This window comes from Trifolium pratense, linkage group LG2, assembly GCF_020283565.1.
Source record: "Trifolium pratense cultivar HEN17-A07 linkage group LG2, ARS_RC_1.1, whole genome shotgun sequence".
Lineage (NCBI taxonomy): Eukaryota > Viridiplantae > Streptophyta > Magnoliopsida > Fabales > Fabaceae > Trifolium > Trifolium pratense.
Window position 1 is genome coordinate 4,695,670 of NC_060060.1, and position 53,128 is coordinate 4,748,797.

The following is a 53,128-nucleotide window of genomic DNA, read 5'->3' on the forward strand; positions in this document are numbered from 1 at the left end:
TTTTATAGACAAATATTTAATTTAAAATTGTATTTTAAGTTTAAAATATTTATATAAATAGACAACATAATTAAATTAAATAAGTAAATAATTGACCCAAATGATGGACACGTTGGACCTTAAATTACAGATAATCTAAATTACCCTTCTTGTTAATTGTACATTTTCCCACATATACTTTGACCCAATATACTTTCTCCGAATATATTTTTTTTGTCAAGTAGCCTAGTGACTAAAAATTTCACTCTTAAGATGGATAAGTAGAATTCAAATCATGACCCCCTATATATATATATAATGCAAAGTCTCTGCCAACTGAGTTACGCCCACGGGACTTTAACTGAATATTTAATGAAGTTCAAATGATTTACTCCCTCCATCCCATTTTAAATCACATTTTTTTGACTTTGATTTGTCCCAAAATAAATGACCTATACAACTTTCAAAGTCATTTTTTCCAATTTTACCTTTTATGCGGACCCCTGTTTATGTGTGACATACTCAACCAATTTAATCATTACTACTAGTAATGAAAAAAGTAAGGGCAGTTTAGTAATTGTACAACTCTCTCTATTTTATTTATGCACTTTTCTTAAAGTGTGTGAAATAGTCAAATAGGTCGTTTAAAATAGGACGGAGGGAGTACAAACAAACAATTAGTTTAGCCCTACTAATTATTTCCTTCATTCTATGATTAAGTAAAATTCCACACACCTCACATTACGCAACATAAGGTTCAAAGTCATTGATTCATGTTATTTGTTTAAGAATAATTCCTTTGACTTGACAGCAATGGTCCACATAGGTTGCTATCTCCCTTTTACTACTATTTTTCTATTCAAAGCTATAGCAAACATTGATTGTTTTTATTTTCAATTATTTAATACAATTTTAATTAACGAATTGCCTTCCACGCTAAGCATGCCTCAATATTACCATGCAACAAAAACCATGACCAAAAAAAATAAAAAGGCTTAAATGCAGTTTTGCTCCCCTGTTTTGATTAAATCGAAATTTTACCCCCCTTATTTTAAAACGCGGACTTTTACCCCCCTGTTTTATAATTTTTTGGATTTTGCCCCCCCTAAAATTCTGCTTTCAAGTCACAACTTCAAAGCTTCGCACACAACCCAATTTGGATCAATAATTCACCAAACATATATCAAAATGACCGTAATCGAGTTATCTTTCCTCAGAATCAAACCCCACTAAATTTGGAGTTACAATGAGAGATTAATTACCGTTTTAGTGAAGGTATGTCCCCCAAAATTCTGCACAAAATCTGCTTTCGAGTCACAACTTCAAAGCTTCGCACACAACTCAATTTGAATCAATAATTCACCAAATGGATACCGAAATGACCATAATCGAGTTAGATTTCCACAGGATTAAACCCCACTAAATTTGGAGTTACAAAGAGAGATTAATTACAGTTTTAGTGAAGGTCTGTCTAATTACTAATTTTGCAGAAATCTACTTATGACCTTTAAATTCAACATCGTCTACCAAACACATCGTAACTCCAAATTTGACGAAATTTAAATGACAACAAGGGTAATTTTGTTAGCTTTCCGGAAATGTAAATACTATTGAAAAATGAGCTACAGGGTGAGAGACATGACAAAAATACCAGTAGTAGTTCCATACATTAATTGATTTGGACAAACCTTCACTAAAATGATAATTAATCTCTCTCTGTAACTCCAAATTTTGTGGAGTTTGATTCTGTGGAAAACTAACTCGATTTCGGACATTTCGGTACTAGTTTGGTGAATTATGGATCCAAATGAAAATTTGTGCAAAGTTTTGAAGTTGTGACTCGAAAGCAGATTTTGTGCAGAATATTTGGGGGACATACCTTCACTAAAACGGTAATTAATCTCTCTTTGTAACTCCAAATTTAGTGGGGTTTAATCCTGTGGAAATCTAACTCGATTATGGTCATTTCGGTATCAATTTGGTGAATTATTGATTCAAATAGAGTTGTGTGCGAAGCTTTGAAGTTGTGACTCGAAAGCAGATTTTGTGCAGAATTTTGGGGGACATACATTCACTAAAACGGTAATTAATCTCTCATTGTAACTCCAAATTTAGTGGGGTTTGATTCTGTGGAAAGATAACTCGATTACGGTCATTTTGATATCTGTTTGGTGAATTATTGATTCAAATTGAGTTGTGTGCGAAGCTTTGAAGTTGCGACTTGAAAGCAGAATTTTAGGGGGGGCAAAATCCAAAAAATTATAAAACAAGGGGTAAAAGTCCGCGTTTTAAAACAGGGGGGTAAAATTCCGATTTAATCAAAACAGGGGGGCAAAACTGCATTTAAGCCAAATAAAAAATAGTAGTCTCCACCTTAAAAATTAATAAGTAGCTTGTCCGGAATTCGAACCCCGACTTGTACATAATATATGCGATGTCCCTACCAACTAAGCTTACGAGAAATTTTTTTTTTTACTAACTGTGCATAATATATGACAAATTGTTTGTCTATTGAATACTGATTATTAAAAAGGTGTTTAAAAGTTGTCAAAAAAAAAAAAAAAGAGTTTAAAGAATTGTTTTTATAGTCAATTTTTTATCTCATGATATAAACACTTGTATAAATGTTTCTTACTAAAATAATTTGAATTACTTTACAAACACATTAAACAATTAAATAACATAAAAATAGTAGTCCATATAGCAAATAATCATTAGAGATGGAAAAATATCAAGAAAAATTATAAGGCAAATAACTAAAAGAGATTGTAAAGATTTTTTTAAGCATGATTTAAAGTTAAATTAAATTGTCTATTGTAAAACTTAATTCATGACAGGACATTATGAAATAGCCAATACAAGGGATTCAGATTTTCTGATCGAGATCAGACGACCACAAATCCGTGATTGCAAGACTACGCAATCACCGACTGCACTGTATCCGGATCCCGATACAACCTAGTGGGAATAGACTTTTGGTTATTGTTGCAACAAAGATGTTATTTGTGTCTCGTGAAGATAACTCGGTCAGTGAACTAAGGGACATCGAAGGAGTTTTAAGCACTAGATCCGAAATCAATCATTGTTCTAACTTCTAACCTTATAATCTTATCATATACAGTATACCAAACATGAAACCTGAGAATTTAAATGCTGCAAATTTTCCAATCAAATAGATCTAGATGAAAGAATCATCTTGATAAGATATCTTAGCAAAGCAGAATTAAGATTAATCATTTTAATAACACATCTTTACAGACAACAAGAGGGGACATATGTTTTTGGATTCAAATCTTAAACATACTCCAAATAACTTAGATGAACAGACATCGAACCATATTAGATTTCATAAAATCGCAAGAACCTAACCTATACCAGAAAGATTATAATATCATACAAATACAATTATACCTGATTCGAGTCAATAATGAACATAAGGATTTAGAATCACTCTGAAAACTCTCCACCATAATTAGTAACTCGGTAAGAACACAGTTTACATCTTCTTTCCATATGCTGCCACCTGCTTCATGAACTAAGCTGGCTCGTTTTCTGGTTTACCGAAGATCAAGGGAAATTCGTCATCTTGTTCGGAGAAACTGTGATCTTTGGATATTCCCTTCAACGAATTATAAACTTGGTACATAGACCACCTGTCTTTTGGGCGAGTAATGACACAATTGGATGCAATTTTCAGAAACTGCAGAATCTCCTCATCGTTACCTTTCCCACATATTGCCTTATCGATGCAATCCTTGAGTCTGCCTGAACTAGAATGCACATGAACCCAATCCACCAAGTTACCCTTAAACTCTTCATCACCGTGGTTCACCTCGAGAGGTTTGTACCCTGTGACCAACTCCAAAAGCAAAACACCGAATCCATACACATCCCCTTTCAACGAAGCAACCATCGTACTCGAATACTCAGGAGCTATGTAACCGAGTTCCCCCAAATCACCGTTCACAAAACTACCATTGGCATCAGATGTCATAAGCCTGGCGAGTCCAAAGTCCATGATCCGAGCATCAAATTCTTCATCAACAAGAATCACATTAGAACAAATATTCTGTTGTATAATCGGAGGATGACAACCATGATGCAACCACGCAAGTCCCCTAGCTGCACCCAACCCTATCCTAAACCTCATCAACCAATCCAACGCACCGCTATTCTTATGCAACAACGAAAAAAGTGTCCCATTCGACATATGCTTATAAACCAAAAGCTTCTCCTCTTCGACAACACAATACCCCAACAAAGGCGCCAAATTCGGATGCCTAACTTGTCCCAACCGATTCATCTCCATCCTAAACTGCTTCTCACCAATCTTACAACTACTCAACCTCTTCACAGCAAGCGTCGAACCATCCGGTAAATCCGCCCTATAAGTAGCCCCGGTCCTAGTCGTAATAAGAACATTCTCCGAACTAAAATTATTCGTAGCAGCCATCAAATCACCAAGCTTAACCTTAACAATCGGTTTCTGAAAAAGATTAACTTGAGCAAGCTTATGACCTCTCAACCTAACCGCCCAATCATCAACCCCGCCAACAACATACCCTTCCTTACTCCTCCCCCTCCTCGTCCCACTTAACCTAATATGATACCACCACCATAACCCAAAAGCCAACAACAAAGAACCAGCAGCACCAAAAACACCAGCAGCAATAATAATAGCCAGATTCTTCTTACTCATACCACCACACTTTGATCCAAGTGGACCACCACATAAACCACTATTCCCATCAAAATCTTCCTTATCAACACCATTAAAAAAAGATGGAATATCACCACTAAGTTGATTATTAGCAACATTAAACTTATGAAGCCGAGTTAAACTACCAAGTCCATAAGGTATACTACCACTAAGATGATTATCAGATAAAACTAACTCATTCAAATATGAACAATTAACAATAGTATTAGGAATTGGACCAGAAAGATCATTACTTGATAAATCCATAGTTACCAAAAATGGCATCCAACTACAGATCTGTGTTGGAATAACTGAAGTTAATGAATTTGAACCAAGATCCAATTTTTGCAAACTTTGACCACAATACTTCAAAGATTCTGGGATCTTACCAGAAAGTTTCATACCTTTCAGCTCCAAACCCAAGACACGATTTTCTCTAACATTCCAACATGTAACACCAACAAAGTCACATATGAATCCGACAGTTTTGTTGTTGAAACTCCAAGATGAGATAGAACTTTCGGGGCTTCCTAGGTTTTGTTGTATTCCTCTGAGACATTTTACGCTGTCTTCTTCAACTTGGGATGAAGTGAAACATACCCAGAAAGTGAATATGGTGAAGAACAGAAAGGAGAGTGAAGAAGACATGGTTTTGTTAATCATTGATCGTTGTAAGATGATAAAGTTTTGATTTTTAGAAATGGGGTTTTTGGTTTTTGGGTTTTTTTTTTTTGTTTGGGTTCTGTGATGAATTTGTGTGATGGTGGCTTTTGACTTTTCTTTTTTGGGTGTGAAATGGGGTTTGTGATTGTGAGAAACGAATATAGAGAAAGGTTAAATGTGGAAAATTTGGATTTTTTAGTGTTTTAGTTTTTTTTTTCTTTTATTTTGTTTATTTAAAAAGTTATTTATTACTCTATCTAGCCTTAATTATAAGTAACAAAAAAAAAAGTTATAAGTAAATAATATGTAAAAAGTGAAATACACTTACTTATTTACTCATAATTAATGATTATCAGCTCATAATATTAAGTAATTATTGTAAGAATATTTTTAGAAAAATAACATTAATTAATTGTCATTTGTTTGTATCTCAAGTGATAAAATTTTGAACATTGTATTTAAGTTTATCTCAGTTAATGCTAATGTTGTAATGGTTGAGTTTGAATCCAAAATTTCTTGTTTTATTCATTTTTAATGTAAAATTTTGATAACTAATTTATTTTAAAAAAATTATGAATGTTTTTTCTTATAAATAAGTCAGAAAAGTTTTTAATTTGATTTTGGAAATTATGAAGAGTAGTGTTATTACTATTAGGTATAAAATGGGTCTGTGGGTGTGTGAGGAAAAGAAGCTAGAGAATGTGTGCTTTAGATTGAAGAAAGGTTAAATGAAAAAGATAAATGTTATTGGAATATATTTTTTGGGACATAAATATAATATCAAGGATAATATTGTCATTTTCATAAAAAGATGTTTTAATAAGTTTTTTCATTAATAAAAATATGGTTGATTTTTCCTTTATATATTATTATAAATAAAGAGAAGAGATCTGTTGACTCCAGGAGTAAGTCTTCATTGACTTACTCCGCTTAATAACTCGATATCAGTATTATATTTCTTCAATCCAACCGTTGAATTCAAATATCTTATTGAGTAGATCAACTCCACAAATTTTTATAAAAATTCAAAATCATTTGATACTTTTTTTTTATAACTTCAATTTAACGTACAACAAACTTTTAAAAAAACCGTTGAATTTCAATCGTCTGAATACATAATTACATTTTTTGAATTTTAAAAAAAAATTGTGGAGTTCATCTGAAGTTGTTATTGGTGAATAAAGTTTCTTTGAGATTGATTTTGGAAATTGTTTTGAGTGGTGTGATTAGGTGATTGAGAAGAGGCTTTTTGTTTGAGTGAAGTTGTTGATGAAATTGGGTGAAGAGTCTTTGTTTGACTAATACTTGTTTGTCAGTTTGGTCTTAGTCTATCACCTTGATTGCCTATTGTTTTCTTAGTTCGATGATTAATGGCATCACATTATTTATGTGTAATGTATGCCACCAAAGTTTAGAGTAACTATTAAAATGTCATTTTGGATGAACGTGTAATATAGAAATACTACATTTAATAATGTAAGAAATTTAATGCATAAAAGTAAAAATGCACAAGTTCCCAAAAATAATTTCTATATTTGCTTCCTTAATATCTGCCCTTAAGGACATAAGTTAACATTTTCCTTTTTATAATTCCGTCGTCTCCTAAAAATATTCTAGTATTTAAGCTGTACACAGTTTTTTAAAAACTAATTATTTAAAAAATACTTTCTTAAATATCATTTTTTCATATAAATTATTTTATAGTCTCTATATTTAAATAATTTTAAATTAAATAATTTTATACAACATACTCAAATCTCAATAAACAACATAATTCTATGGGTCATGCTAACCAGTACCCCGGACACTGATTAAGGAAACAAAAAAAAAACTTTTAAGTTAAAAATAACAATTTTTTAAATTTTCGAGAGTTGACTGCATAAGTTTCGATGTAATATTACTATATCTGCCTCATTAAACAGTGTTCCAGGGACACTGTTTAACATTTACCTAATTCTATTTCTTTATCACATATTAGAGAGAGTCGCATCAAAATTCTATTTCTATTTCTTATTTTCATCGTTACTTCTTTATAAGTTGTTAGTAATTTTGGTTAAAGACGAATCATTTTGAAGAATTCAAATTTTAATTTTTATTGAAAATAGGCTTAATTAATAAAATGGTCCCTTAAAGACATTTTTGGTTTCATATTGGTCCCTTAAAGAAAAAAAGGTCTAAATAGGTCCCTTAAAGAAAAAAATGTTCGAATAGGTCCCTTAAAGACATATCCGTTAATCAGTTTGGTCCTATTTAGATCTCTTTTTAGGGACCAAACTGATTAACAGAGATGTCTTTAAGGGACCTATTCAGACTTTTTTTTTCTTTAAGGGACCTATTTGGACCTTTTTTTCTTTAAGGGACCAATCTGAAACCAAAAATGTCTTTAAGGGACCATTTTATTAATTAAGCCTTGAAAAATATTATTTATCTTTCGATCAAAATATTTTAAATTATATATATTTTATCTTTAGAACCAAATGATTAAGAAAAAAGATAACTAAAATATTAAAGAATAAGAGAACTCAAATAATTCTAAGTTAAAGATCAGTATCACTTTCCATGAATCATTAATCTCATGGTATGTAATTTTCCCAAAATATAAACCACACATTTGGGAAATGTAATCTTTCAAAGATCTTTAAAAAGCATTTCAAGATCTTTTTCCCATAGACTTTCATATGATCTTGATAGCTAAAAAGATATAAACTAAAAAGCTTTAATGTTGTTTTCCCCCCTTACGAAAAGCAATCATATGAAATGCTTGATAGCTTTTTAGTTTTGCTTTAATGTTGTTTTTGGTATATATCTTCTAGGGCTAATCGAGATCCGGCTCGAAACTAATATAATCGATAATTAGAGGTGAAGATAGGCTAGGCCGAGCTAGGCTTTGCCAAGCCTGAGCTTGACCTGTCAAAAAATCAAAGGTCTGAACCTAGCCTGTGGCCTATCATAGAGGAGAGATCAAATTACACCGGTGTAACATTTGAGTAATGTTATACCGTTAAATAACGCTTCAACGAATACAAGTTTTACAAAATCCACCGTTGGATTGAAAGTTTATATCGTATAGATCATCCATGTTGAATTTTACAAAAATCTAAAATCGTTTAATATGTTATTGAGACCGATGAAGATTAATGGTTTATGCGTTTTTATTGAATACCGTTAATCTTGATCTATCTCAAAAACATATCAAACGATTTTAGATTTTTATACAATTCAACATAGATGATCTATATGATATAAGCTTTCAATCCAACGGTAGATTTTGTAAAATTTGTATTCGTTAAAGCGTTATTGAGCGATGTAACATTACTCAAATATTACACCGGTGTAATTTGATCCCTCCCCATATATATATATATATATATATATATATATATATATATATATATATATATAATAGTCTAGTAAAAATATTATTCATATTAACTAAAATAGGCCGGCCTAATAGGCCTCAAAGGTTTTTTTAATGGCCTGCGGCTTGGGCTTTTTAGCTAAATAGGCTTATAAAAAAGTTTTGACATGCTCTATTTGAAGAAATAAGCTGACTTGACCTGAGCTTATGTAGGCTAAGCCATAGTCCCCTGTAGGCCGGCATGACCTATTCCCACCTTTATCGACAACACATTGAAGCATTCAGTCGGGTGTGGGCCGGGTTTCAGGTCAACAATTGCAAAAAGACAGACATGAACAGTTGCACACAAACGGGTGGAGGTCTCTAAAATTCTATCTCTTCGTAACTGATACCGACCGAACAACCATTAAAATGCAAATTATTATTTTTTTCTTTCTGTCCCTCTCACATGTAAGGAATCATTTTAAATTACTTTGAGCTATTCAATTCAACTATTAAAATAAATATTCATTTTCTTATAAAAAAATTATTAAAATAAATATAAAAAATTCTAACAAAAAAATAAGAGTAAAAAAGAGAGAAGGAAATAGTGATTTAGATTTTTTATGACATTTTTATGGCCGGGTTGCGGCATGATGGGCTAGACCCATGTTATGATGAAAGCAGCCCAAGTCCATCCAAATGACAACTATTTTTTATTTTTATTTTTTGGTGATAAACTATACTTTATTATACTTTATACTATTTTAAAGAAAATAATATTTTTCTGAATGACTAATCATTAGTATGTTAATTGTTATGTTAGTTTTTCTTTTATTGTCAAAATTTAATCCCTGAATCTTCAACCCTTTAACTTTTAGCTCAATCAACCAATTGATCTATTTATTCCACCAATTTTTAAAGAAAATAATTGAAACATCAACAATATAAATCTAACAACAACATAATCTATCATTAACATTTTAGGGAAAACAAATTTTAGAGTGAGAGAATGGTGTCACGACTCAAAGATAAAGAAAATATTCGCTTTCAAAAATCACTTACAAAAAGATTAATATTTATTTCTTTTAAAGATGCTAGCGAAATTTTAACTCAAAGCTTTTAAATTTAAGATATATTTTTTACCAATTACACCATAGTATTTTTAATAGCAAATTTTTAATTTTTCTATTTGACTAAAAGCAAATGTTAAATGTTACTAATAGGGATTGTATAATACATACGAATTGGGCAGGTGACATGCATCATAGGCCCTGTATAATTAATTTTAAATTTTTGTCAAGAAAAATAATTGATGTTAAAATAACAATGAAATTATTAAATACAAATAAAAGTGGCGGGTGGCATGCATCTCTCTATTTTATTATTATTATTATTATTATTATTATTATTATTATTATTATTATTATGACAACGTTAGTAAACAAAAATGATATTTAAACATTAATATATATATTTTTTTTAAGTAGTCTCGTGCCTAGAAATTTTACTTTAAAAACGAATAAATGAATTGTCCGGGTTCGAAACCCGGCTCATGTTTTTATAACACTATGTCGATACCAATTGAGCTAACTCACATGGACACATCGATATAACTTTTAGCATGATTGATTTTGTCATTTTAAAAAGATTTACGAGACAATTTATTGCTCATTTAGTTTTTGTGTAATTATTTTTAATATTTAAAGATAATTTTAATTTTGAAAAAAATTATATTTTCAAAATAAGACATAAAATTAAAAATATTTTGATGTTCGAATAATACGATAATAGATGAGCCATCAGTAGCAAAAAAGGTTAATCATCTTTCCGTCCACAAAACCTGAATCCGCCATCTGTTTCTTCTTCTCCACTCCACTCTTCTAATATAAAATAAAATAAAATTATAATAAATTAATAATCTTTGCTTTTTTGGCGATTAATACCAATTTCCAAATCATAAACTAAGACACACACCCCATTTTCTCTTCTTACCAAAGTTGATTCCTTTTTCAGGTAATGATTCAAACCCATTACTCTCTTTTCTGCGTTTTTTTGTTTCTCTGTTGGGTTCAGTGAATTTGCTACTATTCTATTTGGAATTTAAATGCTTTTTACATGGTTGATTTTGATAACAATTTAGAAATTCCTTGTTGGGTTTTGCTTGATTTTTATGCATGTTTAGTGTGAATCCCTTTTGACATGGTAGATTTATAAGATTTTTTGGATTTATATATGAGAGATCCATCATCATCAACATCACCCAGAAAACCAAATGTTGGTTGCATAACTAGTGTTTGATTAAATGCTTATATGGACCTAATTCCAAATTTGGTTGCAGCCCCTCTTGTTTGGTAATGTGGTTAGAGGATAGTTTATAAGCTAGCTTATAGAGAATCAACTTGTAGCGGATGAGATTGTAGCAAATAACTTATAAGCTAGCTTATAGCAGATAAGCCAGTTGATTGAATTTGTAGTGTTTGAAAGAATTAAAGGCTGAGCTAACTTTATACATATGAAATGACATAAAGAATATATATTTAATTAATATTTAATATTTTTCATGTAAGATGATAGGGATAAAATTGAGAGAAAAAATGATAAGCTCTAGCTTATCAAAATAGGCTATAAGTTTGTGAAAAAAGTTACCAAACGAGTATTTTTTTGTCATATAAGCTTAAAAGCTATAAGCTCAAAATTTGGCATTGCCAAAAAGAGTCAAGTTGTAGCTTTTGGTTGGATGTGAGTTGTTAACGTGGAAATTCATATTTCCAAACATTCATTTAATATCATTCGATTCACTGAATTTGTAGCTAGAAATAAACTTTAGTTGTTGATTTGCCCTGCTAATCTTGTTGCTTGTTGGTCTAAAGAAACTTTATTCAGTATTAAGTGAGTTTAGTGCTCGAGTAATCCTTGGCTCGTTTACCATTTGTTATTTCTTTTATATTGCTGGCTAGTGTATTTATGCTGCAGTCCAGTCTCGTACATGACAGCTTTATGTACCAAAAGAGAAGCACAATACCATACTGTTAGAAAGTTTATTTATTTCTTATGAATTGACGTTTCTGCTATTCAAATATATACATTATTGCCGAACAGAAATTACTTGGAATAAGGATCTTAAGTACATTATTGTCCTACAAACTTAAAAGTCTTTTTAATCTCTTTTAATTTCCATAGCATTCTATCCTAGGAATTTATTTAGTTTCCAAGCTGGAAGCTGACATTAAATCGTCATTCTTGAATTAAGATTTTTTAACTCTTTTTTCTGTTCTTTTTATCCGTCTGTAAGTTTGTCTTCATGTTTTATTGGATGTAGAAAACTCGTATGATTGTGTGTTATAGGAAATTCTTCCAAAATAACTGTCTAAATAACATTATAAATTGGGGAAACTTTTTTGCAGGAAATTGTTCTATCAGTTATAGTTCGAAATGGCTTCCTCCACTCTCATCTCCGACACTCAGCCATGGAAGGATTTGAAGGTGTGACATTGACAATGCTTCTTAAATATGCATAATGCAAAAATTGTGAACATTTATTAAATGTTTATTCTCCTTTGTACAGGCCCATGTTGACGACATTAAAAAGTCTCACTTACGTGATTTATTGAGTAACGAAGAGAGATCCCGGTCAATGCTTGTGTACGTCACTTACTTTATGTAGCTATATAGTCTTACAATCTGATATTTTATTTTTTCAGCTGTGACAATAAATTTAGGAAAATACAATTTTGAGGATTTAAAAATATTTAGTGCATGAAAAATTGAGCTGAATAGTGCACTTACAATGTGATGTAATAACCTTCTGAATCTGAATTTTGCATTCTTTGAAGTGAATTTGACGGAATTCTATTGGACTACTCAAGGCAGCAGGCCACCCTTGAAACAAGGGAAAAACTCTTCCAATTGGCTGAGGTAAGTTCCTTCATTTAGGTTTTTAGACAAGTTGTGTTATGCTTCTGACCGTCAGTCACATTCTTCTTTTTAAGTAAAAGTTATTCCAACTGAAATGTGACCATCTGATTAATGATTATTCTATCTGTTGTTCTGTCGTGTGATGTAGGTTGCATCCCTCAAGCAAAAAATCAACCAGATGTACAATGGGGAACATGTAAGTACTTATTCACTGATCCAACGAGTTCCACATATACTGTTAGTATATAGAATAAGCGGAATCAGAGTAGTTAAGAGTTAGTTAGCTAGAGGAATATTTGTATAAACAGGAGGATACGATGACAGAGGAAATTCATTGGTATAGATAAATTATTGAGCATTGTAAACATTTAGTATTAGTAATAGAGTAGTGACTCTGTAGTAGAAGGGGAAATGCTTGGAGGAGAGATCTCTCTCCTATTCTTTCAATAAAATAGTCCTTTCTTTTCAGTTTAATATTCGGGTTCCTAACACTTACATCAAATCCAACTATGTTTATCAATTTATATGTAGGAGGTTCGGAGTTCAATCTCTGTGACTAGCATTTCCCCCCATCCCTTACAAATTAACCACTAACATTTGCCTGACAAACACAAATTCAACTGCGATTAAATTTATTTTTTCATTCGTCTGAAATAAAGGTGTTAACTCTCAATTATATCTGTATCAAAGGGTCTCTGAAATGCCTCCCCCTTATCTAGAAAACCTTGCAAAGTTGGAGTGTACCTATGATATATCCACTTTAGTTGACCACTTTTTGCTTATATTTTGGGACGGAGGGAGTATATATATATATATTGGGGATTGAATTTCTTCAATTCTGAATCACCGTATTTTTATTTTGTAATTTTTCTTGGACATTCAGATCAACAGCACTGAGAATAGAGCAGTACTTCATGTAGCTCTTCGTGCTCCAAGAGATGCTGTTATACAGAGTGATGGAAAGAATGTTGTCTCAGATGTTTGGAATGTTTTGGACAAGATCAAGGAATTTTCTGAGAGGGTCCGCAGCGGATCTTGGGTAATATGCTTGTCAACATTTTTATGTGGACTTTGTGGAATTTGAGTTGCGAGTATTAATCATCTTTTCGCAGGTTGGAGCTACTGGAAAGGAACTGAAGGATGTTGTTGCCATCGGTATTGGTGGCAGCTTCTTAGGTCCACTATTTGTGCACACAGCTCTTCAAACAGGTTGCTGACACTTTTCTGGTCTCTTAGTGGCATCTATATTATTATCATCTTTTCTTCTACTTTTATTTGTACTTTTTTCTAGTACTTATGCAAATGAACATACAACCATGGATGTTATCTTTAATCAAGTGCTGAGTATGTATATGTATTTATTACATCTTACAGATCCTGAAGCAATTGAATCTGCAAAAGGACGTCAGCTGCGCTTGTAAGTATATAAAATTGCTTTGATGTCTGAAGTCTGATTTATTACCATCTAAGTAAAAGTTAGATTTCTGATCCTCATTTATTTTGTGTGCCTCATCCTTAGTGGCGACAAGGCTAATTTAGATTTATACTATACTATACTTAGAAGCACTATTTAAACTATGCCTCATGGTTTGTACACTGCTTTTTATTCTACGTGCAGTCTTGCAAATGTTGATCCAATTGATGTTGCTAAAACAATCAGAGGATTAAATCCTGAAACAACACTAGGTAAATAGTTTATTGTAACTTTTCTTATTTTCTTTCGTATTTGACTTAAGAGACTCGGGTCCATCTTGTGTTTTATTATATGGCTGCAATTCTTCTTATTTATGTAGTTGTGGTTGTGTCAAAGACTTTTACGACTGCTGAGACCATGTTGAATGCCCGAACGCTCAGGGAATGGATTGTATCTGCTCTAGGGTAAGTGAAGCATTAAAGGTATTCGATCAATAATTGTAGTAAAATGATGGTTCTGGTGTCCTATTTCTTTCCATATTTTATATAGAGACTTGCTAATAGGATATGGGGATTTTACTCTTTGAGCACTGTTTGGATAAACAACTTAATCAAGTGATTGTAGCAAAAACTCTTATGATACAAGTGTTTATGACTTATGTATAAGCGTATTCTATAACAAATATATAGTCAAACTGTTTTCATATAAGCTACAAGCTATTTTTGTAAGCTATCCGGGAAAGAATATAAAAATAAGCTGAAAAAAGCTTATGAACATGTCATAAGCTCTCTTCCAAACAGTCTCAGAAGTGTTTATGTCAGTAGATAAGCTCAAATAAGTCAGTCCAAGTAGACCTTTGGATTTATAATATTACGTGTCATGCCACCATATTCCCACTGGCTTCTTCAATCAAAATATATTTGTATTTATGTAGAAGGTAAATGCTAACTGGAATTGACATTATTATGAAGATTTGCTTATAATTCAATTTTTCTTCAGGCCATCTGCCGTTGCAAAACATATGGTCGCAGTTAGCACAAATCTTGCGGTAAAGCCATTTGTTATTTTCTCTTTCGACATTAGCTTGTTGAGTTAAGAAATAGTTGTTTGGCTTCTGCTTGTATGCACATAGATTATTTAACACAGCCTATGGTTAATTTTTCTATTGTCTTAATTTCCAATGCAGCTTGTGGAAAAGTTTGGCATTGACCCTAATAATGCTTTTGCATTTTGGGACTGGGTTGGTGGCCGATATAGTGGTAAGCACTTTTGCTTGTTTTAATTAAAAAAAGTATAGTAATTTGAATAGTAGGTATTTTTTATTTTGACTGTTTTTTGATATTTTGGTTACAGTGTGCAGTGCTGTTGGAGTGTTTCCCTTATCCCTACAATATGGTTTCTCAGTAATTGAGAAGTATGTGATTTCTTATTCTGTTGCTGGAACTTCTTTTTAATAAATTTTACTTTAAGTGTATTGTTGACTTTTATTCTGCTTGACATAATATATACTCCCCCCGTGACAATATATAAGCAAAAGTCACATTTCTAGGTTCATTGCATATTTAATGTATCTGGTCTATATTATAGGACAAGATACATTAAATATGCAATGAACCTAAAAAGTTAATTTTTGCTTATATATTGTCACGGAGGGAGTACATATTTCCCTGAAAATACATTTAGATAATGCAAATTATAAAATATAACCAAGTCATTTGGAAAACTTTATATTGAAATAATACATTGTCATGTATGCCTCCATGTTCCTATGTTTTTTGCATGCAACACTCAGCCAAATGAAAAATATAGCGTTCTCTTGGGTATTTGCTTCGATCACAAAACTTTAAACAAAATATCTATTCATTTTATTTTTATTTTTTTGTTCTATGTGATTGACTGAACATGTTTTAATGTTCATATGCTTGCTTTTTTATATCTTGTATTTTGTTTGTGAAGGTTTTTAAAGGGAGCTAACAGCATTGATCAACATATGTATTCAGAACCATTTGAAAGAAACATACCTGTAAGAGTCCCTATAATAACCTTTGTTTGTGTCCTTCAGGTTTTCTTTGCTGTTGTTTATCTCTTGAGCATATATTACACCAAATTTAAGCCATTTATGCTAAAGGCCTTAAGCTATTAGGGAGAGATCCAAGAATGATTTTTTAGCAACATAAAGTCTTATAGTATAGTACAACATCAATTTGGAGAAAGAAATATTTGTCTAAATTCTCTCTCTTTGTACAGTGTCATGTTAAATATAACATTAATTTTCATATTTGTTGTGATTAAGTATATACATAACACAACTCTGCAGTGTGACACACACAAATTTCGTCATATATTTTCATATATGTTGTGATTAAGTATATACATAACAGAACTCTGCAGTGTGATATACATAGATTTCGTCATGTAATTTTATTTTTTTTCGTATCTTGCTATACAAGCAATAAACTGCTTCCAAAGATGAAGAACGAGTAACAATAATCCAGTGTTGTCAAATAGCCGCTATAGCGCGTAGTGGGATTTGAAAAAATCATTATTGTTCTGCGATATGCTATATAGTAAAAAGTGTTATCAAATAGCAGCTATTAGCAGCGTTGTATCACTGTAGCATAACATAATTTGAACAAAACAGTATTTACTGCGATCCGCAGTTGACAACACTGCATTAATCACAGCAATCCTTCCGCTTCTTCTGGATTATTTATCTATGTGGCATTAAAATATTTCTGTTCCAAGTGCAAGATGACATGTTCACAATTTTTTTTTTCCATGCACCAGGTGCTTCTGGGATTGTTGAGTGTATGGAATGTCTCATTTCTTGGATATCCTGCCAGAGTGAGTACCTAATTTGTTCCATTGAATTTTTTGTGTTTTTTCTTAACCAACAAATTTCGATAACTGAAACTTCTGTGATTAAAATCCAGGCCATCTTACCTTATACTCAAGCCTTGGAGAAGTTGGCACCACATATTCAACAAGTATGTTTGTTACTTCTTCTACATGTGAATGAAGGCTCAAGCAATTTTTAATGCTGCTTCTCTCGATTCTTATATTTAGTGTATTGTCTAAAATTAGGTTAGCATGGAAAGTAATGGCAAGGGTGTTTCAATTGATGGTGTCCCTCTACCATTTGAGGCTGGTGAAATTGATTTCGGTGAACCAGGAACAAATGGACAGCACAGTTTTTATCAACTTATACACCAGGTGATATGCAGAAGATATTTGCAATTTACTTAATTAGTATATGTTCCAATATGTTTATCACTTAGTATGAACAAACTTTGTTAAACAACATGCATATCTAAATATCTTAATTTCTAGGGACGCGTTATTCCATGTGATTTTATTGGAGTTGTGAAAAGTCAGCAACCTGTTTATTTAAAAGGTAAAGTCTCCACTTCCATGATCAAATTTTTATAATGGATGATGCTTGGTTTGAATTTTATATCGGTTCTTTTTGTATTTGAGATATCCAATTCAAACTCATGTGCGTTTCTATGCAGGTGAGGTTGTGAGCAACCATGATGAGCTAATGTCAAACTTCTTTGCACAGCCAGATGCCCTTGCCTATGGGAAGGTACACTCTTACTCTCCTTTCTTGCCTAATTCATGCTTTTAATGTTTACAAAGATGCTCTTCTTTTGTCTTTTATAAATATGGAGTAGTCTAGTTCTTTCTCAATATAGAGTAGAAAATAAACGAAAATGAGTCAACTGTGAATCTGTGATCAAGTTGTTGATTATTTTTTAAGGAATAGTAATAAGATTAACCTGGTCAGTGTTGTTAAATAGCGGATATAACATAGCAGAATTCAAACAAATGGCTATTGTTCTGCGATACACTATTTAGTACAAAATATTGGTAAATAGCGGCTGTAGCGGCGCTATAATACTGTTATGTAGCAGAATTCGAACAAACCTCTGTTTTCCGCAATTAAAAATACAGAACTGAACCTGGTCTTCACAGTTATTGGAAGGAGACCCTTGACGTTGCCACTATCTCTATGATAATTCTTGTTTTTTGTCTACGAACCAAGATATATGCAAAATGCACTCTGAAGTTTAAGTTATATGTTTAAGTTAGAGGTGACACCAAAAGGCTAGGGTGTAGGGGAGAAGACCCATTTACCTGAGGATTTTATCCTTTATTGATAGTGGATATAGCTTGTTTTGGATAAATCCTCTTAGGAGATAGAGATCCACTCGAGTAGAGAATTTTAATTGACTAGTTTGAGATGTACTCCAATTTTCTATGTTGGCATGTTTTTAGTAGTTCTTAATTGTATTTTACATGCGTTCTTTTGACTTGTTTCGAGGGATATAATCGATAATATTTTTTCTACAGACTCCCCAACAATTGCAGAATGAGAATGTTCCTCAACATCTTGTGTCACACAAGGTAATTTCCATTCTGTTTCTGCACTGCTTATGAGTTATCGAGTCAGCAGTCCCCTAACTATGCATTCATTTTTCCGCAGACATTCTTAGGCAACCGGCCTTCTGTCAGCATTCTGCTTCCTTCATTGAATGCTTATAATGTTGGACAGGTTAGTGCCCCTTCCTATTATATATGATTAACAATTAAAAACGAAATAATTAAGGATCCATATGTTTACTTTATTTTATAAGTGTTTTTTAGATTGTGTAAAAATGTAATTGCTGAAATTGATTATTTTGAAATACTAATTCTTAAAATTAAACTTACCTTAACATCTCGAGAATTCTTAAAAACTAGTTTTTTACACATCAATGTGATTTCATTATGAATGTTTAAAATTTTCAATTACTTTGGTGGTCCTTAAACTATTTGAGTAATTTGTAATAAGGTCCTTGAACTAAATTTTTTTTAAACAAGTTTCCAAGCTTTTAAATAATTTTGAATTAAGTTCTTCCTGAACTTTTACATAATTTGTAATTATGTCCTTGCTGAACTTATATAATTGGTTTTCCTTTGATATCTGTACAAATTGAGACTAATGTCAGTTCCCATCTGCTTTCCTAGTTGTTGGCAATCTATGAACACAGAATTGCCGTAGAAGGTTTCATATGGGGCATCAATTCTTTTGATCAGTGGGGAGTTGAGCTAGGGAAGGTATGTATTTGACAAGTAACCTTTTCGTGTGCCTTGCTTGCACGAGAAATATGCTGTCATGTCTTTCTGATGGAATTTTCATTTTTTATGTGTTGGAATATAAGAAAATATCTTATAATATATATGATATTATATTAGAGTATTTTAGTTTATTTCGTATGATCAATTTATAATTTTGAAGCATCTTAAGTTATCTCTTAAAATTAGTTTTTATACTACTTATAGTTATTATTATGATTTATTTTCTGATTTTCTTATAATAAGTGTTTGGTCTTTTGTGTCAAGTTAGACCCTGTTTGAGTAAAAAAATTAAATGCTTATAGCACAAGTGCTTACCATATATAAGTGCTTATGCATAAGAGACTTCTATAAAAAAATGATAAAATAAAGTCAAATTGTTTTCATATAAACTATAAGTTGTTTTCATAAGCTATTCCGGATAACTTATGGAAATAAGCTGAAAACAACTTATGAAGGGTCATAAGTTGTTTCTCAAATAGTCTCACAAGTGCTTATGCCAATAGATAAATTCAAATAAGCCATCCAAACAGACCCTGAGTATCAAACTATTATCAAGTATTGTCAATAATGTTCCAGCTCTCATTATTTCACTCCTCTTTTAATCTAAACCGACTAAACCTATAACTTCAACAGTATGCACATTTGTAAATTTGACTTTTAGTCTTCACCTTTGTTTTCTGAATTTCATTTTCTTTGATGTTGTTGCATGATGTTAACACAGTCATTAGCCACTCAAGTCAGAAAGCAACTTAATGCATCTCGTACAAAAGGAGAACCAATTCAAGGCTTTAATTTCAGTACTACAACTCTGATCACAAGATACCTTCAGGTATGACAAATCCTAACAATGTTCCAAGAATTAAGATTTTTTTTAACACATTTACGGATTAAACTGAACCATATGTTTTTGGTTTTGTAAGTTATGTATATTTGTCTCTAGTCCCCTATACATAAAATAAAAAGAGTTTAACGGAGATGCACTGACATTGTATAATAGTTTTACACGATCATCTAATAAAAAACTATCAATTTGCCATGTCATATCAAGAAAGTGGGGGCGAAGTGGATTGATGTGGGGGAAAACATTGTTATTGGTTGACAGTATAAAATTATTTTACACTGTCGGTGCATATTCATTTTTCTTAAAATAAAAATGATATTATTAACATTCAAGAATATAAATTAGTTGACTTGTTTGTTTACATTGCAGGCAAGTGCTGATGTTCCAGCTGATCCACCAACTAGTTTACCTCAGATATAATATTACTGCCTTTTTGGTGGAATGTTATTTTTGATATTGAAAAGGATCAAACTCATCTTACCAATCTTACTCACATAAGCTGTGATATAAACACAGCATGCTTCAACCTTTTTGTTTGTGGACTACATTTTGAAAAGATTTGGCATGTTATCAATCATACCTTTCTTTTTGTTGTGAAAATGATGTCATGTTAAAAACACTATCATTTTGAATTGGCATGTCTGAGGAACTCAATACATTCATGTCAATTTAATGAGTTGAATGTTGTGAAATGTGAATTAGCAATAAATGAGTATTTTCCTTTCCCTTTTAGTGTTGATTTTCTTCATAATATTGTGTTGAGATCTCACAAAAAGAACCCGAGTCTGATTCATGGAGTCCCTCAATTGAGTGGCAATTCAACCTCGTGTGAAAAACAAACTGTGTGTCTCGTTACTGACTCGAGAATTAGTTATTGTCCACATGGTAAATATGATAAGAGTTGAGAGTCGCATAACTTAATTGTATCTCTATATATAACACGAATTAACAAAGTAAAAATGCATAAAAATTTAATGGTTGCTATTCACACCCTATTCCTGAGAGATATTTTTATTGAGTTTAGACAATACCCCACCACCATTATGGGACCATAGACAAGAGCAAAGTTACTCAAAGCAAAGTCCCTACATGGTTCTTCACATGCAGAACTTTCTAACACCAAAAATGACTTTACTTTGTGCTATGTACTATTGCTGGTTCCTTTTTATACAATCAAAATAAGGGTAAAAAAGCAATAAGCTGAAAATAGCTTATTACATCATATGACATGTGGCCATGTGAGAACATTGTGTGATTATATGTGTACATCAAGCGTGCTTTTGGTCCATCACGTTTCGACCTTTTTCTTTTGTTTTTCTTACACAGTAAATCTAGTAAGTAATAGTGCTCTTTTACTCGCAACAAATAGGCCAGCTGGTCATTCAGTTTTTGAATAGGACACTACAATTCCCCACTTCTCTAGGTGCTTCTTTTGTAGTGTTACTTCTACATCATGATTTTGTTTTAGAAATATACACTCACCAAGATTTGAAATAACCAAAGCAAAGATAAACTTGAGGTATAATCTTGATTATTGATCTTTGATCAGACAATTTGTATAGTGAAATGTGTCATGTAAATTGTTTAATCTTAATCTAACTGTTCATGAAGTGTTGATAGTATGATTGAGAGTTTCTATGACAATAGCGAAATCAGGTCTATATCTAAATAGATTTTATTCGGTCACAAATTTAAGTAGATGACAATCTTGATCGTTGATCTTGCTCAAATGACTTTTATATACAACTATGTATAATATCGAACTTTTGATACCAAATGTTTGATCATGGTCTAACAATTCAAGATGTGCTAGCTGCGGGATTCCCTAACAACAAGAAATTAGGGCTTGGCTAGAAATGAATTTCACACGATCACACATTTACATAGCTGACAATCTCGACTATTGATCTAGTTTGAACACTTTGTATAATAAGATATAAATTTACCAAACTCATAATTTAAACCGTTCAATCTTAATTTAATATTCCGATGTGCCAAATGCATGATTGCGAGATTCTCTTAATGTGCAGGAATCTTGGCCACTATGGCCTATGTCACAAGCCTATCACTCTTTCAAGGGCAGTGTAACTATTGGTGATTTGGTATTTGCACGCCAAGACTAGACACACTCTAACTTCCAAAACTATTTGATTCTAAATTGGATAAGAAAAATCATCAAACAAATGGAGCCAAGTAACAAAGCAACATTCCTTGTTTGTATTATGTTTACTTGTCTCCTCATAACCTTACACCACTCACACTCACATCTTCACTTGTTATATTCTCTCATCATCACAACTTTACTCTTTCATTGTGGTTATGAAGTCCCCCACATCACTAACATAACTATCATTCTTGCTTCCACATAAAACCACTTTCTCACATTGATTTATAGTCAAGTTTTCTACCTTACACCTCCTCAACTCAAATTCAAATTCAAAGCAAAAACAAACAAGAAGTTAATTTCTCTAATATGGATTTGAAGAGGGAGTGTGATAGAGAAACCAAAGAGGATCAAGATTTCAATGAAGATAGTATACAAACTATAATGTTCACATTAGGTACATTTCTTCTAATGGTGTGTCTAAAGAGTTTCTTAGTCGAAAAGTGGCGTTCTTATGTGTTCTTAATCCTCAATGTTATTCTATTAGCCATTCTTTTCATGTCTATGAAGCCAAATTATTGGAGTAGTAGAAATTTAGAAAGTGAAAGCAATATTGAAGATATGAAAAATGATGACAAATTGAAGAAAAGTGCATGTGGAATTTCTCAAGAAAATAAAGAAGAATGTTACACAAAACAATGTTGGACTAGTGCTAGCATTAGTACTAATCATAGTATTAGTACTAACGATGTTCATGTTGAGAATGAGATTGATGAGGAAGAGGAAGAAGAGGATGAACATGTGGAAGTTTTGTCTAAGGAGGAGTTGAATGAAAGAGTTGAAGCTTTCATAGCTATGTTTAGGAAGCATTTGAGTTCAGATGATAAACAAGGTGAGAATTTTAGGCACCAAAAGGCAACAAATTTGACACCAAAAATTGAAGTTTCTTGTTGTTGATGAGGCTTAGGTTCTAAAGAGAGAGCTAGAGTATTTTTTTTTTTTTTTTGTTTTTATTTATTTATTTGTTTTAAATGATTAAGGATGTTTTTCTTGGTACTATATTGTTTGGATTGATGCAATTTGTAGACATGTTTACATTATTATATATTTACTTCTCTCTAATGATTAGTGATAATTAATCTCATTAGTACTTATAATTGTTCACAATAGATACTTTGTTGCAATATCTTCCTCTGGATTGCTACTAATTGGTACTGTGATAATATTATAAGTAGAATAAAATAATGGTAAATACTTTGGTACTCAACTTACATTATTGAGTAACTATATTTAAAAATTCATATTTTAAATGAATTTTGCTTAGAAATTATGCAATAATATAAATTGGTTACTTAACAATTTACCTAAAATAATACTAGGACATAAAGGGGAGAGAACAATTCAAATCCTAAAATAAGACTCTCTTTGGTTTTGCAGTTACCTGTTTTCATTTTTAAGACAAAATAAATTATGACTTCAAATATATTTATTTGACAATGTTAAAAAAGAACCAGCTTTTTAAACGACAAAAACCAAACAGTATATCTTAAAATTTAAAAAATGACATAAAAAACTATTTTATTGTTTTTGAAAATGTTATTGTCACTCATCAGTGTGTCATCCCCGTTCATGAAGACATTTTTTACAAATAATTGGAACTGAGGTCAATCTCGATTCGCAGCAATAGTGAGCTGGAGACGAACATATTTTATTCTACCGGAGCAAACAACGGCTGGCTTAAGTGTGAACAATAATTAGATGAAAATGTGAAAATATATATATATATATATATATGTTTTGCAAAGGGTGACTAGACCCGTATTTTATGTTTTGCAAAGGGTGAGATCCATATATATATATATATATATATATATATATAAATGACGAGGGATCCGTTGACTGTAAGTCTCCATTGACTTACTCCACTTAATAACTCGATATCGGTATTATATTTATTCAATTCAACCGTTGAATTCAAAGATCTCATTGAGTAGATCAACTTCATAACCAATTCAAAACCGTTTGATACTTTTTCTGAAAACTTCAATTGAACGTATGACAAACTTTTAAAAAAACTGTTTAATTTCAATATATAGTCCGAATACATAATTACATTTTTTGAATTTTTATAAAATTTGTGGAGTTGATCTATTCAATAAGATCTTTGAATTCAATGATTGGATTGAAAAAATATAATGTCATATCAAATTATTAAGGGGAGTAAGTATAAATATGAGGTGTTTAATTCTACTTGTGTTTGGAATATGATGATTCTTAGACTTTACTTATGACCCAACTCTAATATTATATTAGAGTCTATGATTTGACTAAAAATGACCAAATACTTGCATCATAATTCTTGGTGACAATGATAGTCATGTGGTAACATTGTTCATGTCTCGTGTGATTTTTTTTTCCAACTACTTCGTATAGTTTTTAATATAAGAGAGAGTTTATTTTCTAGATTCATATAATGTTGAATGTATTTAGTGTATTTTTTAATCCAAATATTTCAATCATTCCATACACTACAAGAAAAAAAGCAAATAGCGACAGGCAAATTGGGGCAGTTGCTATTGAACTGCCGCCGCTTTTGTCTTTCTCGGCAGTTATTGCGGCGTTTCTCAACCGCCGCCCCTGTTTGTAGATCTGGATGGTTTTAACCCTCTTTTCTTTAATTGGATTCACGCTTTATCCTATTCAATCAAAGAAATCTTTAATTTTCTTCCACAAACCCAATATTAATTGGTGATTCTCCCTAAATCTCAAACCCCAGTATGGATTCGTCCCCAAATCCTTAACCCAGTGTCGATTCATCCCCAAATTCCAGACATCAGTTCGCACAAAATCTCTTGAAGAATTGGTACCACCATCGAAGGTTCATTCTTCCACTTCAACCGATTTCGTCGATGCCGATTCTTCGTTAGTCAAAGGTAAACCATTTGTTGTAATGCACTTTGGTTGTTCTAAAGTTATTATTTATTTTTTTTGTTTTGATTTTTCTGTTGTTGTGCCTCCTCACTGTGATTTACTTTGTTTTAATGTCCTGTTTGTTGTTGCATTTTTTATGGTTACTATCTATGGTGTGGAAAGTCTATATCCTCTGCTATTTAGTTTGGAAGTGATGTTGGTGAAGCCTTGGAACCACAACGAAAGCTTCAGTTTGGAGTGTTTGAATGTGGCATGCTAAAGTGTGACTGAGGGAGTTATAGAAGAGTTTCTTTTAGAAGTGTAAGATTTTTAAAATTGTCCTTTCTAATAACAGGATGTATAGTTCTTTATAGAGGAGTTTTGTATTTCCATACATGAGCTTAGTCATGTTTTTATGAGGAACTGTTTCTTAATTGATTTTAGGTGTCTTCGTTTTGGAATTCCTCTAGCATACATGTTTGTTTTAGGAGACTCACAAGATTCACATTGTTTTTGTATGTCCTATCTTTTGCTTCTTACTTTGTTTCTTATTTAGTTCTAAACTTATTTTGTATGCTACTAGTCTCGAGAGTATAATGAAAGGATAAGAAGAAGAAGAAAATTTCAATTACTATACTTTTATGTGATGTGTCACTATCCAATAACCAAATACTTAATTAAGATATTGAATGCTTCACCGGCCATCATTATATAAATCAATTTTATGTGTGAATAAAAGTTCTTAAGAATTAATGTATTGTTAAAGATTTCTTAGGAATTTATGTTATTTGTTTCTTAAAAAGCATTTGGACTAGTAATCCTTATCATGGAAAAGTAGTATATGCAGAACTACATCACTATCTTGTGAAAACTGAATTTGATTTGGTTATAATAGGTCATTACCTAACAAACTACCCAATTAAATAGTTGTTTTCTTTCTATTATTTTTATTTTTAAAGGAGGTGCAATAAAGACCGCATATCCTATTTAGCCATATAGCAGCTTGTAGAGTGTATGTAGATACCTATGGTAAAGATAAGACTCAAGATAGTGTTGTAAATTTTGTAATGTTTAAGGAGGTTTTAATTTATGATTTTGTTTAGTTGGTTATTATCCGTGTATAAGAGAGTAGTTGAGATTAATGTAATCCTTTCTTTTTTCTTTAGATCATTTGACTTCTAATCGATTTTTTGTTGATGCAGAACCTTGCCTCTCTTTCCCAGACAGTGTTGTTGACTCCTCTTCTTTCTTGCGTTTGATTGCAGCGTTATCTTCCCTGATTTCTGCGTTGCTTTGAACCTTTGGGTAAGTTAATCACAACCCTTATAAAAACTTGTTATATAGTGTGTCTATTTGTGATTTGCAGCTGCTAATGTATTCTTATGGAAGTGTAAAAACTGTGGTTTGGGTGTTTTTATATATGCTTGAATATCACTTTCTTACTCTCATTTGTGTCATTTCAATTCTGGTTCTTGCCTTATTGTTTTTTTTTTTCAATAACTATAATATGAATACTAATTTCTAATGTTTTTCCTACAAGCTTAATATTTTTACAATACATTCGTTGGTTAGTCCTTTTCATTCGTCCATAATTTAAATGTTTCGATGCATTCTTTCTAATGTTCTCTACAAGCTTAATATTATTACAATATGTTTGTTAGTTAGTCCTTTTCATTCGTCCATTAACTTATATGTTTCACTGCTTTCTATTTCGCAAGGGTTGCCAGCATGTCCTTGCTTTACCCGAATCATCTTTGAACTTGTCTCGCTATGACGGTATCAGGTCAGTGGCTGACTCCCCATGTAACCCCCCCTCTCTCTCCCTCCATATACACACACAACTGAACACAGTGTTTTGTTGTGTTCTTATTTTCATTGATAAATAATTTTGTTTGGTTTGAATCCATTTTCTCTATTCTAGATATGGAAACCAAGTTTACACTGATTAGTTGGACTCTCTCTTTGGAGATTCCCAAGCTAGAGGGTTAAGCTCTCTCTTGTCAAGAATTGACGTATGATGTGCTAGGTTAGTGAGTAAATTGATCTGCAGTCACTAGAGAATCACAAATTGTAGATTTTACACATTGGAAAGTTAAGAATCACAAACTGACCCACAATCCATTTTCCCTAACTTTTATGATGGTAGTCACAATATTTTTATTTAACTCATTCATGATGATAATGTAACTTTGACTTTTCACGCTCGATTAGTTTTTGCGGTGCAGCAGTCCACACCTGACAATATTGAATTTTTCATTATGATTGGGATGCTGCAAGATAAACTTCATCATATTATGCATCTAATTATGGATTGTATTGTGTATAATTTTCTAGTTATTCATAGCTTTTTCAATTAGTAACTGTCCTTTTTTTAATTAGTTTTTTTCTCCTATGTCATAACCTGATGTTGAAAAGAAACTGATATTGTTGCAGTAGGAGAACAAATATACACTAGCTATTATTCTCCGATAGGAGCTAGAGTGAAGTGTCTCTCATATGCCGGTTACTTTATCAACGCGTAAGCAGCACCTAGATATGCTTCTTAATTAACATTTTCATAAAAAAATTAAGTTCCTTAATCATCTCATATGATTCAATTCAATATGTTGTTACTTTTAGCAGAAGGGATGTCTCTGGAACACAGCACATTAAACAATTCTTCAGTCAAATTGTTAAAAAACATGTAACCTCTTCGTAACTCTGATCATTTGCAATATTAGTACACTTGCAGTTCTACACACAAAAAACTGCCACATATCTTTTCTACCTTTTCATTTGAATGAATCTTTCTAATAGGGCTCTGCAGGGAATTTGCCTAGATCATGCACTTCAAGACTTAGTCCAAGGCTGGTAAGTTTGTGAACTATAGTTCTATTTTCTTATCATTGCAATTTCATTTTTGGTGTTACTAATACTTCCGACTTCTGAACTATGTTGCAGTGCTTTTTCCCTCAATATGTTGTATCACAAATCACCACACCAATCTTCTTTGTAAACGCGACATATGACTCATGGCAGGTTAGATTATTCTGTTGCTCAATATAAATTAGTTTATCCAAGTAGTAATTGATGTTTTTGGTGTTAGCTCTTAATAACATGAGATATACAACAAGGCTTTTCCCTGATCCTCGAGATGTTGCTTTGATTCAGATTAAGAACATTTTGGCACCTGGTGTTTCTGTTCCTCATGGGCACTGACATAGCTGCAAGCTAGATATAAACAACTGCTCTTCTAATCAACTTGATCTAATACAAGGTGAATTTTTTGTTCTGAATTTTCCCCTTCATATATAGGTTGTCACATCCTAAGTCCTAACTGCAAGATATTATAGAATTTATCTAACTCCACTTTTACCATGACTTGATTTTCAGGCTTTAGAACACAATTTCTAAGAACATTGACTTTTTTTTCTGGTAAGCAAAGAGAGCATTGATTGTAGTTCTTGTTCTTATGTTCCAAAAGGCTATTGAATCTTTTGAGGTTGATGCTTATGTATCTTGTAGTAGTTATGCTAGTGTTTATTGGACAAACCAGTAGTGATCTTAAGCAAAAGCACTTGTTGCATGAGTCACAATTTAGTTACTTTAATAAAAAATTTATGTTTAAAAAAAAGGTTTATTGAATTAGTTAGTAATAGGAAAATAAGACTCATTTAGTTAGTGAGATTTGAGTAAATATCAATATATAATAAATAAATAAAAAGGAAAAAGAATTGAGTAAATAAATACCCAATTTATTGTTGGGATTCTTTTTTAAAACATTTTAAAGTTTTGCGGCGGTTTTAAACCGCCGCTATAATTTAAATATTGTTTTTTTAAAATTTCAGCAAAAACCGCCGCTCTATATACCGAACCGCCGCTAAATACCATACCGACGGTTATTCCAACGGTTACCAAAACCGCCGCTGCATAACCTAGCGACCCCGAAAACTGCGACGCTTGAAAACCGCCGCAACAAGCAAATAGCGACAGTTCAAAACCGCCGCCGCTTGCCAAAGTAAGCTGCCGCTGCTTTTCCTTTTTCTTGTAGTGATAAATCTTAGAAGTTAACTTTTTCTTATATTAAGGATCAGAGAAAGTATCATTGTGTTATGTGTGAGTTAAACATCCTACATTATATACAAAATAATATTGAACGACATATAATAGAAAAAACTCATATATATGATACTTTAAAATTTGAATGAGTATGCCGTCAAAGTTATTAAATAAAATCATGGCTTAATTCAATATTTAGTCTCTTATGTTTATTTTAGGTATCAATTTGGTCTCTAATTTTTAAAAAGTTTCAAGTTGGTCTTTTTCATTAAATTTTGAGTTAATTTCTTCTAAAACTTTCACATAGTACTCTCCTAAGTGGTCCACGTACGCAAATTCATTAGACAAGTCGACGATTTAAACAAAAATTTGACGAAAATGATAAACTTGAAACTTTTTAAACATAAGAGACCAAATATGCAATTAAGTATGAAATCATGTATATGATTGATCGGTGGTGGTAAGAGGAATAATTTTCTTACACATAAAATGAAAATCGAAAATATTTTGAGAAAATAAACAAAGAGATTTATTTTTGCCATCATACACATTTTTTACGGGCGCTATCAATTTACCAAAATACTCCCGTCTGCTACTTAAGTAATAGACACTCCAAAAAAACTCTATCTTTATAATATTTGCTACTTAAGTAACAGACGATTTTTTTTTTTTAAAATTCTTATCTTTATAACGTCTGCTACTTAAGTAGCGAAAAAATAAAACAAGAAAGACCTAAAGCGCGTGAGTCGGTAGGACGACAACAAAAATCTCATAAACAAATATTTTTGGACAATCTGTTTTTCTATTTGGTGGGCCAAAAATCCTACAAACTCCGGTTGGCTTGATCTACCATGGGCTTAATATTTTGAAAAACTTGATCCCAATCAAGATCGATAGCTTCTCTTCCTCCCACCATTTCTTTTCTCCCCTCGGATTTTATTTTGAAAAACTTGATAAAAACTTCGGAACGCATTTTTTGATTTTTTTTGTCTCGAATAAAAATTTCGGAATGTATTTTTCAAATTCTTCCTGAATTTAAACTACATAAATTTCAAACAATTTCGAAAAACGCGTTCCAAAAAGACAAAAATTGGACTTTTGAGGGGAGAAAAAGAGTCGTGTGTCAGTGGCGGGCGGGGGGGAGGTTGGGGGGTGGGGAAGAGAAGCTATCGTCAATATCTATGGCAATAACAACAGTAGGTAGAATAAATTTAAAAAACAAATAAATCCTTTATCCAAGTACTAAAATATTTAGGGCCTATTTGAATTAGACTTATTTTTAAGTTTTTGAAAATAGTTTAGGCAAATAATTAAATTTTTATGTTAATTCACGAATTTTTATTAATAAAAATTGTATCTTTATAGGTGGGAACCTCAACAAAGATGATTCATGTCTAGAGGATGACTCATCTAACTTAGGATTAGGATAGGATGGAGATTAACAACCCAACCCATGCTCTAGCTAGGAGCTACTATCATGACTTTGAGGTTTAGACATATGGTGTGAAAGTGATAACCATATATGGAAAACCAATGTGAGAAATTAAGTAGATAAAACTACTGACAGAGGTTCAGTGTAGTCGGAAATTCACTGACTGCAGTGTAGTCAGTCACATGTAGATCGTCTAATCAAGATCAGACGGTTCAGATTTTAAGATCAGATCTGTGAAAAAAAAATAAAAATACTAACACATCATATTTTTCAATGAAAGAAAAAAGTTTTAGGTAAAAACATTAATTGAGTAATATATATTTTATGTGAATGTGATTAAATAACGTGTTTAAATATTTGTGATCATCTGAATATTTGTCATATGAAAGACCTATCCACATGTGATGATGTCTGACACAATCACACTAACACATTTAATCACTTTGATTTTTCTATATTATTACGCGTCTTTATGCCTACATGTTAATAATGTATAATTCCTTGTTTGTGTTAATTTTGTAGTTAAATATTTTATTGGCTAAAAATTCACCTATAAAGATGAATAAATGAAGAGTCTTAGATTCGAACTCTATATTTTCATATATTTAATGTCATTTTCGTACCTACTGAATTATGTTTTTATTTTTTATACTCATAGATAAAAATATCACATACATGTGTGGCTTAAAACAACCGTACGTGTGGGTGACATGCTATAGATGTTTCCTATCCAATGCACGAAAGAAACGTGTAACTAAAACTAGGGAGCAAACGCAACACCAAAAAATAAAAAAGAAACAAAATATTAATTAATTAGATTTATTGAGGTTTACTGTATGCCATCAATTATATACTACATTAATAAGCATTGAAAATCCTGCGGTGTGTCATTTTCTTAAAGAAACTGCTTTGTTTTTCAGATTTTTCAATAATCATTTTTTGATGTTAATTAGTTACAGTCTGTCTAAGAGTTGACTATATTTTTTTTTTTAAAAAAAATCTCTTGAAAAATGATATTTTTTGTTGAAAATAAAATAACAATTTTGATTAGCTTTTGATATTTTTATATTAACTATCAAAGAGAGTCTTGCCTAGCACAAGATGTGCCAAACAAAACCTTTTGCAGTCTTCAGAAGTACATTGAAATGAAAGCTTAGTCAATGGCCAAACATACAAACGGGCTCGACCACCACATGTGGTTGTGTGTGCCAAGATGAACATTATTGGCCTTTAACCACCAAAACGTGTATAATTTAACTTTATTTAACATTTGCTGAATTGTTAAACCCGTTGCCTTGAAAACTCTACTGTTTCGCTCGTGTGATAAGACCGAAACACAACACAATCACGCAAGCTATAGAAAAGAACGGCAAGCTCGCAACCCACCTGAACAATTAGCAAACTGCACAAAGTGATCCTGTAACATCTTTGCATCAGTCGCAACAACACCTAACTAAGATCGAACCAGAGTCCATAAGGGTGCAAAAACTGGACAAGAAAGAAACAAGTGATCAGCGGTTTCCGGTGCACCGCAACCATTCACACAAAAGGAAGCGTCGTGGTGGATGATATTATGCGCCACCAAGTTATCTTTAGTTGGGAGCCGGTTACACAGTAGCCGCCAAGCCAGAACGAAGACTTAGGGGAACCTGTTTATGCCATATAAGGTCGGAAGGAGCCGTTGAAAAAAATTATTTTTAATTACTAGAATTGGAGAACAATTACAGACCAAAAACAAATTTATGATGTTTATGTTTTTTAAATCATATTAATGAAAATCTATTTTTTTGTCTATGAAAAAAACTATTTTAAGATGCATTATTACAAAATAATCAAAATTTAGGTCTTGTCAACATGTCACATTTTTTTTTTGAAGGGTTATAATGTTAAGAAGTCTCATATTGAGTTGACGTAGACAAAAATTTATAAGTAAGAGACAATTTTCACTTTATAAGTCGGTTATATATATATAATTGTTAACTTACAATCAATCAAAAAGGGAGAAATAAATGAACACAAAAGGAGGTTAGGGTTTCCATAAGAATGAACAAAGCTTAATTGGATAGTTTTACAATAAGAATAAGAATATATACTAGAAAAATAAGGAAATAAAAAAGTCTAAATTACCCTTACTATTGACTAATAATAACTATATATTATCTAACAATGATATGATGTTCTTATTAATCGAACTATGTTCACGTCAATATTTATATAAAAGAATTTTATAATTACTCTAAAAAGCTTAATTAAGGTCAATCGATTGATAAATTAGTTGGCCTAAGTTGAAAAGGGGTGGGGCCAGGGACGTCTCCAACTTTTTGAAGACCCTGTGCATTATTAAAAATAGGTCCTAATAAAAAAAATGTAAAAGAAAATATCAAAAGAATTATCATCGATTTAAATTACAAATAACATCGATAACACTAAAAAATAATAATTTTTTCACTACTATAAAAAATGTTTGATAAATAGGACGATCTCTATTATACTATAGTTTTATCCATTTGATAAAACTATAGTATAACAATTACCTATAAAACGTCTAAAAAAATTATTCACAATAGAAAAATATCTTTTAGGATATTTTGTACTCCCTTCAATCTTATATATAAGAAAAATTTTGTTTTTTAGATTCATTGTAAAATGAATGTATCTAAATATAGTCTAGATACATTCATTTTATAATGAACCTAAAAAACAAAATTTTTCTTATATATAGGACCGGAGGCGGTAACTAATAAATCTCTCGTTTTAGAATAAAGATAATCTCAAATATCAGGACAACACAATCTCTTATTTAAAAGGCTACAATCCCTAATTTTATATCTCTCATTTATTAATACTACTACCTATAATTTTTTTTAGAGGCCCCTATTTTTTATGGGGCCTTGGGCCATAGCACATGTGACGTGAGAGAGAAATTGATATTGTGAGAAGATATGAATTAGTATGACTAAGTTACTTGATATGATTTTTTGACAGGAAGTTACATGAAGATAATGATGTACAACATACAAAGATTGGTGTCGTATATATGTTGAGAGGGAATTGTCATATAATTGATGAATGGTCACCAAGTGTTAATCTTCAAATATAGACAAAGATGTCTTTCGATATTTATATAAGTGTGATTTTTTTAAAAAAATAGTATAGACAAGATGTGAGGGAGTGATTAATTTAGGGTAGTTGGCACTTAGCATAGATTTTGATCATTCAACTGCATAAAAAAATTAGTATATATGAACCATGCATGTATGAATTTTTTTGACTTAATTCATGCATAGACATATACATTTATTTTTCTACTTACTATTCATTACAGTTGAAATATATAACAAAAAATAGTTTAGACTTTCTATACCTTGAAGTCATGAGGCTGAAATTAAACTTCCAAATCCACAACTCTTCAGTGGAATTTTGACCGGAAGGCCTCCATTGTACATCCCTGCCCTTCGTAATTTTTTTAATAATGTAAAGTAAATATAATATAGAAAAAATAGATGGATGAGATTTCACATGAGGGAAATTTCACGGGAGCGAATCCCCTCCCACAATATAATGTCAACTACGTATGTAAGTTTTTGTATCTGTACGTAATGCAACTCTTCATAAGAGAATCTAATTCTCGACTTAACTACATTTTTATCTATAAATATAGACAAGTGAAAATGAGCTAGTCCAAATAAACTGATCCGTCAAGTCCGTTAAAATATAGGGTTTGAAATTAATAATTTGAGTTTAAATATTTTTAGGTTTCTTAGTCCTTCCAAAAATAATTCGAATGGATGACAGGTATAATATGAAATCCACAATAACAAATATTAGGAGTGTTTAAATCTAATCCAATAAAAAAACCGAAAAAAAGAGTTTTTTTGGATATATTTAGACCACCTAACAACATAAATGATCGGTTTGGTTTTTGGTTGGCTGCATGGGAACCAAACCAAACTGATCGAAACGAAGTATATTTCATAAAACCAGTTATTTCATAAAGGATTTTTTTTGTTGTTATATAGGTTGGAACTATTTTGTATGTCTCTGTTATGAAATTATTGTGCTGGAACTTTGTTATAAAAATTTACTGATTTTGTTTTATCAAGCCTTAAATTAATGTGCATGAATATTGAACTTTCCTAGTATTATTTGTTGGCAACATTAAGGCCAATTACATAAATTGAAATTGCAAGTTATATATTCTCATGTTATGGATGGAGCTCTGTACACTGTTTACTTTTTGTATATATAAAGATCATTGTTGCTGAAAATGTGTTAAATCTAGCAAGCAAGAAGTTTTTTTTTTTTTTTTTTTATAAGCAAAAAATGAATTATAAGGAGTACAAAGGATACTCAACCCTTACAATTCAGAATAATTTCTTCTTTTTTACAATTCTGGTTAAAAAATATTTTCTTATATTACTTACAAGTATATTTATGTTTTTTTTTAGTTATAGACTTAAATGTAATTATTTTTTGGTAGTGAAAGAGCGCTAACGCCCCAAAAATAAAAGAACTATAGAATTACATGAATATTTCTAGGCATGCAAGCCCCAGAAAAATTATAAAAAAGAAGACTCAAAACCTCATTGGGAGGAGTCTCCATAATATGAATATTAAAAGAATTTAGAGAAAAACTGAAATTAGCCTGCCAATCAACATTTCTATTTTCCTCTCTCCAAATATGATTAAATTGTACATGCCAATTCAACTTTAAAAGCTCTTGTATACGACGCATTCCTCCTATTTTGGTAAAAACAACAATTTTGGTCATTCTATTTTTACTTTTATTTTCTTTTATGATCCGGTCATTCTATTCTTAATTGTGCAATTTGGCAACCCTGTTCAAAGTTTTGTCCAACATTTGAGCTGACGTACCATTTAATTTTTTTTAGTATATAAACGAAATAATAAAGCCATCATAAACGCACACACATAAGTAAGGGAGTCGGAGTTTCAATCTTAGTCATAGCGTCTAGCCTAATAATTTTGACAATTTTTTATTACTTGAGCTAGGACTTATAGACGGTTTAACCATCCTGTTGTGAATTCGATAAAATCACACCAATAATAATCTTGATGTGTGGAGCAAATACGATTAAGCAATCAAAATAAGCGAACGGCAATAATAATCACAAATAATGATAAACGGCGAGAAAAGAAAAGGACACAATAAATTGTTTACCCAGTTCAGTCAATGTGACCTAATCTGGGGGAGAGAGCAGCTCTCCGTTCCACTATCAAACTTTGTTCCTTGATTACAATGAGATTCTCAAAAGAGTTACAAGAAAATAGAGTTATCCTATTTCTACCCTTTTCCCAAATCTCTTCCCGTGACCAAGAGATTTCAATGAAAGTGTTTCCCAAGGTGATAGAATGATTACCCAACCCTAGAGTCTTCACAAGATGTTTCTCTTATAACCCTAGTTTGTATGTTGGCCTCAGAAACCCTAAAAACTTGTTATGAAAAACAGAAAACGTGACCCTTTAAATACCCTGCAGTGATTTCCGCCCGAAACACAGCTTTTTCCGCCTGAGGCGTAATTTCCGCCTGAAACACCAAAATTTCCGCCTGGGGCGCCAAAACAGAGAGCACCCCTTTTCCTGCTTCAAATTTCCGCCCGAAACACAGGTTTTCCGCCCGGGGCGGAAAACAGCAGACTAGTGTTGTTTTTCTTCACGTTTTCAAGGCAATTTGCAACAAATCTCCACCTTGCCTTTAAAACGATGGTGATGTCAACTTCCCATCAACCACCGTGCTGCTCTCTCCAACCTCCGTCTACTCTTCAACGAAGTTAATTAAGTCCAAGCAATGCTTGAACTTAGCTCTAGGTAACGATTTGGTGAACATGTCAGCTGGATTCTCCTCTGATGCAATTTTCTGTACCATGATCTCTTTTGTTTCAATCATGTCTCTTACAAAGTGCAACCGGATGTCAATGTGCTTTGTCCTTTCATGATACACCTGGTGATTTGCCAAATGAATGGCACTCTGACTGTCACAATGTATCTTCACACACCCTTGACTAATCCCCATTTCTCCAATCATACCCTTCAACCATATGGCTTCCTTGACCCCTTCAACAAGAGCTATGTATTCTGCTTGAGTTGTTGACAAGGCTACAACAGATTGTTGATTGGCCTTCCACGTTACCGCTGTACCGAACAATGTAAACACAAAACCCGATAAGGATTTTCTAGTGTCTATATTACCTGCATAGTCCGCATCCACATATCCCTCTAAAGCATCTCTTCCTGGATCAGTTCTTGTGTACTTCAGACCACCCTTCAAAGAACCATTCAAATACCTCAGAACCCACTTCAAAGCTTGCCAATGAACTTGGCCCGGATTTGCCATAAACCGACTTACCACACTTATTGCATATGATAAATCAGGCCTACTACAAACCATGCCATACATGATGCTTCCAACCCCACTTGCATAGGGAGTACTCTCCATCTTCTTTCTCTCATCCTCGGATTGAGGACACTATTTTATCGACAACTTTGAATGGTGACCAAGTGGTGTATTCACTACCTTAGAATCTGTCATTCTAAACCGCTCCACCACTTTCTTCAAATAATCATGCTGAGATAAGAACAACTCACCTTTACTCCGGTCTCTCAAGATATCCATACCAAGTATCCTCTTCGCATTTCCAAGATCCTTCATCTAAAATTCACCATTTAATTTCTCCTTGAGCTTTTGAATCTCATGCTTGTCAGAACTTGCCATGGACACTGTTTTATCGACAACTTTGAATGGTGACCAAGTGGTGTATTCACTACCTTAGAATCTGTCATTCTAAACCGCTCCACCACTTTCTTCAAATAATCATGCTGAGATAAGAACAACTCACCTTTACTCCGGTCTCTCAAGATATCCATACCAAGTATCCTCTTCGCATTTCCAAGATCCTTCATCTCAAATTCACCATTTAATTTCTCCTTGAGCTTTTGAATCTCATGATTGAGGACACTGTTTTATCGACAACTTTGAATGGTGACCAAGTGGTGTATTCACTACCTTAGAATCTGTCATTCTAAACCGCTCCACCACTTTCTTCAAATAATCATGCTGAGATAAGAACAACTCACCTTTACTCCGGTCTCTCAAGATATCCATACCAAGTATCCTCTTCGCATTTCCAAGATCCTTCATCTCAAATTCACCATTTAATTTCTCCTTGAGCTTTTGAATCTCATGCTTGTCAGAACTTGCCATAAGAATATCATCTACATAAAGAAGGAGGTAGAGAATGACTTTCTCATTCCTCTTCATCATGTACACACAACTGTCATAGTTGCTTCTCACAAATCCAGTCTTCAATAAGAAATCATCAAACCGACGATACCACTGCCTCGGACTCTGCTTCAACCCATACAAAGATTTCTTCAACAGACATACTTTAGAATTGTCTTCCACAAAACCTTCAGGTTGTTGCATGTAGATAGTTTCTTCTAACTCTCCATGTAAGAATGCGGTCTTCACATCCATCTGTTCTAACTCAAGATCATACATGTTGACAATAGCCATAAGTACCCTTATAGAACAATGTTTCACCACCGGTGAGAAGATTTCATTGTAATCAATCCCCTCTACCTGAGTAAAACCCTTTGCTACAAGTCTCGCCTTATACCTTGGTGCTTCGACCCCTGGTATACCTTCTTTCCTTTTGAACACCCACTTGCTACCAACTACCCTTTTATTTTTAGGTAATGGCACAAGCTTCCAAGTCTGGTTTTTCTCCAATGAAAGCATTTCCTCATTCATTGCCTCCAGCCAGTCTTTACTATATATGCTTTCTGATGCTTCCCTGAAGTTTTTTGGTTCAGAGTCTTGCACTTCTTCAGCTGCATTCAAAGCATAACAAATAAGGTCAGCATAACCGAGTCTATTAGGTGGTTTAATAACTCTCCTTTCCCTATCTCTTGCAAGCTGATAGTCAGGAACAGTTGTTTCATCACTTCCACTCTCATCAGGTACTTGAGTCTCATCCTCCTTTTCCCTCTCATCAATGGAAGGCTCCACCTCAAACTGAATTCTCTCCACCCCCGTTTCTGGTCTTTTCTCCAGGTCTTTGCACTTCAACCCCATCCGGGTCTCATCAAAAGTGACATCCCTGCTTATGATAAACTTTGATCCTCCAGGCTCCATCTTCCACAGCTTGTAACCTTTCACACCCTCGGGATAACCAATGAAAACACACTTCACAGCTCTAGCATCAAGCTTATCTTGCCTGACATGTGCAAATGCTAAAGCTCCAAAGACTTTCAAGTTAGAGTAGTCTGCCGGCTTGCCACTCCAAACCTCCATAGGTGTCTTTAGATCAATTCTTGTTGATGGACATCTGTTGATCAAATATGCAGCAGTGTTAACTGCCTCTCCCCAGAAACTTTTGGGTAATCCAGCTCCCAACAGCATACATCTCACGCGCTCCAGCAAGGTCCTGTTCATCCTTTCAGCCAGACCATTCTGCTGCGGTGTGTATGCAACGGTTCTATGCCTCTTTATACCTAGTTTCCTGCAAAACTCATTAAATTGCTCTGAAACAAACTCCAGGCCATTGTCAGTTCTCAACACTTTCAGTTTAGTTCCTGTTGATTTTCTATTAAGGTATGCCATTCCTTAAATTTTTCAAAGGTGTCACTTTTGTTCTTTATTATGTGAACCCATACCCTTCTAGAATAATCATCAATCATAGTAAGAAAATATGAACCTCCCCCATGAGTGGAAACAGACGCTGGACCCCAAAGGTCCGAGTGAACATACTCAAATGGTCTACTAGAATTATGCACTCCCACCCCAAACTTCACCTTGTGTTGTTTGCCTAATGTGCAGTTATCACAAAATTCTAGTTTGTTCAATTTTTCTTGTCCTAGCAAACCTTGTTTAGCTAGTTCAACTAAACCCCTCTCACTGACATGCCCTAACCTCAAATGCCATAGTTTGGTTATATCTGCAGCCTCTACACTAGTTACTAATGCATTAGAAATAACAGTGGAACCTTCTAAAATATAAAGACCATTAATTTTAGACCCTTTAGCAATTACTAATGCACCATTTGAAATTCTCATTACCCCACGTTCAATTCTAGTACAAAACCCTAGACTATCAAACATGCTTATGGAAATTAAATTTCTCTTAAGTTCGGGAATATACCTCACATTCTTCAAAAGGAAATCACGGTCATCAAACATTTTGAGACGGATAGTACCCATACCTTGAACCTTGCACGCCTTATTGTTACCGAGACGGACAACTCCACCTTCTTTAAATTCCAAGGTTTCAAAGTACTCCTTTCTTGGACAAATGTGATATGAGCACCCTGAGTCCATGACCCAGCTTTTCTCAGGTTCCCAACTTGTAACTGTTAGTGCTCCTGCACTCTCATAACCTTCCTCCTCACTAGCGGCAATTTGAACTGACGAACTACCACCACCCCTTCTCTCGGGACAGTCCTTCTTGAAGTGACCTGGTTCATGACAATGGTAACATTTGAACTTGCCACCACCATCACCCTTTGCCCTAGACTTGGACCTGTGTTTCTTCCCTTTTCCTCTCCCTTTGTTTTCACTTCTCCCCCTTGCAATATTCAAGCCTTCTCCACTATCATCAATTTTCATATCTCTGAGTTTAGTCAACTCCTTGGTTCTCAAGGCCGATTGGACTTCATCCAAGGTGATAGTGCCTTCTTTGCCATATAGCAATGCATCCTTGAGATTGTCAAGAGACTTGGGAAAAGCACACAACAGGTGAAACGCTTTGTCCTCATCTTCCAGGTTCACATCAATGTTCGCCAAATCGTCAATAATTTTATTGAACTCCGATAGTTGTTCCATTACCGACTTATTCTCCACCATACGAAAGAAAAACAACCGTTCTTTCAAACACTGCTTATGTGCCAAAGACTTCGTCATATACAACGCATCAAGCTTGGTCCACATAGCCACAGCTGTTTTTTCTTTCGCTACTTCTCTCAACACCTTATCTCCAAGGCACAAAATAATCGCACTCAGTGCTTTATTATTCATCTCGGTCTTTTCTGCTAGTGTCAAAGTAGCAGGCATGTGTGCCTCTCCTAGAAGCGCCTCATCACACTTTTGTTGAGTTAGTATTGCCCTCATCTTCACCTTCCACAACCCAAAGTCGTTACTCCCGGTGAACTTCTCGATGTCCCACTTAGAACCCATGATACTTAATTCGTTTGATCCTTTGCCCCACGGTTGGCGCCAATTGTTGTGAATTCGATAAAATCACACCAATAATAATCTTGATGTGTGGAGCAAATACGATTAAGCAATCAAAATAAGCGAACGGCAATAATAATCACAAATAATGATAAACAGCGAGAAAAGAAAAGGACACAATAAATTGTTTACCCAGTTCAGTCAATGTGACCTAATCTGGGGGAGAGAGCAGCTCTCCGTTCCACTATCAAACTTTGTTCCTTGATTACAATGAGATTCTCAAAAGAGTTACAAGAAAATAGAGTTATCCTATTTCTACCCTTTTCCCAAATCTCTTCCCGTGACCAAGAGATTTCAATGAAAGTGTTTCCCAAGGTGATAGAATGATTACCCAACCCTAGAGTCTTCACAAGATGTTTCTCTTATAACCCTAGTTTGTATGTTGGCCTCAGAAACCCTAAAAACTTGTTATGAAAAACAGAAAACGTGACCCTTTAAATACCCTGCAGTGATTTCCGCCCGAAACACAGTTTTTTCCGCCTGAGGCGTAATTTCCGCCTGAAACACCAAAATTTCCGCCTGGGGCGCCAAAACAGAGAGCACCCCTTTTCCTGCTTCAAATTTCCGCCCGAAACACAGGTTTTCCGCCCGGGGCGGAAAACAGCAGACTAGTGTTGTTTTTCTTCACGTTTTCAAAGCAATTTGCAACACATCCAATTTAAAAATATGACAATAAATTAAGTGACCTAATTAACATAAAAATCAAGAGTTTAGTTGCGAAGAGTCTTAAAAAATTATGTTAAATTAAGCCATGACTTCACATTTCAATAGCATCAAAGTCAACATATACACGAAACAATCTGGACAGGTTAATTAGCCCTGCAATCATACGATCTTTCAAGGTAAAGGCAAGAGACTGAATTTAATTAATCACATGAATTAATATAAAATAGTCTTTATTTGATGAATAATGGTCCAAAAGGAGGAATATATACTAAAAAAATTATTTGACTTAGCATGCAACAATAATAACAAATATACAAAACAAATATATATGTGACATGGATATCCATGAGACATACGTGACCAGCACCACCTAACAGGCCTTAATAATCAAACACATGATAGAACCTTGTGAGGCCTATATCCACTTTCTTCTTGTCTTTGGATGCAGTCATTTATTGCACCCCTCCAACTCTAGGACAATCAACCTTCCACCAACTTGGCTACTTGATTTTTATATACGGATAATTATAGAGACTAATTTTTCATATACGATAGATATAATAACAGAATTGCTAGTGATCTTGTGAGTTTAATTTAATTGTAGAGATATTGCATGTAATATGTAGGGATCGAAGTTCAAATACGGATAATCTCACTTAATCACTTAATAAGTGAATTTCTAACCACTTGATTACATGACAAAAAAATAATTACAAAAGTGATGAGTTTTTTTGCATTGTTTAAAAATTTTAATATTGTTGCGTATTGAATTTAAAAAATACGCAGTCAGAGTTACTAGATGAAAATATGCCGTCGAGACAATTTTGATTAAGTTGAAAGAGACGTATGTCATCTTATTTAAAGTGCTTTTGAATCTAATTATATTTTGGTTGAAAGTTTATTTTGATCTATCTATTTTAACTAAAAATAGATTTTAGTCATTCATAATTTTTAAATCCAAGATTTTATAAGCCCTTTGATTCACAAGTTTTAATACTCTTTTATTTTTTTAGTTTTCACCACCGGGGTATCTGAGGTCAATTCTAGCAAGGTTTAGTACTCTTTCCTACGGCCCAACTTAACACCTATTTTCTATGATATGTCATATTCATTTACTTATGGTGTAGAATTATATTTGATAATATTGCATTCCAAATTTGGACTTGGAACAATGTATTTTACAAGAATATAAGTTTACATTTTATTAATGAAACTCGAAGAAAAAAAAAGGTAAGACACATTTGTTTTTTTGTTCAATAATTCCACATCATTATTGAAAATGACACATAGAACTAGATTGTGGGGAAAAATCTAAAACTTGTAAAACTAATGGACTAACATCATATTTAAATAAAAATAGAGGGACTAAAACCATGTTTCATTCAAACTTTTGTGTATTTAAGCTTCTATTTTTTTTGGCTTAAAATATGTGTCCCTTATTTCCCTCTCTTGTGTTCAACGCTCAAAGAACCAACCAACCAACCTCTTCTTAAGCTATACTTTGTTTTGTCACTTCTTTTTGTTACTATAAGGCGATTAACACTATGATACATTTACAACATATCAAATCATCTTTCATCATACACAATTATATGTAAATAATTTTTAGATGTGATGTTACCTTTTTTCCTTCTTGTCATAGATATTGGAATCAAACCTTGATATATAATATCATCTTTCTAAAATCTTATAAGCTATGGAGTTGAAGAACCAAAAATCAAGATATAAGAGGCTATGTAATTGGTTCACCAACAAGCAAAAGGAAAATAAACCATCAAATAGTTTACATGAAATAGAAGGTTAATTTATTTCTTATTTTATTTATTATATATTATTCCTTGATTCAAGGAAAAAAAAATATATTAGTACATAATGTTTTTATGTTAATATGTTTGCATTTTATAGAAGATGAGAGTTATGAATATGGAGGAAATGTTTCCCTTCAGTCAATGGAGTTTGATTCATGCATTTCAACAAATAAGCTAAGGTAATTAAATTAGTTACTATATATGTATGTGTGAATACTTTATGAAATTAATTTCAACAAAAAATGTATAAAAAAAATAATAATGTTTATAATATTATCTGATGATTTTATTTTTTTCAGGATCTTTGTTGGAACATGGAATGTTGCTGGAAGATCTCCTGTAGGAAGCTTAGATGTTGATTTGGATGAGTGGTTAAATCTCAAGAGTTCTGCAGATATATATGTTCTTGGGTATGTATGCATGACTTAGATCCTCTACAATTATTGTGTTAAGGTTTGGCCCTTTGGGATCCAACAAAATCATTTATTTCTATATAACGAATTGCTTCGTTTTTTTAATTTAATTTATTAGAGTGAAAAATTAAAATATTGGATATGACTCAGAATTTACTGATAAGTGGATAGACCGTTGGCAGAGTTCGGTTTAAGGACAATCTTATAAACTAGATTGTAGTACTTAAATACGATTTGGGTGTAAGCTTGATTAATAGAGTCATGTTGTGGCTGCGTTGCGGTTAGAGATATAGGCACAATTTGAAGAACATTTTAATCAAATATTGTGTGTTTTTGTTCCTGTTCTAACAGATATTGTTTTCAATCTTCATAGGTTTCAAGAGATTGTACCATTGAAGACCTCAACAGTAATAGGAGCAGAGAATCCATCAGTTGCAACAAATTGGAACAATCTCATAGGAAAAACACTATCAAATGATGAAAATTATTACAAAAAAATAGAAGGAAGCAACAAAAAAAAGTACAAGATGGTAGCAAGTAAAAAAATGGTTGGAGTATTCATAAGTGTGTGGTTAAAAGAACAAGTATTAGAAAAATACTGTGTTTCAAATGTAAGAGTTTGTTCAGTTGCATGTGGTGTTATGGGATATTTAGGAAACAAAGGTTGTGTTGGAGTTAGTATGTTAATTGAAGGGACAAGTTTTTGTTTTGTTGTAGCACATTTAGCTTCAGGGGAAAAGAAAGGTGATGAAGGTAGAAGGAATTATCAAGTTCAAGAGATTTTTAGAAGAACATCTTTTCCTAGGACCACAAAAATTCATCAACATCATCCTCTAACAATCTTAGGCCATGAGTAAGTTTGTCTCTTCCATATTGTTTTTTTTTTAATTATTATATTTTTGCTTTCATATACCGACACATACACCAAATACAAATCACACTACACTAATACTGATAATAATTTGAAAAAATAAAATTAATTGAATATAATTTGTACATGTGTCACAAAGGACACTAACGTGTGTCGAACTGTCTTCAATATAAAACACCGGTGATTCATAAATATTTTTTACCTTTGTGATTTTTCCCCTTGTTTCTGATTGTTGGAGTAATCATGAAAATAAGTAAAATTAAGTTCACACCATAGTCACATAATTCGCTCAATATCCTGCGAACCGCGAATTGGTTCACCATAATTCGTAGGGAAATTCGTAGAAAACAGGGAACCAGAGTGAACCAAAGAAGGAATAACCATTTCTTTATTTGAGCGAATAATAACTCAATAAAAAAAATATTTAACTACTGCACTCACATAGGGAAGCGCTCATCACTTTAATAAAGTGAGATAAGATTAATCACCATGCTTGTTTATTGAAATCTACTCCTACACTGATTATATTTATAGTGAATATGTCTCTTTGTGTTTGCAAAACTCTAGATGTGGGTGTGAACATGATAACCGTTGAAGTATCATCTTTAATGTGACTTTTGTTAGAATGTGATATTTTCATCATGCATTTTGTTGTTTTTAACTATATAATATTTTTTATTCATAGCGTATCAAATATAACGTACCACGAACCCAAATAGCGTACCGACTATGTATACCCCCAAACTTACCGAATACTTTGAGGGTCGCGTACCACGTACCCGAATGCATACCACATACCGCAGCGAATTGAGAACCATGTGACTTTGGTTCACACAGCATGTTTGATAAATTTCAAGCTGAGCTGCATCTTATAAAAGTTATGAACAATTGTAGAAATGTGAAGTTATATTTGTAGTTGTCAGTTAGACACCAGAACACTAATGTTTATAACTTAGTGACAAATTAAAAGAAAAAATTTAAGGAAGCAATATAAATTTTAAAAATAATCTAAAGACCAATAGTGTAATCTACACAGAAAAATGAAAAAATCATTTTTTTTTTGCCAAGAGAAAAATGAAAACATCATTTTCCAACAGAACATGCATTTTTTTATTTATTAAACAGGTAGTTAATTCGGTTGTTTTGAGTTGTTTTCAAGTTTAGTCCATTTCAGGTAGCAAGTCATTTTCAATAATGTGAAGTACAAGCTTGATCATGTAAGTTAAATATGGCTTGTGAAATAATTAATGGTAGCAATAGTATATAGCCCCCCTTTAAATTGAGGAACACATAGGGTGGACAAAGTTTGGTTTAAAACCAAAACCGTATGGAAACCGAACCAAATTATTTTTTTAGTTCGGAAAAACCGAACCGCAACTGTTTAACATAAATTGAATCAAACCTGTTTGATTAACTAGTTAACTGGTTTGACATAAAAAATGGAACCTAACCTAATAATATAGTATAATTAAGTCCAAATAATGTTTTATCCTAAATTAATAACAATTTTCATCTTGCCATTTTTTTTAAAAAAATATGATACAATCGATTTGTCAAGTTCTTAGTTACAATTTATAGTATAACAATTTAGACTAATTAAAGACACATTATTCTGAAAAATCCGAGCTCGGATTTTGATCAGAACAATTTCTGATCACACTTTACTTATCTTTCGACTGAACTTTACATTACTAATCTTCCCTAAAAAATTAGAGGGTTAAAACAAAAAGAAAAACTAAAGTATGTCTTGTGACCTAATTAGCTAAAGTTAATTAACTAAGTAAATTTTGTATTTATGTAACAGTCGAATATTTTGGTTTGGAGATCTCAACTATAGACTATACTTGAAAGACCATCTTGCTAGGCATTTGATAAGAAAGCAAGATTGGAAGGCTTTGCAAGAGTTTGATCAACTTCAAAAGGAGTTACAAGAAGGTGGAGTTTTTGAGGGTTGGAAAGAAGGTAACATAGAATTTGCTCCCACATATAAATACTCATCTTCCACTAGCAATATCTATTGTGGTAGTGGCCTTCCAAGTAGATCAGGGGAAAAACAAAGAACACCAGCATGGTATAGTAACCACTTTCTTATACTTATTTTTTTTGTTTATTATAGGCCTTACAGGGATTTGAATTGTCTGCAGTCACAAATTGTACGATGTATTTATGTATATCGGTTGTCAATGGATTAACGATTAAGTCAAATAATTCATATTTCAAGTTTTGTATTTTAGAGTTTTGGAAAAAAAAAATCAAAATTAGATTACTTTTTTGCATAGTCTGATATCAATTCAACAATCACTGATGTGCTGACTACTTGAATGTGTAAATTTGTGACTACAGACGATCCAAGTCCATGAAGTAGTGGATAAAGTTTACCTTGAGAATTAACAATTGTATAATTTGTGACACCTATTTATCATAATTTTAAGAAGGTTTAAATGCATTTTTTGTTCTCCTATTTTTTTTTTTAAACTGAATTTTTGGTCCCCGGATTTTACTTTTTTCAGAATTTTGGTCCCTCTCTATACTTCATGAAGTAACAATACTTATTAACATAATTTTTTTAAGCTAAATTGCAGTTTTCTTGTAATGTAAGTAACATAGTTATCAAACATTTCTTTGGTGAGGCAGGTGTGATAGAATTCTATGGTATGGTAAAGGAGTAGAGCAACTTCATTATATTAGAAGTGAAAGCAAATTCTCTGATCATCGTCCTGTTTCAGCACTTTTCTCTACACAAATTGAAATCAAGTCATCTAATAGAGGACTTGTGGAATTGGACAATATCCCTCCAACAATGTTGCATTCCAATCATGTAAGTTTTTGTGCTTAATTCATTAGTTATGAATAAATATTTTTGTTATTTAATTTACATATAACTCAAAAGCCTCACATTCTCACGGTAAAGTTCACTATCTCGACTTGAACCCCTTGATGTTATTTGAAATTGTTAACGTAGAGGTCATTTGTAAAAAAGTTTTTATTATACAAGAATAATTCTTTGAAGTGCATAAAAACTTTCTTACGGAGGAACTAATTTCAACGTCAATAATTTCAAATAATACAATGTACAAGAATCGGTTGTTATATGCAAAAATAGACTTTATTGAAGTTTTTGGAATTAGTATTTTTATAAGGTAGTGATTTAGATTAGTTATTGCAGGGAGTGAGCAAAGGAGAAGAAGATGAAAACCCTACCTCATTGTCATTGTTAATGAAGAATGTACAAGGTTGATAATACAAGCCATTAAACTTTAGATTAATAACCATTAAAAAAAAACTGTAGATTATAACTAAGGATGACAAATATTTACAGGCAAGTTATTTCTTTGGTCATTAGAAAAGGACAAAAAAAATTAAAAAAAAAAAAAGAAGAAGAAAAAGGACAAAAAATTGATTTCCTAAAATCCCAACACTTTTTGGAAATCAGAATTTTTAAAAGGTTAGGATTAGACTGGAAAATGTGGTAAAATACAATTGATGTGGAGAATCGAGATGGATCTCATAATATAAAATATAAATACTGTAAATTATACAAATGTTTGTTATGCAAAAGATGTATTAATCCAAAATATAAGAAAGAATATTCAGTATTTTCTCTGACAATAATAATATTCAATATTTAGCAATCCCAATTTTTTTTCCCTTTCAATTTCTATACAAAACATATATGTACCCCATCATTGCAAAAGTGCAAGGTATTTTCAAATTTAGATGATACAACGTCATGAACAAATTTCAGTCTTATTGAATCAAACCTAGCTCTTGTATCTCAAGAAAAACCTCATTAAAAGGAGAAAACCTACTTTGCATGTCCAACAAATTTTTCTACTGAAATTAATAAATGCTAAATGATAACGATGATTAATACTGAAACTCAATATTTTACAAGCAAGTTGGACCAACCTAAGAGTATGTGAACCACACCCTTTTAGGAGAGTATATTCTCTCCAGTTTGTTTTTAAACGAAGGAAGTAAATTTGTTATGCTGTCCATTGATTTAGTTTTTAATTAAATAATTATCCTCCAATAATACAAAACATGTGGTGGAGATTAAACATGAGGAAATTTACAATTGAGAGAATCTGCTCTCCGCTTTTAGATTTGTCAATCTAGATAGAAAAAGAAAATTCTCATGTTCAGATGGATGAATAGGAAAAATAAAGGTGTTTTTAGTAAAGGTGTTTTTTTTTTCTTACCTTTTTAGTTTGTCGATCTAAGGGGTGTAATTTTTAAAAATTCACAGTGCAAAAAAAAAAAAAACTCTCAATATTGAAAGAGAATTTTTTGTTACTTTAAATTGTACCTTTTTGTTAGTATAAAATTGACTTTTTTTTTATTGAAATTTATTTGGGCCTAAAACCTTTATCTCACGTACTTGGGCCTTAGGCCGGCCATGCAAGCAAAACACACCTAATATTTAACAAGATATATGAATATCCACACCATACCTAATATTTCTAACCCACATTTCTACAATTATCCTTTTTCACTTTTTAATTTTTTTTCTCACTTTTTAATTTTTTTCATTAGGGATACTTTCAAGTTTCAATTATTTATGTCACACCCTTGTGTTGTGTGTAATATACATTTTATGATTTTTTTTATGGGTATAATATAACTGATATTTTTATAAATTGTAACTATGTACTGACGGTACATAATGAGGTGTGACAATATTCTTTAACCGTACATGTGTTTATTTGTAAAAAAAAAAAAAAACTTGTTTTCTAATAACAATTGAGTTAAGTTGAAGAGGATTGCGTTTGATATACTCTAATAAGAAATTAAATAGTGTTGTCAAAATTAATTCTTTTTAATATTTTTAATTATAGTATTATATATTAGTAACAATGTTAACTTATTATATTTTTTATGATAATTTATTCTATATTGTGAATTGTCGCTTTTATCTTGTCCACTAAATGGACTCTTAGTCTACAAATTTGAAAAGAGACCCCTAAAAAATGGAGGCCCGGCGCAGTAGCATATCTCTCACAACCTAATGGCCGGGCCTGGTAGCAAGGAAAATCCACAACCCGTATGTGTGAGTTGAGCTCAAAGAATATCATGGTGAAAAATGTGAAATGAGAATCAACATTATAGCAAGAAGATTGTCATTAATCACAATTGCAGCATTGTTAGGATGAAGCAACGGTGAAGATGAATGTGAAATTTTGACAAGATAAGGATGAAAATGAGGTGCATCGCAACAATATCTTTACCTTACATTTTGCATCATTTCATGTCTCAATTATTTATTGTTGGAAGCCGCCATTGTGATCGTGGAGTGAGAGAGAGAGTTAGTTAGAGAGTGATTGAGAGAGAGAGTGTGTTAGTGAGAGAAATTGAAATAGAAAGGATGTGATCCTTTCGTTGAAACAGAGGAGTATTTTTATATTAATTCAAATGTTAAAAGATGCATGATTAATTATATGTGCTGATGACTGAAGAGCGACCTCAACATATGATAAGTCATTAGAAAGCATCAAGTTCCTATGATCGAGCTTATAAAAAAAAAAATGTTCCTATGATCGAAATATAGAGCAAGTTGAACAAAAATATAGTGGCCCTGAGCATAGTTAAGATAGACGGTCGCTCAGAAATCAATGTTTAATGAGACTTAATTTGTTCACTTTTTCTTCAAATCAAACAATGTAAAAATGTATATGATAAATCAAAGACATTTTTAAGTTTCAACTATGTTGCCACTCTTTTGGCTACCTTATATAATTTACAACATTCTAAAAATATTATTATTATTATTGAATAAAAAGAAAAATATATTTATAAGCCTTTTGAAGAAACTAGACGAAAATTCAAGCTACAAAAACCAAAAAGTTTCAGCATCTGTCTCACTAAAACTTTGTCAGGAAAATTTAGAAGGTTCTAATTTTTTTTTTCTTTCACTTATACAAAAACTAAAATTGTATAATATTTCATTTGAAAAGTTACATAATATATATTGCTTCTCAAAAAAAAATTACATAATATATATTTTACAAACTCTGATATTTTTTTCTTCTATAAGATCGTGGTATTTTTATTAATAGGATCATGCTTAACATGAAAGAATAAAAAGATATAATAATTGACCAAATATGAAAGGTTAACATCAAAGTTTATAAGAAACATTGTAGATAGGCTTTTTCTAACATGAACAAGTGGTTCATGTGGTGCACCATGCACAAGTTTCAGATAACGTTATAACGAATACGAATTTTACAAAATCGACCGTTGGATAGAAAGACTATATCACATAGATCATCTATGGAAATTTTTAGAAAAAATGAAAATCATTTGATATGTTATTGAGATCCATCAAAATTAACGGTTTATGAGTTTTATTAAATACCGTTAATTTTGATGGGTCTCAATAACATATCAAATCATTTTCAATTTTTCTAAAAGTTTTCATGGATGATCTATATGATATAATCTTTCAATCCAACAGTCGATTTTGTAAAATTCGTATTCGTTATAACGTTATCTGAAACTTGTGCATGGTGCACCACATGAACCACTTGTAGATATAATCTTAGATCATTATACACACACAACGTGGTTGTCATACTCATAACATGTCATGATCTTTTGTTTGGATATTCATGCTCTAAAGTTAAAGGTATTTTTGTAATGATAGAATATAGTTTTACATTATTTCTCATTTAACAAAACATTGTAAAATTTCAAAGATAATATGAATGTTTAAATAATATTCTTTTTACCCATAACTTTAAAACATTGTAAGATGTTTTTTACCTTTAACAAATATAGTTAAATATTCAAATAATTTTCCATTTGACAAATTTGAACCTGCTAATCTATATCATTAACTTCTTCAATATATATTTGAAGCAACCTCAAACCTATCACACATTCACCTTTATCAGATATAAACGTTTTCACAGCTCTGCCACATACGTAATACAAGATTCAAATTTTTTGTACATGGACTATAATTTTTTTTTCATAGTTTAAAATAATTTGAACACTTTTTAGATGTGTGACCTAACAAGTTAAAATAAATTGTGTTGGTTTGTTATAAGAATTTTCATAATCTTAATGATGAATATAAAGAATTCAAAGTCACCACTAGGATTAGGGTTACAATATAGTGATACATAGTATCTATATATAGGTAAACATAATGAGCCAATTACATGGGGCAGGACATCCACTAATAATATTCATAACAGGATACTCTCCAAATCCAATTCATTTTTCACATGAAAATTAACCAACAAACTTTACCTTAATTATACTAGTTTGATTTATTTTGTTGTTGACAACTACACAACATCAATGGCCCAATTTCTATAAAAGGAAAAATGTTTGCAACTATATCATGCTTATGGTGTATGAAAGTTACTAAAATAATAATTGACATAATAGGAAAAATCAATTAAACTATATATTAAACTATACATGATGGAAACATGAAGAGAAATGGGAACTGCATAAGTTGCTGAATTAAAAATTGTGGATGTGGACCACTTTGACAATGAACACTATAGGGCCAAGCATGCTATTTGTGTAGTGTGATAGTGCTCCTATAATTAGGAGGAGAACAGCTAAATATGTTATTGCCTTATAGGCCATAATTCAATTTCAACATCAATTTGCAAAAGACTCAATTGCTAATGGGGAACAAAGAAGAAAATGATACATCTTTGAGTCACAAAGAAAGGGACAAAACAAGACTTGATATTGAGAACCATGTCTCAAATATATATGAGAAAATTCTCAAGTGTTATGAATGAATATTTATTAGTTTTTTATTCAATATTGTCACTTCAATTATATATTATTAATCATTGCCTTAAATATAAAATTTTATATGTATAGGTAGAGTTGTGTAAATAAAATATTTACATCCAAGATTTTAAATATACACAGCCAAAAAAATATAAGAATTTACATATCCTAGAATATATTTATAGTTCTTAGTTGTTCTTGAGAGGCCCTTGGACCTCACTTCTATGGCTAAATCTTTTCCATCATAAATAGAAATTAGAGCTCTCAACTTAAGGATTTAATTCTGTCAGCAAGTATTAATATTATTTGATAATTTCGTTTTACATGAACAAACTTCGGTTTGACAATGTTCACTGGTCTTGCTATTGTGCTGAATAAAATCAACTAGAATATTCACCGGTCCATAATGGAATGTCTCACCACATCCATGTCAGCAGAACATGGTGGAACCTCTCTATCAAGATAGGAGCAAATCACTGCCCTTCCCACTATCTAAGGGAAATATCTTGACAGTCCATCTTATTGGGTCAACCCAATAAGGCCCAATAAGAGGACATTTGGCCAAGAGCTGAGGGCTATATAAGCTCTCCTATTCAGGAGAGCAATATAACACTATTCATTCACTCAATTACTTTCTCTCTCTTGTATCTCTCTGCTCTCATATCCTCTCTAACTTTGGCATTGGAGCACCCATAGGTACAACCCCCCTCCGTGGATCAGCTGCTCGACCCACCGTCAACCACCTGCTCAACGGACTGTCAGCTGGCCATTTACCTGTTCTGATCAACAGTTAAGATCAGTTATCCACAAACTTGTCTAAGAGAAAATAGAAGATCCATTATCAGTGTAGAATAATTTTACACCGATATCCACAAACTTGTTTTATGTGTTTAGCACTAGGGGTT

At 32.2% G+C, this 53,128-nt stretch overlaps 6 protein-coding genes across 17 annotated transcripts; 4 read left to right on the forward strand and 2 right to left on the reverse strand.

Moving 5' to 3' along the window:
• Positions 1-3,188: 3,188 nt before the first annotated feature.
• LOC123906466 (inactive LRR receptor-like serine/threonine-protein kinase BIR2) lies at positions 3,189-5,540 on the reverse strand. The gene has a single exon (XM_045956379.1). The coding sequence runs from the start codon at positions 5,339-5,341 to the stop codon at positions 3,515-3,517; it is 1,827 nt and encodes a 608-aa protein (XP_045812335.1). The 5' UTR covers positions 5,342-5,540; the 3' UTR covers positions 3,189-3,514.
• Positions 5,541-10,446: 4,906 nt separating this feature from the next.
• LOC123906467 (glucose-6-phosphate isomerase, cytosolic 1) lies at positions 10,447-20,704 on the forward strand. The gene is made up of 24 exons (XM_045956380.1): positions 10,447-10,694; positions 12,086-12,164; positions 12,247-12,323; positions 12,515-12,596; positions 12,745-12,792; positions 13,480-13,635; positions 13,709-13,805; positions 13,971-14,013; positions 14,215-14,282; positions 14,390-14,474; positions 15,010-15,058; positions 15,197-15,269; positions 15,364-15,424; positions 15,967-16,033; positions 16,798-16,854; positions 16,944-16,997; positions 17,095-17,223; positions 17,341-17,404; positions 17,523-17,596; positions 18,364-18,417; positions 18,497-18,565; positions 19,021-19,110; positions 19,853-19,960; positions 20,342-20,704. The coding sequence occupies exons 2-24, from the start codon at positions 12,114-12,116 to the stop codon at positions 20,390-20,392; spliced, it is 1,707 nt and encodes a 568-aa protein (XP_045812336.1). The 5' UTR covers positions 10,447-10,694; positions 12,086-12,113; the 3' UTR covers positions 20,393-20,704.
• A 1,535-nt stretch (positions 20,705-22,239) lies between these two features.
• On the forward strand, positions 22,240-23,198 carry LOC123906468. Its single transcript, XM_045956381.1, has one exon. It carries the CDS (start codon positions 22,446-22,448, stop codon positions 23,031-23,033), a length of 588 nt encoding a protein of 195 aa, XP_045812337.1. The 5' UTR covers positions 22,240-22,445; the 3' UTR covers positions 23,034-23,198.
• Positions 23,199-24,596: 1,398 nt separating this feature from the next.
• LOC123906469 (pectin acetylesterase 8-like) lies at positions 24,597-28,599 on the forward strand. Of its 12 annotated transcripts, none has more exons than XR_006808928.1 (11): positions 24,597-25,009; positions 25,170-25,307; positions 25,431-25,501; positions 26,189-26,291; positions 26,705-26,769; positions 27,420-27,504; positions 27,609-27,669; positions 27,783-27,836; positions 27,927-28,004; positions 28,137-28,242; positions 28,359-28,599. XR_006808928.1 is itself a non-coding variant. In XM_045956383.1 (11 exons), exons 5-10 carry the CDS (start codon positions 26,757-26,759, stop codon positions 28,182-28,184), a joined length of 342 nt encoding a protein of 113 aa, XP_045812339.1. In that variant the 5' UTR covers positions 24,597-25,009; positions 25,170-25,307; positions 25,431-25,501; positions 26,189-26,291; positions 26,705-26,756; the 3' UTR covers positions 28,185-28,242; positions 28,359-28,599. The 12 variants fall into 12 exon arrangements, 5 of the variants coding, with proteins under 5 accessions (XP_045812339.1, XP_045812338.1, XP_045812342.1 ...); XR_006808925.1 differs by lacking the exon at positions 25,431-25,501 and adding an exon at positions 26,908-27,012 and having other exon boundaries at positions 27,606-27,669; XR_006808929.1 differs by lacking the exon at positions 25,431-25,501 and adding an exon at positions 26,908-27,012 and having other exon boundaries at positions 27,606-27,669; positions 27,793-27,836.
• Positions 28,600-35,483: 6,884 nt separating this feature from the next.
• LOC123910407 (secreted RxLR effector protein 161-like) lies at positions 35,484-36,913 on the reverse strand. Its single transcript, XM_045961503.1, has 2 exons — positions 36,341-36,913; positions 35,484-35,492 (listed from the first exon to the last, which is right to left on the reverse strand). Exons 1-2 carry the CDS (start codon positions 36,911-36,913, stop codon positions 35,484-35,486), a joined length of 582 nt encoding a protein of 193 aa, XP_045817459.1.
• Positions 36,914-42,744: 5,831 nt separating this feature from the next.
• LOC123906472 (type IV inositol polyphosphate 5-phosphatase 6-like) lies at positions 42,745-48,084 on the forward strand. The gene is made up of 7 exons (XM_045956387.1): positions 42,745-43,169; positions 43,276-43,357; positions 43,478-43,588; positions 43,965-44,444; positions 46,267-46,533; positions 47,097-47,280; positions 47,629-48,084. Exons 1-7 carry the CDS (start codon positions 43,067-43,069, stop codon positions 47,698-47,700), a joined length of 1,299 nt encoding a protein of 432 aa, XP_045812343.1. The 5' UTR covers positions 42,745-43,066; the 3' UTR covers positions 47,701-48,084.
• The last annotated feature ends 5,044 nt before the right edge of the window (positions 48,085-53,128 follow it).

Bases quoted from the DNA above. Each gene is read 5' to 3' on its own strand.
- LOC123906466 (XM_045956379.1), bottom strand. From the start codon at position 5,341: ATGATTAACAAAACCATGTCTTCTTCACTCTCCTTTCTGTTCTTCACC.
- LOC123906467 (XM_045956380.1), top strand. From the start codon at position 12,114: ATGGCTTCCTCCACTCTCATCTCCGACACTCAGCCATGGAAGGATTTG. The intron at 14,283-14,389 runs GTAAATAGTTTA...TTATTTATGTAG, and splicing joins AAATCCTGAAACAACACTAG to TTGTGGTTGTGTCAAAGACT. The intron at 19,961-20,341 runs GTATGACAAATC...TTTACATTGCAG, and splicing joins TGATCACAAGATACCTTCAG to GCAAGTGCTGATGTTCCAGC.
- LOC123906468 (XM_045956381.1), top strand. From the start codon at position 22,446: ATGGATTTGAAGAGGGAGTGTGATAGAGAAACCAAAGAGGATCAAGAT.
- LOC123906469 (XM_045956383.1), top strand. The intron at 27,837-27,926 runs GTAAGTTTGTGA...ACTATGTTGCAG, and splicing joins CAAGACTTAGTCCAAGGCTG to TGCTTTTTCCCTCAATATGT. The intron at 28,005-28,136 runs GTTAGATTATTC...GCTTTGATTCAG, and splicing joins CGACATATGACTCATGGCAG to ATTAAGAACATTTTGGCACC.
- LOC123910407 (XM_045961503.1), bottom strand. From the start codon at position 36,913: ATGGAGAGTACTCCCTATGCAAGTGGGGTTGGAAGCATCATGTATGGC.
- LOC123906472 (XM_045956387.1), top strand. From the start codon at position 43,067: ATGGAGTTGAAGAACCAAAAATCAAGATATAAGAGGCTATGTAATTGG. The intron at 43,170-43,275 runs GTTAATTTATTT...TGCATTTTATAG, and splicing joins TAGTTTACATGAAATAGAAG to AAGATGAGAGTTATGAATAT. The intron at 44,445-46,266 runs GTAAGTTTGTCT...TTTATGTAACAG, and splicing joins CTAACAATCTTAGGCCATGA to TCGAATATTTTGGTTTGGAG.